This window comes from Glycine max, chromosome 1 (genome assembly GCF_000004515.6).
Source record: "Glycine max cultivar Williams 82 chromosome 1, Glycine_max_v4.0, whole genome shotgun sequence".
NCBI classification, from domain to species: Eukaryota; Viridiplantae; Streptophyta; class Magnoliopsida; order Fabales; family Fabaceae; genus Glycine; species Glycine max.
In genome coordinates this window covers 19,300,102-19,372,190 of record NC_016088.4, presented here as the reverse complement: position 1 = coordinate 19,372,190, position 72,089 = coordinate 19,300,102, and the positions used below count along the sequence as shown (strand labels likewise).

The window sequence follows — 72,089 nt, the reverse complement described above, 5'->3', positions numbered from 1 at the left end:
AGGTCGCATCCAACCAAAAATATGGTCCCCGGAAAAAATTAGGGTATGACAGGTGTCATGAGGCATGTAGAGCATGAAGGACATGTACAAAGTGTAACTATATGATGTGGCAATGGGGTGTAGTTAGCAAATTCTCACCTCCCCCTCTAGGGATTGTTTTGTAATTTCACATGCACTAAGTTAATATTTGATGTGTGTGTTGGGAAATAAAATTTAATTGGATTGGGCTTCTACCAATTAAATTAAATTTTATTTCTCAACACACACATCAAATATTCACTTAGTGCATATGAAATTACAAAACTACCCCTAATACAAAAACTACTCTAGGTGCCCTAAAATACAAGGGCTGAAAAATCCTATATTTCTAGGATACCCTACCTACATTATGGAGTCCTAAACACAAGGATCGAATATAATGACATCCTAGTCTAATATGCACAAAGATAATTGGACTCAACCTTGGCCCATGGGCTCCGAAATCTACCCTGAGGTTCATGAGAACCCTAGGGCCTTCTTCAACAGCTCTAGCCCAATCCTCTTGGAGCCTCTTGCTCTTGGCTCTAGTGACTGGTCCCTTCCTAGGGAGGATTGCATCATCCCCTTCCCCTTGAAGAGGATTTGACCTCAAATCTGTTAGTTCCACCTCCTCAATATCAGCTCCACCTGCAAAAGGAATTAAATCAGAAATGTTAAAAGTGATGCTGACTCCATACTCTTCTGGGAGGTCCAACCTATAGGAATTGTTATTGATCCTCTCCAAAACTTGAAAAGGTTCATCCCCTCTAGGGCTAAGCTTGGATTTCCTTTTAGTAGGGAATCTATCCTTCCTAAGATGGAGCCAAACCCAGGCACCGTCATTAAGAACTGGCTTTTTTCTTCCTCTATTGCCTTTAGTTGAATACACCTTTGTTTGGTTCTCTATTTGGTTCTTAACCCTCTCATGCAACTTCTTTACAAACTCTGACCTAGATTCCCCTTCTTTATGTATAAAAGAAGTGTCCAGTGGGAGGGGAATGAGGTCTAACGATGTTAGGGGATTGAACCCATACACAACCTCAAAAGGGGATTGCTTGGTGGTTCTATGAACCCCCCCTGTTGTAGGCAAATTCTGCATGAGAAAGATACTCATCCCAAGACTTATGGTTGCCTTTTAGAAGAGCCCTTAAAAGGGTGGATAAAGACCTATTCACTACCTCTGTTTGCCCATCAGTTTGTGGATGACAAGTGGTAGAGAAAAGAAGTTTAGTTCCTAGCTTAGCCCATAAGGTTTTCCAGAAATGGCTAAGGAACTTAGCATCTCTATCTGACACAATGGTCCTAGGCAAACCATGGAGTCTCATAACTTCCCTGAAAAAGAGTTTTGAGATGTGGGAAGCATCATCCACCTTGTGGCATGGTATAAAGTGTGCCATCTTGCTAAACCTATCCACCACCACAAAGATAGAGTCTACACCTCTTTGGGTTCTAAGAAGCCCAAGGACAAAGTCCATACTAATGTCTACCCAATGTGCAGAGGGGATGGGTAAGGGTGTGTATAGCCCATGAGGCATCACCCTAGACTTGGCTTGTAAACAAGCCACACACCTAGTGCAATGCTTATGGATATCTTTCTTTATATGGGGCCAATAAAACTTTTCTATCCCAAAGGGGCCCATGAGCCCACCCTTGTGGCTCTCTTTCACAAGTAATTTCCTAATGGATCCTTGGGGTATGAAAAGCTTTCCCTCTTTGAACAAATACCCCTTAGCCAAATAGAATCCATCTTGGGCCTTTTTCCCACAACTCACGTAAATGGGAGAGAAATGTTCATCTAAAGCATACAAGTCCCTAATATTGTCAAATCCTAAAATTTGGGCTCCTAGGGAGCAAAACAATGTGTGTCTCCTAGAGAGAGCATAAGCTACCAGATTTGTTGTTCCATTTTTATATTTGATAACATATGGAAATTGCTCTAGGTGCTCTACCCATTTTGCATGCCTCTTGTTTAACTTACTTTGCCCTCTAATGTACTTAAGTGATTGATGATCACTATGAAGGACAAATTCCTTGGAAATAAGGTAATGTTCCCAAGTTTGGAGGGCTCTTATTAAGGCATAAAGCTCTTTATCATAGGTGGGGTAGTTGAGGGTGGAACTATGAATTTTTTCACTAAAATAAGCAATAGGGTGCCCACCTTGTAACAATACAGCTTCAACTCCCACTCCAGAGGCATCACATTCTTTTCTTTGAGCAAAGCAAAGGCTTGCTCTTGTTTTTCACCCCAGGTAAATGCCATATTCTTCTTCACTAGCTCATTGAGAGGTGATGCAATTGTAGAGAAATTAGGAACGAACCTTCTATAGAAGCTTGCTAACCCATGGAAGCTCCTAATATCTCCTACACTTTTTGGAGTGGGCCATTCTTGGATGGCCTTGATTTTATCAGGGTCTCCTTGGACCCCATTTCTACCAACTACAAACCCTAAGAAAACTATATTATCTACACAAAAAGTACACTTCTCTATATTTGCATAGAGGGTATTTTTCCTAAGGACTGAAAGAACTTGCCTAAGATGTCCTAAGTGATCATCTAGGCTCCTACTGTACACTAAAATATCATCAAAATAAACAACTACAAATCTACCTATGAAATCCCTTAAGACATGATGCATAAGCCTCATAAAGGTGCTTGGTGCATTAGTGAGCCCAAAAGGCATCACTAGCCATTCATACAAACCAAACTTGGTCTTGAAAGCGGTTTTCCACTCATCACTCTTTTTCATCCTGATTTGGTGATAGCCACTTTTAAGATCAATTTTTGAAAAGATATTGGCACCATGCAACTCATCAAGTCTAGGAATGGGGTGCCTATACTTTACAATGATGTTGTTGATGGCCCTGCAATCTGTACACATTCTCCACGTACCATCCTTTTTGGGCACCAACAACACAGGCACAGCACATGGGCTTAGGCTCTCTTGGACCCAGCCCTTCTCCACAATTCTTTAACCTGAGACTAAATCTATTTGGTGTTCTATTCCCCTTAAAGGAGGTAGCCCAGGGGGTATCTCTTTGGGAAATATATCACCAAATTCATGTAAGAGTTCTTGGACCTTTGGGGGTAAGGTCTCAAATGTAGGAATTGTGGCAGTGCTAAGGGATGTTTCCCTTGATAGAAGAAGGTAGAAAGATTGTTTAAGAAGGAGTGCTCTTTTAATATCACCTTTTGTTGCAAAATGATTTTCCTTCTTAAAAATCTTCTTGGAGGAATCCTTTTCCTCTTTTTCCTTCCCCTTGGCCTTTGAAGACAAGGCCTTACTATCCTTCTTTTTCTTTTGTTTTTCTAGTTTTTCTTCCCCATCCCTCTTATCTTTCATAGTTAGTTGATCTTTGGCCACCTGTGAAGGTGTTTGAGGATGCAACACAAATTTAGTGCCAAGATGGGTGAGGGTAATCTCATTACTTAGGCCATTGTAAATGATCTTCCTATCAAATTGCCATGCCCTTCCTAAAAGAATATGTCCTGCCTCCATGGGAACTATATCACAATTAACTTCGTCCTTATATGTCCCAATGGAGAAAGGTACCTTCACTTCTTGGTTAACTATCATTTCCCCTTTCTCATTGAGCCATAGAAGTTTATAAGGTTTTGGGTGGGGAATGGTAGTGAGGTTCAACTTGGAAACTAATCTTGTGCTACAACAATTGCAACAAGATCCACTATCCACAATGAGAGAACAAGTTTTATCTAAAATTTTGCATCTTGTATGAAAGATGTTCTCTCTTTGCGATTAAGATAGAACACAAGATTGACCTCCAAGGAGCCTTCTAACCATTAAGAGGTCACCTTCTTCATGGGGGTAGACTTCCTCACTAGACTCTTCACCCCTTACTTCATCTTCACTTCCACTAGAGGAAGGGCAAGAGTAGTCTCCTCTTAACTACTATAAATGTCTTGACCCCTCATGATCATGGTTTTCTTTATGGGGCATTGAGAGGCAATGTGACCTCTCCCATGACATTTGAAGCATTTAATGTTGCTAGTCCTTTCTTGGGAACTAGTCTTAGGGGTGTATTTTTATGTGGTCTTACCCTTATCTTCCTTGGGTTTTGAAGGTGCAGCCCCCAAAATTCCATGGGCTTGGTCCTTCCTTGGATAAGAGTTAGAGCCATAAGATTTTGAAGAAGGCTTTCTTTTAAGTTGTTGCTCCACTCTTATACAAAGTTGGACTAGCTCATCTAGGTCCCTATATGGAAGGAGTTCAACCTTGTCCCTCACTTCCATATTAAGCCCACTAAGGAACCTAGCTATGCTTGTTCTTTCCTCCTCCCTAAGTCCAACTCTTAAAAGGAGTAGTTCCATTTGTTGTCTATATTCTTCAACACTCATACTCCCTTGTCTAAGCCTTTGGAGCTTGTCCATAAGCTCTCTTTCATAGTATGAGGGAATGTGCCTCTTCCTAAGGGCACTCTTAAGATCATTCCAATACTCCACTGGAGGATCCCTGTGAATCCTTTGTTCCCTAACAAGGGAAGTCCACCAATAGAGGGCATACCCTTGAAAGCGAAGGGTAGCCAATGGAACTTTTCTCTCTTCGCTAATATGATGGCAAGCAAAGAGTTGTTCAACCTTCATTTCACAATCTAAGTAGGCCTCAACATTATCTTTTCCATGGAAATATTGTAGGCTAATGTTAACCTCTTGAGGCCTTCTATCCTTTTCTCTTCTTTGGGAGTGATGTTTAGTATGTGAACTATGGCGCCCTCTATAATAGTCGCTAAGTTCTTCACTTAAACTCTTGCAAGAGTCATGACTACTATAGGAGGCATGTTTTTCTCTTTTCATTTCTTTCATTATTTTTCTTCTTTCTTCCTCTCTTATTTTCTCTCTTTCATCTTGACTTATTTCTTCCACTCTTTCTTTTACCTTTTTCTTTTCTCTCTTGTTTTTCTTTCCACAACTTAAGGGATCTCAGTTCATCAAATATCTTATACAAGGGGTCCTTAGAATTAGAACCCTCACCATTAACACTAGATGAAGAATGAAGACTCATGTTGGTTCCTAAGTTATGGTTCTTTCTTGTTGGGGGTTTGAAAACAAAAGGTAAAAGAAACTATGGTTTAAACTAGCCAAAATAAACACTAAAAGAGGTGTGAAAGATAAGGTAAAAACTAATTGGTTAAATGCAAGCTACCTAGGTGGTTTGACAATGGAGGGTAAAGGAAATAAGCTATGAAAGTAAGCAAGAAATTAAAGTGCAAGAAATGCAAACTAGGCGGATCCTAAGAGTGTTAGGATGACCTCATTTAAGGTTCCCAACAAAACACTCACTATCCTAAGGGAAAATTGCCTAAAATTATTACACACAAATGGAAGTAGGGTGACCTATTCGAGGCTCCCAACTTACTTCCAATGAAAGGCCTTTTTGTTACAAAGTTTGAAAGCAAAGAAAATTTCCAATTACAAATTACAAAAAAAAAGTCCTCAATTTTGGTGGCTATTCTCTCTTTTGTGTTTCACTCAATTTGGAGTGCTTCTTATTCCAATAGCTCTTAAGGTGGTTGGCCCCTTGCTTCTTGACTCAAATTCTTCAAGGGATGACACCAATCCTCTTTTCCAATTCCCTATATGGCAACTCAAAAACAAGGAAACAAAGAGACAAGTAATAACCAAAGACCAAAAAATGAGATGAAAGCTAAACCAAAAGATTTTTTACAAGACAAATTTTCAAGGATAATTCAACAATTTAAGCAATGAAAAGCACATAAAAGCAAGCTAGAACTCAAAGAGAAACTTAGAATGGCTCTAGATTAGAGTAAAAAACAACTATAAAAAAAGACTCAAGAAACCTCTAGTTTTGGAACTTGTTTTCACAATAATTTTTAATTGAAATTTCAGAACTAGGATTGGTATAAAATAGGCACCAATTATAGAACAAATTTTCAGCCAAAACAACAAGCACACTTTCCTTTCACTTCTTTTTTTCCTGGACACTGATTTTTTTGCCAACTTGTGTGATTTTTATTATTTTTTACTTTAATCCAAATCGCTTGGTTATTTTTTATAATTTTGGTCCAGATGTTTAGAAAATTCAGTAAAAATTTCAGCTCAAAACACGTGGTGACCAATTCCCAATAATTTATACAAGTTTGTATGTTCAAGCTACCAGCACCAGCAATTTCAACCTAGAAATCAAGAGTAGTGTTTATGTTGCTTAACGCTTGGATAGTTACAATTTGTGTTTGCTTATGCTCAATTATCTTGAATAACACAATTCAAAAGAGCTTAAGACTTATTTGATTCACAAATCCAGCCACAACTCAACACCACAACTCAACTTCATCATAGGCATCATGTAGGAAACTTAGAAAACAAAAAAAAAAAAAGAGTTCAACAACAAGACTACTTCTAGGAATTGATTTAGAACATGTTATGAACTAAATAACATGCATGAATTAGACTCAAAATTCAAAAGATAGGATAAGAATGACAAGAATACATGAACAAATGTATCTAGAATTCAATAAACAAAATGAAAATTTAACACAAACTTAGAGCATAATGTGACAATTACTATGACTAAACATGACTCTAAGACAACATGGATTAAGTGATTTACACTTAGATTTTTGTGTTTTTTTTTCTAATCAATATTTTGGAAGAAAATTTAGATCTAAAGGTTCAACACAAGAATATTATGAATGAAAATTGATAGAACCTAAAATCAACACAAAAACAAGATTCAAGAGTAGATCTACAAAATTTGAACCATAGAAATGCAAGAACAAGTATAGATCTAAGATTTAATCGGTTTATTTTTTTTTGAATCTACTCTAAACATAACCAAACCACAAGACCATGGAGGATATACATGGAGAATAAGATGAAGAACAAGGAATTAAAGAGAATTCACCGAACAAAAAGATAGAGGAAGCAAAAGAACATCACCTAGATAAAGATTGCTCTGATACCACATGATGTAAGCTCCATTGGAGCTTGTAGGTGATGGAAGCTTGCTTGTGGGGCTTCTATGGAGGCTGGATCTTTGAGCTTCAATGAGGTCCTTCAATGGTTATTTTTAACCATGGTGATGTAGTGGAAGACAAAGGAGAAGAGGTGAGAGGAGGCGCCATCCACTAGGGAATAAGCCATGGAAGAAGGAGCTTCACCACCAAGATGAGCGTTGCATAAGAAGCTTGGAGAGGATGCTTCAATGGAGGAAAAGAAAGAGGGAGAGAAAGAGAGAGGGGGGAGCACGAAATTGAAGGAAGAAAAGAGGGAGAGAAGTGGAACTTTGAAGTATGTCTCACAAGACTCTCATTCATCAAAGTTACAACAAGTGTTACACATGTTTCTATTTATAGACTAGGTAGCTTTCTTGAGAAGCTTTCTTGAGAAAACTTCCTTGAGAAACTTCTTTGAGAAAACTTCCTTGAGAAGTTAGAGCTTAGTTACACATACCCCTCTCATAACTAAGCTCACCTCCTTGAGAAGCTTCCTTAAGAAGATTCCTAAAGAAGCTAGAGCTTAGCTACACATACCTCTCTAATAGCTAAGCTCACCTCCTTGAGATGAGAAGCTAGAACTTAGCTACACACCCCCTATAATAGCTAAGCTCACCCCCATGAAAAAATACTTGAAAATACAAAAAAATTCCCTACTACAAAGACTACTCAAAATGCCTCGAAATACAAGGCTAAAACCCAATACTACTAGAATGACCAAAATACAAGGCCTAAACGAAGGAAAAAACATATTTAATATTTACAAAGATAAGCGGGCTCATACTTAGCCCATGGGCTCAAAATAAACCCTAAGGCTCATGAGAACCCTAGGGCCTTCCCTTGGATCTCTGACCCAATCTACTTGGAGTCTTCTATCCAATGCCCTTGCGGGGTAGGATTGCATTAGTAGGCCTAAGATCTTCTACATCAATGGATTTCTTTGCTTCTTGGAAGATGAATGGCAGCAGAATGGAGAAGGAAGAGAGAGAGGAGACGCCACTTCAAGGAGAAGATGAGTCTAGAAGAAGCTCACCACCATAGGAGGCCATGGATAAAAGCTTGGAGGAAGAAGGAGATGAATGAAGGGAGAGGAAGAGAAGAGCACAAAATTTTGTGTTCTAAAAGAGCTCTAAAATCTGAAGTTTAATATTCAAATGATCAAAGTTCAAAAAAATGCACACACATGACCTCTATTTATAGCCTAAGTGTCACACAAAATTGGAGGGAAATTTGAATTTCAATTCAAATTTCACTTGAATTTGAAATTGAATTTGTGGAGCCAAAATTTCACTAATTATGATTAGTGAATTTTAGTTATGGTTCAGCCCACTAATCCAAGATCAATTCCAAGATTCTCCACTAAGTGTGCTTAGGTGTCATGAGGCATGTAAAGCATGAAGGACATGCACAAAGTGTGACTATATGATGTGGCAATGGGGTGTAGTAAGCAAATCCTCACCTCCCCCTCTAAAATTTAATTGGATTGGGATTCTACCAATTCAATTAAATTTAATTTCCCAACACACACATCAAATATTCACTTAGTGCATGTGAAATTACAAAACTACCCCTAATACAAAAACTAGTCTAGGTGCCCTAAAATACAAGGGCTGAAAAATCCTATATTTCTAGGGTACCCTACCTACACTATGGAGCCCTAAATACAAGGATCAAATATAATGACATCCTAGTCTAATATGTACAAAGATAATTGGACCCAACCTTGACCCATGGGCTCAGAAATCTACCCTGAGGTTCATGAGAACCCTAGGGCCTTCTTCAGTAGCTCTAGCCTAATCCTCTTGGAGCCTCTTGCTCATGGCTCTAGTGACTAGTCCCTTCCTAGGGAGGATTTCATCACACATGTTCTGTAGCTGCATCCTATCCGAAGCCATATCAGAATTGTACTAATACTGCCTAATGAAGGCAACCATTAGGTCCTTCCAAGAATGGACTCGAGAAGGTTCTAAATTAGTATACCAGGTGACGGCTGCCTCAGTAAGACTTTCCTGGAAGAAATGCATCAATAATTTTTCATCTTTCGCATATGCCCTTATTTTCCTGTTGTACACCTTTAAGTGGTTCTTGGGGCAAGTAGTCCCCTTCTATTTATCAAAGTCTGGCACCTTGAACTTTGGAGGAATGACCACGTTGGGCACTAGGCACAACTCTGCCATGTCAGCAAAAGCGTGATCTCCGCCTCCTTCAATGGCCCTCAGCCTTTCCTCTATATGATTGAATTTTTCCCATTCCTCCATGGCATGAGGGACCCTTCCCACTGCAAAAGGCAAGGGTTGTGGTTGTGGGTGGCTTCAATATGAAAGTTGAGCCTTTGATCGAGTGTGCAAAACGTGACTTCAATATGATTTAGTTTCCCTTTTATATATTTTTTATTTTTTGGGATCTACAAGGGTGTTGCCCTTGCTCCTACGTATCCTCAGGTGCGATGAGGAATTCAGACCTACATCGTTCTTTAAGTCTGAAAGTTTGTGTGTTACATTGATTTTATGTTTTTAGAAAGATTGATTTTAATTGCGAAAAAAAGTCATTTAAGGTGTTGGACCTTGAAATGATGTTTTGAATTTTGAAAAGCGGAGAGAATCGGTTAAGGCGTTGGACCTTGAAATGATCTTTTGATTTTTTTTGAAAAGCGGAAAGAATCTTTAAGGCGTTGGACCTTGAAATGATCTCAAGCGATATTTGATGAAATGAAGAAGTTTATGTGGAAGAAATGCCTTCCAAGATTATTTTTATGATGCCAAAGAATCAAGAGTCAAGCAAAGTTCCAAAGAATCAAGAGTCAAGCAAGTTTCAAGAATCAAGATCAAGATTCAAGATTCAAGAATAATCAAGATTCAAGATTCAAGAATAATCAAGATCAAGATTCAAGATTCAAGATTCAAGTAAAGAATCAAGACTCAAGATTCAAGAATCAAGAGAAGACTCAATCAAGATAAGTATTAAAAGAGTTTTTCAAAAACTATTGAATAGCACAATTTTGTTCAAAAGAGAAATTTTACCAAAGAGTTTTACTCTTTGGTAATCGATTACCAGAAGGCAGTAATTGATTACCAGCAGTCAACATTGTTTTCAAACTGATTTACAAAGTTGTAATCGATTACCATAATCATGTAATCGATTACCAATGTTTTAAAACATTAAATTTCAAATTTCAAGAGTCACAACTTGTGATAAAACATTTTCAAATCATTTCAAACTTGTGTAATTGATTACACAATACTTGTAATCGATTACCAGTGTTTCTAAACATTTTGATTTTCAAATTTAAACATGAAGAGTCACATCTGTTGATGTGTAATCGATTACACTATGATGGTAATCGATTACCAGTGACTTGTTTTGAAAAATAAATTACCAAAAGTCACAATTCTTAAGGTGACTTGTTTCTGAAGATTTTTTCAAAAGTCACAACTTTTTAAGTGACTAGTTTTCACAAAATTCATAACTCTTAAAGTGACTAGTTTTAAAGAAATTGCCAAGAGTCACAAACTTTAATTTGAGTCATCAAATGATTATAAATATGTGACCATGGCACAAATTTCAAATACTGATTCCCTTCATGCATAACAAGATTTCTTTCATTCATTTCTCTTCATCTTTCTTAAAGTTTTTGTTCAATACTTTCTCTTTCAAGAAAAGTTCATTGATCGAAAACTTGTGTTATTCTTCTTCATTCCTTCTCTCTTGTCAAAAGATTTAAAGGACTAACCACCTGAGAATTCTTTTGTTTCTTCCCTTCTCCCTCTTGGAAAAAGATTTCAAAGGACTAACCGCCTGAGATATCTTCTGTTTCTTACAAAAGATTTCAAAGGACTAACCGCCTGAGATATCTTTTTCCCTTTCCCTTTAAACAAAAGATTTCAAAGGACTAACCGCCTGAGATATCTTTTATTTCCCCTTACAAAGATTCAAGGGACTAACCGCCTAAAAATTCTTTGTCTTAACACATTGGAGCGTACATCCTTTGTGGTACAAGTAGAGCGTACATCTACTTGGGTTGTTATATTGATAACAAGAGAGGGTACATCTCTTGTGGATCAGTTCAAGTGGAGCGTACATTCACTTGGTTGTTCAAAGAGAACAAGGGAGGGTACATCCCTCATGGATCTTTGCTTGTAAAGGATTTTACAAGGTTATTGGAAATCTCAAGAACCGGTGGTTGCTTGGGGACTGGATGTAGGCACGGGTTGTTGTCGAACCAGTATAAATCTTGTGTTTGTCTTCTTCTTCCCTACACTCTTTATCTTTCCGCTGTGTACTTTTTATTTCCGCTTTACTTTTGCCTAAGTTATTGTTTCTGTTCTTTACTTTCTCATAACTTAGTTGTAAAGCCTAATTGAATCTAGTAACATTAAGAAGGATACATTTTTTAATCAGTCAAGATAAGTTCATAATTAATTCAACCCCCCCCCTTCTTAATTATTCCGAGGCCACTTGATCCAACAGTTTATGAGTTGGTTTTATTTTGGTTTTGCTTATTAAACTTCAATCTTTTTTTAAGATAACTTGTGGCACTAATGATTGGTTAAAACTTACTTTACAAAAAGAAAATGAGATTACTGATGATAGAATGAGATGAAGATGCACAAAACAAGAAAGAGGACCCTTAAGGGTGCATAGATCGCATTCAAATCCTTATAACAAAAACTAACCGGATGAGGAACGAAGAACGAACGCAGAACGATGAGAAGTCGATCACGATCGCAATTTGGTAGCGCCTCAAGCTCGTTTTTTCTCTTCTTTCATCTTCTTCTCTCTGATTTCTCTCAATGTTGGACCTTGGAACCTTTACTTAGCCTCCCTCACGCCTATTTATAGCAAAAGATGGCATTAGGGGTCATGGTAGCTCACCCAGGCAAGCTGGCTACTTCATCCATAAGCTATTTGGGGGCCCAAGCGAGGCAGAGGCTAGCCTGGGCGAGCCAGGGTCCAGAAAACCCCCCCTGAAATGACCCTTTTGCCCTTTTCTTTCGGTATCTTTCGCATTCTTGATCAAAACATTGAATGATCATCTGTTTCGCATTGTAACTGGCATTCAACACTGTAAGTTGACTAACAAGGATCAAAAGATCAACAAACGATAGTCCCCGGGCAAAATTAGGTATTATTGAAAGGTCCCGAGCAGGTTAGACATTTCTTGTGGAAGATTTTCCATGAATCAATGTTGATGAATGCGAAGAGGAGGAGGATAGGTTTCTCTAGAAGCAGTATGTGTAGTATCTGTGAAGATCATGAGGAATCTCATTTTCATATGTTTAGATATTGTGTATATGTCCAATTAATTTGGCAATTCTTCATTTGAATCAATCATGGTAGTGATTTTTATTCTTGTGGTGATTGGAAGAGTTGGTTGAAGGCCAATCTATCTTGCGAGCATGTCGTATATGAGTCCCCTTGGAATCACTTACTTGGTGGAGGAGGAACACCTATATTTTCCAGCAAAATCTGTCGAATGCCGAGGTTATTCACAAAGCTAGATGATTGGCGACAGACTATACCTAAGGAGTGGTAAGGGCTTTCTGACTTCAAGCTTCTAAATACAAGTGAGATATGGCGAGATAGCAGTCAACTGTGATGGTGTTGTTGTCTGTGCAGGTGGGATAAAGGTTGTTGTGTGGTGGTCTTTGTTAGTCGTCTTTTACGACTAACTTTTGTATAGAAATTTTTTCCAAAATGTATATAAATCTCCCAATTTATAGTTATTTTTGGTAAGATTGTAAATATTTCTAGTTTAGTTTTCATATGTGCTCAGTAGAAGCCTTCCTTATGAATTTAATGTAAATTTCACCTCAATTTTAGGTAAAAAGGAGAAAATTATGAAGGTGCAAAAGTTTTTGTCTTGCTAAGCCTGAACCATGCGCTTAGCGAGACCAAACCGCTAAGCGAGACAACAGTGGCTTAGCGATTGAGGATAAGCCTGAAGAGAGTTCTTTCACGTCAACACGCACCCAGTGCGTATGCAGCTCGCTAAGCAAGACGGTTGTCTCTTCTACGCTAAGCCAAATCTCACTTACTCGCGCTTAGTGAGAAAATGAGAAAGTGACACCCTAAAACATTGGCACAAGGATTTGAATATGGGCCTTTTAGAAAAAGCTTTGCATAAGCTACCTGATCTAGCTTTTTATTAAGTACTTTTTCTATTATTTTGTTCTTTAAAAACAAGATACTTCTTTTTTAGAGCCTCTAATTTGTGTTTGGCCCAACTTTTACTTAAAAACAAAAATTAAGCTTGAAAAAAGTTAGATCAAAATTATAATTTAACCTTTTTTTTCAATTTACTTTAATGTGGGCATGTCTACAATATCACATCTCGAAAAAGGCCAAAATCGTAGGCACCAGCTTTCTTTCCCGTGGTGGGGATTTACTCATATGGCACCCTAAAAACCGCCCAAACAGGTAGCCAACATACCCTTAATCTACATAAAGAAACCAATAGTTGCGTTTCAAAGAAAAACACTTTTATCATTGTGAGCAGTAGAATCATCTGCTCCATGTAAGTAGGGTACTTCAAAATAACAGCATTAATATCCTCAACATAAAATTTTACATGCCTCTCCCATCTTAAGAAAAATACATATGAATGTCAATTTTGTATCAAAAAGGGGGGAAGGGGGGGACACAATAATTGATATAAATAGAGTACAGAACACCCCAACTCGAAAGAGATAAACTTAATGATAATTTAATGAAGCGTAAGTTGTATTTTGCTAATTCCTTCCCCATCCTCTGATTCTCTAATCATCTGTATGTGAAGCCTTTTTATCTCATTGACTAGTGCAGATCCAATAGTACCGCAATCTTATAGTGAACTAGGTGTAATAACACTTAAAAAAAAATTAAGATGAGGCCAATGGGAGTAATTTAAATAACTTTCACCAAAACTTTTTATGTCTTCAGGTCATCAGACATCGCAGAAGGTATACAATGTGTGGTGAGGATGTCTAAGGTTGCGGCCTTAGCAGTGCTAGTCTTCAACACTACCTTCTGCAGAAAAGGTTATTCAAAATTTCAAATAAGCATTCATGTAAATTCACAGCATAGCAATAAATTTATGGTAAGAATTTCACTTATTTGATAGTTAATTTGAAATAGGCAAGAAAAGGTTACAGTTTATAATAGATGTCCAATTTTAAAAGGATTAGAAAAATAAAAACGTGTAAGAATTTTTTAAAACCTACGTTCCCTCTTTTGAGAATATTTGATTCTCAACAACTAGAGATGTGGTTCAAATAGAGCTTATAAAACTTGGGCTGTTGTTACCTTACAAACCAATTTTGAGGGGTTAAGTTAGGCATTAATCCCAAATTCTTAGGCTATAAAAACTTGAACAAATTTCTTTTCCAAACAGAATATTTTAAGGGCATATTTCTATTTAACATGACAGACACAGAAGGAATGAACCAACTGAAATAGGTCAATGAGAGTAAACCTGTTGGTATTCCAGATCAAACTTTAGATAATCATCATCACAGCTCTCAACTATGTTGGCCAAGCTCTTCAGATTCTTCACAGGTTTATCGTTGAAAGCAAGAACCTAGACACATACAGAGAACAAAACTTAATGGACACTTCAGTCATACAAAAAGTTAATATCTACATAATATTCTCTTACCTGAGTGTTAACTATCTCCTCATATCCAATATTGATGTCAGACACAAGAACCTAACAATATAGCAAATTTTAAGCATGAGCACATCTTATTCTGGTGATAAAATGGTAATAGACAAGCTAAAATATTAGAGGGAAATGAATGCAGAAACCTGAGAAACAACAACAAGCTGCTCATCAACAGACTGTGCCATAGAATGTAGATGTTTTTCCAGAAGCTTAACCGGAGCATCAAATTCATAATCTTTACCATACTGGATATATGTTAAAAAAAATCAGAAATTAAAATTAAAATTAGTAATAATTACAAATGCAAATCTGTTTTATTTTATCATCAGCTTCACATTCTTACATGAAATGCATACAACCAAAAATGTGATGCATTTATACTAAAGATCTAATTGCTAAACAATATTAACATTCACTATTTCTAAATTTACACATGATATAAAATAAACCAGATATTCAATTGGGGATGCAACCTTCAAATATGGGCTGAAGCTAGACAGATCAACCTTAAATGAAATAAATATTCGGGTACAAGTTAGACCAAGGTAGAATACGTTTAGGATTTACTCCACATAAAATGCTCAAACAAACAAACAAAAGGAACATGCCATCACTTCCAATAAACAAAAGGGTCCCTCCTTCCTGGGCCATAAAGTCATGATAAAAGTTTGCACATTGGTTCAGGTAAACCCAATGAACCCAATAACTCAACCCAAACCAATCAGTTTGAGTAGGGTTTTTTCTTATGAGTCAAACCCAAACAAACCTGAGCTTGTATGGTTTGGGCAATGGGTTTATAATTTTAAACCCACAAACCAGTTAACCCGACCCAGTGGTGCATAATTGTTTTTTTAATAACTCCCAACTCTATATTCACCCTCAGCTTCTGCGTTTCAGCAAAAGAGGGTACTGGAGTTTGCATTTTGTGCCCTCATGTGTTTCACGACAAGACAACTATTGCTGTGTCTATATTACAGTGCTATCAAATCCAGAATAGCTGACCCCAAAAATGCTATAGCGGATGGCAGGATGGCCGCTTTTCTGAAAATTATTTAAAATTCACGACATTCATAATTAACATTAAAAAAGTCATAGGTGTCTTAAACAAAAGCAGGAGAAGCAAGTGACTGGAGACAGAGGCAGAAGATCTCGAGAGACATGCATAGCCAGCAAGTCACCAGAGACAGGCAGAGGCAACAGGTCTCAGTAGACATAGAGCAAGTCTCGCCAGAGCTGGAGACAGGGAGGCAGCAGGTATCATCGCCAGAGAGAGAAGAGACAAGAGCAGAAGCAGGATTCTCCCCTTTTTGCTCTATTTTTTCCCAGAAAACCCTAAAATAACCTCAAAAAAGCCCAAATATCTAAGGTCATGGAATCTCAACGGCGCAGCTCTATCCCGCTGTGGTCCACCATCCATGCTATTTCACTGTGAAAGCAGTCACGACAACTGCAATATTGAAGCACTTCATGATGGCATGCACTGTAGCAACAAGGGGCCTCCGTGTCCATGCCGTGATGGGATATTGAATTTAAATTTGAAAACTCTGGTATATTATTTAAATTTCTAGAGTTCTTTGGCTCTATAGTCTATACCTCTATAAGACAACTATGAAACCAATATGCAATATTATTTATACAAGACTCCTGGACTTAACACTCTCAGTCTATTTTGTTTTTATATGTGCTGCTCATAGGTGACAAAATAGCTTTAATTTGTTTTATGTTTAAATCTTAAAAAACAGATTTGTTTAATCATTGATTTGCTTATGATTATGAATTTAAGCTTAAGTATTTGATGTGTGTGTTACAAGTTTTTTTTTATCATATTTTTACTAAGTTGCATGTATAAGAATTTTATAAATCTAGTAGAATCTTACATTTTGAGTTACAATTTCGCGGTTTAAGATTCTTTGACTCCTTTCCGAGTTGGAATAGAATCTCAAGTTTGACTACATGTTGATCGAAAATAGAAAAATTATGAAGTTATAGCTAATTCATCTGAGCATCCACGAATTTCATAATGCATAAAGCCCCAAGAAGCATCATAAGTTCAAAACAAAAAATTAAAGGAGCTAACACATAAATATTCTGTCTATGGCAATGACATAAGAAAATGTGTGAATTCAATCCATACAATAGAAAACAATTGTTTGCTTACAGCTACCCATAAAGCAGAAGAAAAATTAGCCAGAAAGATAAGAGATGGGGGCAGACGAAACAGAAGAATATGGATTCAACAAATTTGCACAAACAGCATATACAAAAGCAGTGAAAACATGTATGAAAGATAACTACTCACCTCAGAACGAAGATAGGGGACAGAAACAGCAGTAAAAACAAATCCAGCAATGATGTAATAAGAAGGAGGCCTGCCTTTGATGTGTGCTGGAACAAGCCGCTTATGAGTTGCAAGTTTTACGTTAAATTCAAGTATCTGTAAATTCCGGAAAACCTTTACTAGAGCTCTATCCCCAGTGTACTTTTGAGAGACAAGGTAACTGAAACCAATGCGCTCCCCATGCCTGAATGGAACTACAAATATTTCCCACAATTAGGATAGCTCTGAAACCAAGTAAACTATACAAACAAGAAGTTCAAAAGTAAATGAAACCGTATAATACAAACTACTAGTATTAAAAAAAAAACAAAAAAAGGTCCTAGTAGATAGAATTAAAAATAAGGTTTAAGAGAAATTAAGCAAAGCATCCACCATTCATGTATGAATTGAATGTATGAAGGAGCTCAATCAGGTTTCAACTGGTGCCATGAATTCCAAAATAATTGGAAATATATCAATTTAAATCTCATTTTTGACATCCATTCTTAACATAAAACAGAAATCAGTGACACCTTTCAAATACTCTTATCTGCATTACATACAGGGTCACAAATGTCCCAAAACCAACGATAAGACTTAAGACGTTTGAATTTGATGGATGCAAACGGAGAAGAAAATCCTACAGCTCGGCAGCTTCTGTTTTTGAATTTTGAGTACTTCGATAGTGATTTTCATTGTCTTTTATATATTACGTATATACTTAATATAGTTTCATATATGTGTTTATAAATTGCCATATAATTTTAGAATTTTCAATTGCACTTGCAGTGGTGATAGACTTTTTATTTATAAACTCTCAGGCTAGCCATTGGAGAACACTAGTTCTGCTGTTCCTGAATGGTAAAGATGAGTCTCCTGTGTAGTCTGTGAATATTTCCTAGTGTATAAAGTCTGTGCGAGTATGATACTCACTATATATACATGTATGTATTGACAGGTTCAGACCTAATTGGACCACCACCTTGAATATTTTCCCTTACCAGATCAAACGTTGCTGCTATGTAATGTATTATCACTGCAACATACATGGAAAGTAACACCTTAAATCAATTAATTTAACACTTGATTGATTAAAACATCAAATAAATTATCACAGGCCACACTATATCTTGAAAATGCAGAGATCTTTAAAAAACTAGAATTCAAAGTCAACTATTTGTTTAACTATACAAAACAAAGCACATGGGAATATGGCATGCATAAATCATCTTAACGTAATCATTATTTGTTACTGAGTAAAAACAAGGTAGATTACCTGTTCCATCATTCGAAATATTGACCCCATCAAAGCTGAGAATTACATCAGATGGCTTCAGAACATGAGATTCTGGAGCAGTGGGTTCAATTCTTCTGATACGCACACCTTTTTGATCTGGTCCCATGCCCATTGACATTCGTAAATCAGGATTTTCCATCTTCTGCCACTCAACTCCAAGGATTGGAAATCCTGACAGCCAAGAAGTTAAAAACAATATTATTTAAAATCAGGCTATCACAGACAAACTAAACTAGACAACAATGTAAAGGCCAGAAAGGTGAAGGAAACTACACTATGAACAATAAACAAACAAAATGTAACCGTCCAGTACATATTGTCTATAGAATTCTCCATTTAATCTATCTATTTCACTTCTTCCATTTATATCATGTATCTCTATTTGATCTTCTTTGATAGTGTTTGTAGCCTAGTGTGGGCTTCTCTCCCCTTAAAAGGAGTTGTGTAGCGCAATCGTAAAAGCTTTAAAGAACAAAAGGGCATCTTTAAATGAAGAAAACATTAAAATAATTAATGAAGAGCTTTAAGATAAGCTAATTTTAGGAACTTCTTTTCCTTCTTATTCTCTATTCCATACCCAAGATCCAAGAACACATTCCTAAAAGGTTTTAACTTAAAAAGTAACTTTTAAGCTTTTTTCTAAAAAAAGTATAATTTCCAAATTGCTAAAGCTCATTATTTCCTCTAAGTAGACACAAGAGCAAGAGTAAATGATATCTTCTTTAGGAAGGAGAAGGGTATGAAATAGACAAAGAAGTAAAACATCCTTTTAGATACCTGTATATGCCCCATTCTTTTCATAGTCTCGGATAAAATGTAGGATAACTGGGGTGGGTATTACATATCCTATATTCTCCACATCTTCATGTTTAAGAGACTGGAATGCAATCCCAACGCATTTTCCCTTATCATTGAAAGCAGGTCCACCAGAATTCCCAGAATTTATCGCAGCATCTATCTGCAAAGGATTCGAAGAGACGCTTCAATTTAACATATATAAATGGACAAGCGGGGCATACATGGAAAAGTGAAAAGGGATAGCTTAGAACCTATGTTACCTGCAGTCCCAGAAGTTCCGTTGAACCATGAACATAAGAGAGTATCTCCATGCGTGAAACAACACCACTTGTCACAGAGATTGTGTCACCCCCAATTGGATATCCCACAACAGTTACAGCATCTTGCAGAGCAGGCAAATCGCCAAATTCCACAGGCGAAACTCCCTCCCAGAATTCATCATCACTCACCGTCAACATTGCTGAACCATCACCATAAGGATAACAGGCATGACAAAACTAATTAATCACAGTGTGTAAAGTAAACTAACATCTATAAATCTTAAGAGAAAACGCAAAAAAGACAGGAATGGGATGGACTTAAGACTATCAAAAGCAACCACCCAAATTTCAACAGGGTGCGGCATAATAAAAGAAATACGAAACCTAAGAGTGCTAAAAAAGAATTAAAAGGGTACTCTCATATAAAAGCTCTCCCTTTACCCCCTCCCCCTTTTCTCAATTGATAGAAAGGCACCAACAAAATAATTAAGAACAAAAAGTACTGTCTCATAAATTCCATCCCTAAAATGAAGAAGGATAATATAAAGTGAAATTGAAATACCGATATCACACTCGGTCCCGATGGCGAGGACGGTGGCCAAGTATTTGGTATCAGAGCCGCGTTTCTTGAGTTTGACTTGTGTGTGATGCTCAACAGAATGCGCGTTTGTGAGAACCCTCCGTCCCCCAACGATGAGCCCGCTGCTGCTCGAGCTATACTGCCTCTTCCGCTGCCACGGCAGCGAGAAATTCGGTTCCGTGTGGACGCAGAAGACCTTCACCACTGCTTCCATCGACGGCACCACCTTCACCGCCGCCGTGCAATCGCCTTTCGAATCGGCCAGCCGAGAGCTGCAGCGCTCCAGCGACGCCACCATGATCTTCTTGGGGCGGCCGCGACGGGGTTCCTGGGAATCCGGGTCGCTGGGCTCGTTGGCGCCGTTTTTAGAGGCGGTGCTGTAGTCTTGGGACGCGGTTTCTTCGTCAGTTGCGTTCTTGGGCTTTCGGCCACGCTTTCTCTTAGTTCGGGCCATGTATCTCCTTTACTTTAGTCCGGGGAAAGAGAGTGATAGTGACGGAGAAAGAAAGAGGGTAGTTAGAAAAATGAGTCTCGCAGGTCGCAGGAGAGAATTCAATTCTGTGGAGATGCCGATGCGACCATTTTCTGTTCTTTTCTAATCACATTCACAGGCGCACACAGAGGGGAGGGCCGAGGGGGGACGAACGCTCTATAGTTGGCAACGGTTTTGGGCCTGCTAGTTGGAGTTGGGTAGATTAAGCCTACATTTGGATCCTCTCCTATCATAAATAATTGGAGAGTCTCGGATTAGACAAAGGGAGACTGTTGGATGAAACGTGTGGCTGTGATTAAATTGTAGACTTACTCCCTTAAACACACCGTTTCACTTACAGCAACTCTCCAAACGTGGCTGCTTCATTTTTCTCCCCCCCTGAACATTGACGCAAACTGAATGTGAGGAACCTTACCTCAAGGGTACATGGGCTCTGACTTGTGAGATATGTAACTGTCTTGCTAGAAATTTTGTTATTCTCGATCGTTTTATTTTGTTGTTGCGTCGTCACTCTTTGCAACACAACGTGGTCGTTAACCCGAACAAAACACAGTCATCTTGTTCCAAAACAGTGCGGTTTTGAAAGGATTCTTCTTCTTCTCTTTTTCAACTTGTAAGTTTTTCTCTATTTTCTTGCTAGGGTTCCAATTCCTTTTTTACTTCTATATGTAATTTTGTCAGTGTTATTTCCTCTATATAATTGTTAATATGTTTAAGGTAGAAAATAAAGAAAACTAAAACAGAAAATCATATTCGATTCTTTTAAGGGAAACAAATTGAGGATTTAATTTTGATTCACTTCATGTGTATTTTTAGGCTATCGTTGAATCATGTATTGTCATTTAAAAAAGAAAATAGTTGAATACCTTTTGCACTAATTGAATAGGCATAATTAAGTTTTATTTTTGTTGTGGATTAAAGTAATACAAGATATTGTATAGAATTTGATTTTATTTAGGTGTGTATACTAAACACTACAATGGAGAACTTTGTATTGTTATAATCTTTTATGTAATATTGAACTCAATTTGAAAATTTGCTTATCCATGTGGTCCTGTTGATCATGTTGGAAACTTGCTCTTTGTGATATTGATATTTTGTTCTAGTAGTAGTTGTTTCTCTGCTTTCTTTTAAAGAATGATTAAGAGAAGGATGGTCAGTGCAAAGGAAGCATATAAGCACACTTCAAAATAACAGTTGTGGATGCATATTTAAGTTTGACACTACATTTTACAATAACTTTCACTAATACTGTTAGCTGTATTTTACATTTGTTTGACATTTGTTTTTTAAACTGTTATACCAATACAAATGGCAATATTATAACCATATGACAAATTGTAACATTTTGCTATTTTCACAATCATCTTTCTTCCTTCTACATTAATCCTATCTTTGTGTCGTATCGTATCTGTGTCAAGTTGTGTATAAGCTTTCTAGGTCAATGGTCTAGAAATTATCCTTGGTTATATTTGGCTGTTAAATTCATCAATGGAATCATTTGCTTCTTGAAGATGAATGGCAGGGAAATGGAGAAGGAAGAAAGATGATTGAAGATGTCATCTCAAGGAAAAGATGAGTCAAGAAGAAGCTCACCACCATAGGAAGTCATGGATAAGAGCTCGAAGGTAGGAGAAGATGAGTGGAGGGAGAGGGAGAGAAGGGACATGAAATTTTGTGCCTCAAATGAGGTCTGAACTTTGAAGTGTAATTCTCAAATGATCAAAGTTCAAAAAATACACAAACATGTCCTCTGTTTATAGTCTAAGTGTCACACAAAATTGGAGAGAAATTTGAATTTCCCTCCAATTGAATTTGTGGAGCCAAATTTGAAATTGAATTTGTGGAGCCAAATTTTGGAGCCAAAATTTCACTAATTATGATTAGTAAATTTTAGCTATGGTTCAGTTCACTAATCCAATATCAAGTCCAAAATTCTCCCCTAAGTATACTTAGGTGTCATGAGGCATGTAAAGCATGGAGGACATACACAAAATGTGACTATATGATGTGACAATAAGGTGTAGCAAGCAAATGCTCACCTCCCCTCTAAAATTTAATTGGATTGGGCTTCTCCCAATTCAATTAAATTTATTCCCTAACACACACATCATATATTCACTTAATGCATTTGAAATTATAAAACTACCCCTAATACAAAAACTAGTCTAGGTGCCCTAAAATACAAGGGCTGAAAAATCTTACATTTTTAGGGTAATTTACCTACATTTTGGAGTCCTAAATGCAAGGCCCAAAAATAATAAAACCTTAATATATACAATGATAAGTGGATTCATACTTAACTGATAAGAATCCTGAAACTGTTCAAATACAGGGACCTATGACGAGGAGTAAGACCAAGCAGTCAGTGGATACCCTCCACCAAATGGTAGCAGACATACTTAATAAGGTCCAAGTGGAGAAGGATGAAGGCCCAGAAGTAGAGGCACCACTAAACATATTAATCGTTGTTGAAGCCCAAGATTAATTTGAAGGCCCATACCAAATATGTTCTATTTTTATTAATAATTTTTATTTATTGTAATTTTGGTCCAAACTGTTTAGAAGGCCCATGTCTATTTTTATCTTTTTGTTCAGATACACCATAAGCATTGGTTTTTGTTTTCAATAAAAGAACTTTTGGCAATTTCATAAAATTTGGTGAAAGCTTCTCTCTGGGTTCCTTGTTGAACCAATCTCAGACTTATCAAGGTAATCCTTGTGGCGTCTACCCTGACTTATCTTCCTTCACTGGAAGTGACGTCATTCAAATCTCCGTAGCCTGTATCAAGCGATCCGCTCTTAGTCAGGATCACATCATCTGGTATTAGAGCTTCGGCTCTTGATGCAGGTTCTATCATATCCTATTCTTTTTCTTTATAATTTGTCCAGGTTCGTGTTTTGTCCTTGTTGTATTATTTGCGTTCTTGTTTGCGTCTTGTTTTGTTCTTGTTTGCGTCTTGTTGCGTTCTAGTTTTTGTTCTTGTTCTGTTATTTGCGTTCTTGTTCTGTTATTTGTGTTCTTGTTCTTGTTCTTGTCACGTTCTTGTTCTTGTTTCTTGTATCTTTCAGACTTTGTGTCAAAAAAAAATTTTGTTTGAACTTTGTTTTAGATTCTGTTACAATTCTGTTTGGGGGCAATTTGGCTTATTGGAAGAATTTAGGGGTTGAGTGGACTCTTGAATCTATGTGCCTATTTGCCTATTGAATAAATTTCCTAAATTATCCTAGAGAAATTTGAAAAGAAAGAACTATAAAAAAAAGTTGCAGAAATTTAAAAAAAATAAAGAAAAAAAAGTGGGTGTTTGATATTTGAACACGAAATTGAGGCAGTTAGAGGCTTTTTTTTGGCAGAAAATCGTGTACCAAATCCCCTTATCTAGATTCTCCTTTGAATTTTGAGCGTTTTGATATATAGTGGGTCTCAAACGGACAATCGTAGCAAAAGTTATGACCATTTGAAGTTTACTTGTCATCTTCGTTAAATTTGTTCTCTTCTTTTTTGTGATTAAGTAGCTTCTTTGTTCTTTGTTTATTCTATTTGTTATCCGAATAAAATCAGATTTGTTACTCAAATCAAATCAAATCTAATTTGTTATCCAAATCAAATCTAATCTGTTATCCAATCAAATTTAATCTGTTGTCCAAATCAAATCTAATCTATTATCCAATCAAATCTAATCTATTGTCCAAATCAAATCTAATCTATTATTCAAATCAAGTCTAATCTATTATTCAAATCAAGTCTAATCTATTATCCAAATCAAATCTTTTACTCAGTCTGTGATAATTATACTATCTTTCCTGTTATAATTTGATTCATCCAGGTACTTAAGAAGGAGTGAATGGTAAAAGGCAAGAGTGAAAACATCACACAAAAGCCTATATTGAGAGCATTAAACACGAGTGAACTACCATCAAAGAGAGAAACACATGAGTAGAGTGTGGTGAGGTCCTGAATCTTTTTTTTTTTTTTTAAATTACTGTAGAAGATTTTCTTCTTAATTTATTATGGCAGGAGTTGGTGATGGTGGTGGTGATTATCATCAACTGGATGGATCTCAACGTTTGTTATTGGATGCAATGACTACACAAATGCGACGTTTGTTGAACCGTAAAAATGAAGAGCTCTATGGACGAATGGAAGATTTGGAGAACCAACTGAATCAGAATACTGGAAGACATTATGGTGGTAATAGAGTGGGCAATGTTGGACCCAGGCAACACAGAATGGAGGGGCAGAACAGAATTGAGGGAGTAAAACTCAATGTACCTCCTTTCAAGGGTAGGAGTGACCTAGATTCCTACCTTGACTGGGAGATGAAAATTGAGCATGTATTATCTTGCAATGATTATACGAAAGAGCAGAAGGTGAAGTTAGCAGCAGCTGAATTCTCAGACTATGCCCTTGTTTGGTGGAATAAAAATCAAAGAAAGATGATGAGAGAAGAGGGGCGGGAGATAGATACATGAACAAAGATGAGAAGGGTGATGAGAAAGAGGTATGTCCCAACTAGTTACAGCGAAAGCATGCGACAAAAACTCCAGAGGCTGTCCCAGGGAAGTTTGACTGTGGAGGAGTACTACAAGGAGATGAAGATGACACTGGTGAGGGCTAACATTGAAGAGGAAACTGAGGACACAATGGCTCGTTTTCTGAGTGGCCTAAATCCTAACATTAGAGATGTTGTTGAATTACAGGAGTATGTGGAATTGGATGAGTTGCTGCATAAAGCAGTCCTGGTTGAACAACAGTTGAAGATGAAAATTGCAGCGAGAAGGAACTCATCCAACAATTTCAACCAGAACTGGACCAATAGATCCAAGAAGGAGGGAGGCAATACATCTAGTGCACATGGAAAGTCAGTAGTGTCCAGTGCTGAAACCAAGCATAATTCTGCTTCATCATCCAACTTTGGGACCAGAAACATAAAATGCTTCAAATGCTTTGGTAGAGGACATATTAGTTCTGAGTGTCCAACCAAGAGGACCATGATCATGAAGTCAAATGGAGAAATCACCAGTGAATCTGAAATCAATGAAGAAGAAGAGCTTGAGGAGGAAGCTATGCAGGGTGATATGCTAATGGTAAAAAGGCTCTTGGGAAGTCAAATGCAGCCACTAAATGACACCCAAAGAGAAAATATTTTCTACACCAGATGTACAATTAATGGTAAGCTTTGCTCTTTAATTGTTGATGGAGGAAGTTGTACCAATGTTGCAAGTTCTCGGTTGATGTCCAAACTGAATTTGGATACTCAGCCCCATCCTAGGCCATACAGACTTCAGTGGCTTAGTGAAGATGAAGAGGTAAAGGTGACTCAGCAGGTTGAGGTGTGTCTCACCATTGGAAGATACAATGATAGGGTGTTGTGTGATGTGGTTCCAATGGAGGCGACTCATATACTATTGGGAAGACCATGGCAGTATGACACCAAAGCAGTGCATGATGGCTTCACCAATAAGATTTCTTTCCAGCACCATGACCAGAAAATTATTCTTAAACCTCTATCCCCTAGAGAAGTGTGTGATGACCAAATCAGAATGAGAGAAAAGAGAGAACAAGAGACAGAAAAGAGTGAAGCACCAAAGAGGAATAGGAAAAAGAATAGTGATACACATGAGAGAAAGAGCGATACACATGAGAGAAAATTTAATTGTTTAGCAAAGGCGAGTGAAGTAAGGAAAGTGTTACTTGCTCGTGAGCCACTCTATTTACTATATTGCAAAGACAGTAAAATTTCTACTGATAATTCTAATGAGTTAACTATATATGTTTCTCCTAGTGTTGAACTCTTATTACAGGAATTTAAGGATGTCTTTCCCAAGGAGATTCCTCATGGACTGCCACCCTCAAGAGGCATAGAACATCAAATTGACCTCCTTCCAGGAGCTTCATTGCCTAATAGGTCAGCTTACAAAAGCAATCCCCAAGAGACCGAGGAGATTAAGAAGCAAGTGCAAGACCTCATGCAAAAGAGGTGGGTCCAAGAAAGCTTGAGTCCGTGTGCCGTCCCAGTTATTCTAGTGCCAAAGAAAGATGGAACTTGGAGGATTTGCACAGACTGCAGGGCCATCAACAACATCACGGTAAAGTATAGACATCCTATTCCTAGGCTAGACGATATGTTGGATGAATTGCATGGAGCTTGTGTTTTCTCTAAAATTGACTTGAAAAGTAAGTACCATCAAATTAGGATTAGAGAGGGGGATGAATGGAAAACAACTTTCAAAACTAAGTATGGGTTGTATGAATGGCTGGTTATACCCTTTGGGCTGACCAATGCCCCTAGCACTTTCATGAGATTAATGAACCATGTGTTAAGGGAATTTCTAGGAAAACTTGTTGTGGTTTATTTTGATGATATCTTGATTTACAGCAAATTCCATGATGAACATTTTGTGCATCTGAGACAAGTTTTAGAGGCCCTTAGGCGTGAGAGCTTGTATGCTAACATGGATAAATGTGTGTTCTGTATGGACCATGTAGTTTTCCTTGGTTTTGTTGCTATTTCACAGGGAGTACAGGTTGATCAAGAAAAGGTGAAAGCCATTCAAGAATGGCCAACCCCCAAAATTGTTGATAAGGTAAGAAGCTTTCATAGTTTGGCAAGTTTCTATAGGAGATTTGTTAGGGATTTTAGTACTGTGGCAGCACCTCTTACTGAGATTTCCAAGAAAAATGTAGCATTTAAATGGGGGGAAAAATAAGAACATGCATTCACTGCACTTAAGGAAAAATTGATGTATGCACCAATTCTTGCATTACCTAATTTTGACAAATCCTTTGAAATTGAGTGTGATGCATCTGGGGTTGGGATAGGGGCTGTTTTAATGCAAGAGGTACATCCCATTGCCTACTTTAGTGAAAAACTGAATGGGGCTATCCTTAATTATTCCACATATGACAAGGAGTTGTATGTGTTGGTAAGGACATTACAAAATTGGCAGCATTACCTTCTACCCAAACAATTTGTCATACATAGTGACCATGAATCCTTGAAGCATCTTAAGGGTTAAGGCAAATTGAGCAAGAGACATGCCAGGTGGGTGGAATTTCTTGAACAATTCCAATATGTCATCAAGTACAAGAAAGGTAAGTCCAATGTTGTTGCTAATGCACTTTCAAGAAGGTATGCCTTATTCTCTACTCTTGAAACTAAATTCATTGGGTTTGAGCACATTAAAGACTTGTATGACCATGATCCATATTTTTCTTCTCAACATTCTACATGTGTGCATTCTGCTCAAAATGGGTTCTTTCGACATAATGACTTTTTTAAAAGAAAAATGATTATGTGTGCTTAAAGGGTCCATGAGGAGATTGCTTGTGAAAGAAGCCCATGCGGGGGGATTAATGGGGCATTTTGGGGTTCAAAAGACTTTAGACATGTTGCAGGAACATTTCTATTGGCCGCATATGAAACATGATGTGCATAAATTTTGTGAACAGTGCATTGTTTGTAAGCACTCAAAATCTAGGGTCATGCCTCACGGACTTTATTCTCCTTTGCTTGTTCCTGAATCTCCTTGGACTGATTTATCTATGGATTTTGTTTTAGGTTTGCCTCGGACAAGGAATGGTAAGGACTCTATTTTTGTTGTGGTTGACAGGTTCTCAAAAATGGCACATTTCATACCCTACAAGAAGAATGATGATGCGAGCCATATTGCTGATTTATTTTTCAAGGAAGTGGTGCGTCTTCACGGACTACCAAGAAGCATTGTTTCAGACCGAGACACCAAATTCCTTAGTCACTTTTGGAGAACATTGTGGGGGTAAGGTTGGGACAAAGCTGCTCTTTTCCACCACTTGCCATCCTTAAACCGATGGCCAAACGGAAGTAGTAAACCGAACTTTGTCTTCTCTTCTTAGAGCTGTGATTAAAAAGAATGTAAAGAGTTGGGAACAATGTATGCCTCATGTTGAATTTGCATACAATAGGGTTGTACATAGCACTACACAACATTCCCCATTCGAAGTAGTGTATGGTTTTAATCCCTTGACTCCTCTTGATTTGTTACCATTACCTAACATCTCTAATTTTAAGCATAAGGATGCACAGGCTAAAGTTGAGTATGTGAAAAGATTGCATGTGCAGGTGAAGGCTCAAATTGCAAAGAAGAATGAAAGCTATGTCAAGCAAGCCAACAAGAATAGGAAGGAAGTGGTACTTGAACCAGGTGATTGGGTTTGGGTACACATGCGGAATGAGAGGTTCCCTAAACAAAGAAAGTCCAAACTTCAACCTAGAGCATATGGACCTTTCCAAGTACTAGAGAGGATCAATGACAATGCTTACAAGATTGATATTCCAGGTGAGTATGGAGTAAGTTCTTCATCTAATGTTGCTCACTTGACTCCATTTGTTGCAGGTGATGATTCTGAACATTTGAGGGCAAATGCTTTCCAAGAAGGAGGGAATGATAAGAATCCTGAAACTGCTCAAATACAAGGACCTATGACGAGGAGTAAGACCAAACAGTCAGTGGATACCCTCCAACAAATGGTAGCAAGCATACTTAATAAGGTCAAAGTGGAGAAGGATGAAGGCCTAGAAGTAGAGGCACCACTAAGCATATTAATCGTTGCTGAAGCCCAAGATTAATTTGAAGGCCCATACCAAATATGTTCTATTTTTATTAATAATTTTTATTTATTGTAATTTTGGCCCAAACTGTTTAGAATGCCCATGTCTATTTTTATCTTTTTGTTCAGATACACTATAAGTATTGGTTTTTGTTTTCAATAAAAAGAACTTTTGGCATTTTCATAAAATTTGGTGAGAGCTTCTCTTTGGGTTCCTTGTTGAACCAATCTCAAACTTATCAAGGTAATCCTTGTAGCGCCTACCCTGACTTATCTTCCTTCACTGGAAGTGGCGTCATCCAAATCTCTATAGCCTGTATCAAGTGATCCGCTCCTAGTCAGAATCACATCATTAACTCATAGGCCCGAAATCTACCCTAAGGCTCATGAGAACCCTAGGGCCTTCCCTTGCATCTCTGGTCCAATCTTCTTGAAGTCTTCTATCCAATGCCCTTGGGGGGTAGGATTGCATCATTCCCTCCCCCTTGAAAAGGATTTGACCTCAAATCCAGGGGTTCTTGAAACTTTGGGCTTCTTTCCTCAACACCTATAAAAAGAATAAAAACATATATATTAGTGGTGTTTGGTATGTTGGAGTAAGGTAAGGTTTGAAAACCCATTTTTTGAGCATCTTCCCATGAGGGAACATGGTTCAATAGAACTCAATGAGTGGTGCTACAAGTATAGAAAAATATGGGACAAACCTTTTGTAAAAGTTTGTTAAGTCATGGAAGCCCCAAATTTTTCTTATACTTGGTGGAGTGGACCACTCAGGAATGAACTTTATTCTCTTAGGGTTCGTGGGAATCCCTTGATCACCATTTAAAAAATTAAGGAAAGTAATGCAATAAAATATACTTTTTTTTTTATATTTTCATGTTGATTACTCCTACCAAAAAGTATGACAAACCTAAGGTGTCTCATATGAGCACCTAGATTTGTATTGAAACAAAAAATAAGAACAAACCTACCTAATGAGTCCCTATGTATGTGAATCATGAAGATGTTGGATGCATGGGTGATTTTACAAAAGAGGGTTGCACCACTCAACACATTCATCATACTACCTATCATAGGGATTTGGTGCCTCATAATACCTATTTTGGACACCAACAAAGCACAAGGATTTAAGCTCTTACGAACCAAATCCTTATCCAACAACTTCTTTACTTGAAGAATAATCTCAAGCCCAAGAGGTGTGGCAGTGCTAACAAGTGTCTTTTTACAAACGAGAAGATGTGGAGGTTTTCTAAGAGGGGAAGTTTCTTTAATGTTTGCCTTTATTGAAAAATGATTTTCCTTCTTAGCTAACCTCTTGGAGGAGACACTTACCTCTTTACACTCCTTCTTAACCATTAAAGGTTGTCTTTCTTCTTGGGGGTAGATTTCTTCACTAGATTCTTCCCCTTTTGCTTCTTCACTTTCACTAGAGGAAGGTGAAGTAGTAGTCTCATCTTGGCTACTATAAATATCTTAACCCCTCATAATCATGGTTTTCTTGGTGGGGCATTGAGAAGTAATGTGTCCTCTTCTAAGACATTTAAAGCACTTTTGATGCAATCCTACCCCGCAAGGGCATTGGATAGAAGACTCCAAGTAGATTGGGCTAGAGATCCAAGGGAAGGCCCTAGGGTTCTCATGAGCCTTAGGGTAGATTTCGAGCCCATGGGCTAAGTATGAGCCCGCTTATCTTTGTAAATATTAGAATAGGTTTTTCCTTCGTCTGAGCCTTGAATTTTGGCCATTCTAGTAGTATAGGGTTTTAGCCTTGTATTTCGGGGCATTTTGAGTAGTCTTTGTAGTAAGGACTTTTTTTTTTGTATTTTCATGTTTTTTGTCATAGGGGTGAGCTTAGCTATTATAGGGGGTGTGTAGCTAAGCTCTAGCTTCTCATCTGAAGGAGGTGAGCTTAGCTATTAGAGAGGTATGTGTAGCTAAGCTCTAACTTCTTTAGGAATCTTCTTAAGGAAGCTTCTCAAGGAGGTGAACTTAGTTATGAGAGGGGTGTGTGTAGCTAAGCTCTAGCTTCTCAAGGAAACTTCTCAAGGAAGTTTTCTCAAGAAAGCTTCTCAAGGAAGCTACCTAGTCTATAAATAGAAGCATGTGTAACACTTGTTGTAACTTTGATGAATGAGAGTCTTGTGAGACATACTTCAAAGTTCCACTTCTCTCCCTCTTTTATTCCTTCAATTTCGTACTCCCCCCTCTCTCTTTCTCTCCCTCTTTCTTTTCCTCCATTGAAGCATCCTTCCAAGCTTCTTATCCAAGGCTCATCTTGGTGGTGGAGCTCCTTCTTCCATGGCTTATTCCCTAGTGGATGGCCCCTCCTCTCACCTCTTCTCCTTTGTCTTCCGCTGCATCTCCATGGTGGAAAATCACCATTAAAGGACCTCATTGAAGCTCAAAGATCCAGCCTCCATAGAAGCCCCACAAGCAAGTTTCCATCAAGTGGTAATCAGAGCACATGAGCTTCAAGTAGGTGCTCCTTAAACGTCCATTAATTTTTTGCTTTACCTTCTCTTCCATTGTTGTTTCTTCATTTTTCTCCATGTGTCTCCTCACATGTCTTGTGCTAAATGTTGTTAACATGATTCTTTAGATTTTCCACCGATTAAACTTGCTATAAAAGCTAGATTTGATTTTCTATGGTTCAAATTTCTTGTTCTTGTTCTTGAACCATGAATTGTGTTGAGTTTAGGTTCCTTTGAGTTTTGTCATGTTATTTTTTGTGGCTGAAACCTAAACCATAAAATTCTTACAAAAATAAGTAGAAGAAAACCTCAAAAATCTAGAGTGACTTGTTCACCTATCATAGTTTTGTCATAGAAGTCATGTCTAGTCATGAAACTTGTCACATAAGATTTCTTATGTTGTGCTGAATTTTATTTTCTTGTTTCTTTGTCTAACTCATTTGTTCATGAGTGTATGAAATTCTTTTAGCCTATTATTTGATTTGAGTCAAATCTTTCATGTTAATTAGTCCTTAACATGTTCACGCAAAATTCTTAGAGAGTATTTGATTGTGAACCTTTTCTTGAACTTTTAGGTTTCCTTATGATTGTGTCTATTGTGAATTTGAGTTTTGGTGATTGAATTGCTGGCTGAAATGTTGATCCTAAGTGAATATTGAACTCCTAAAACTTTGGTAAACAATCCTAGTGAGTTCAACATACATAAGAGGGTTGAAAGTAAGCCCAAGGCAATCAATATACCATGCTTAAAAAAAATCGCTGGTGCTGGCAGCTTGGACATACAAACTTGTAAAAATTACTAAGAATTGGTTACTTCGAATTTTGAGCTGAAATTTTTACTGATTTTTCTAGACATCTGGAAAAAAGTTATAAAAAAAAAACAATTGATTTGGATAAAAGGAAAAAATACAAAAAAAGTCCTTACTACAAAGACTACTCAAAATGCCCCGAAATACAAGGCTAAAACCCTATACTACTAGAATGGCCAAAATACAAGGCCCAGACGAAGGAAAAACCTATTCTAATATTTACAAAGATAAGTGGGCTCATACTTAGCCCATGGGCTCGAAATCTACCCTAAGGCTCATGAGAACCCTAGGGCCTCCCCTTGGATCTCTAGCCCAATCTACTTGGAGTCTTCTACCCAATGCCCTTACAGGATAGGATTGTATCAACTTTATAGAGCTAGTCTTCTCTTGCATACTAGCCTTAGGGGGTTGCTTTTCTATTGTCTCCCCCTTATTATCTTTGGGCTTAGAAGGTGCCGCCCCTAAGATTCCTTGACCTTGGTCTTTCTTTGGATAAGAGTGAGGGCCATAAGATTTTGAAGTAGACTTTCTTTTATGTTATTGCTCTACCTTTATTTCACAATCTAGTTAAGCCTCTACATTGTCCTTCCCATGGAAGTATGAGAGGTTGATGTTAGCTTCTTGAGGCTTTCTTTTCTTTTCTCTCCTACGGGAGTTAGGTCTAAGATGTGACCTATATATGCCTTCCTTCATAATAGTCACGAAGTTCTTTACTTAGGCTCTTGCAAGGGTTATGACTACTATAGGAGGCATGTTTTTCTTTCCTTAATTCTTTTTGTATTTTTCTTCTTTTTTCTTCCCTTATTTGTTCCCTCTCATCTTGATTTATTTATACCCTCTCTTTTTCTTTTTTTTTCTTTCTCGTTTTTTTTTTCCATAACTTGAGGGAACTCAACTGATCTAAGATTCTAGATAGAGGGTCCTAATGACTAGCACCCTCACCATTAACACTAGATGAATGATGACTCATGTTGGTTCCTAAGTTGTGGTTCTTTCTTGTTGGGGGTTTGCAAAAGGTAAAAGCTAGGGTTCAAAAGAACTCTAGATAAGCGTGATAAGCAAGAAGAAAGTATTATGTAATATTAAGATAAACTAGGCGTGATTAGTAAAGAAAATAAGCTATGAAAGTAAGCAAGAAATTAAAGTGCAAGAAATGTAAACTAGGCGGATCCTAAGAGTGTTTGGATGACCACATTTAAGGCTTCTAACAAAACACTCACTATCCTAAGGGAAAAATTGCCTAAAATTATTACACACAAATGGATGTTTGGTAACCTATTGAAGGCTCCCAACACACTTCCAATGAAAGGCCTTTTTGTTACAAAATTACAAAAGAGTCCTTAATTTTTGTGGTTGTGCTCTCTTTGGTGATTCACTCAATTTGGAGTGCTTCTTAGTCCAATAGCTCTTAAGGTGGTTGGCCTCTTGCTTCTTGACTCAAATTCTTCAAGGGATGACATCAATCCTTCTTTCTAATTCCCTATATGGCAACTCACAAACCACGAAACAAAGAGACAAGCAATAACCAAAGACCAAAAAATGAAATGAAAGTTAAACCAATAGAGTTTTAACAAGACAAATTTTCAAGGTTATTCAACAATTAAAGCAATAACAAACACACAAAAGCAAGCTAGGACTCAAAGAGAAACCAAGAATGGCTTTAGAGTAGAGTAAAAAAAACTAAAAAAAATAAGACTCAAGAAGCCTCTAGTTTTGGCACTTGTTTTCACACTAATTTTCAATTGAAATTTCAGAACTATGATTGGTATAAAATAGGCACCAATTATAGAACAAATTTCGAGCCAAAACAACAAGTACGCTTCCCTTTCACTTTTTTTTTCCTAGACACTGACTTTTCCTGCCAAATTATGTGATTTTTAGTATTTTTTTCCTTTTATCCAAATCACTTGGTTCTTTTTTTTTTATTTTTTTCCTGATGTCTAGAAAATTCAGTAAATATTTCAGTTCAAAATTAGAAGTGACCAATTTCCAGTAATTTTTACAAATTCATATGTTCAAGTTGTCAGCACCAGCGAATTCAACCTAGAAATCAAGAGTAATGTTTATGTTGCTTGCTTGGATAATTACAATTTGTGTTTGTTTATGCTCAAATGTCTTGAATAACACAATTCAAGAGAGCTTAAGACTTATTTTGATTCACAAATCCAGCCACAACTCAGCACCACAACTCAATTTCTTCATAGGCATCATATAGGAAACTTAGAAAACAAAACAAAGTTCAACAACAAGACTACTTCTAGGAGTTGATTTAGAACATGTTATGAACTAAATAACATGCATGAATTAGACTCAAAATTCAAAAGATAGGCTAAGAATGACAAGAATACATGTACAAATGTATCTAGAATTCAATCAACAAAATCAAAATTCAACACAAACTTAGAACATAATGTGACAATTACTATGACTAAAATATAAGGGCTGAAAAATCCTACATTTCTAGGGTGCCCTACCTACATTATGGAGCCCTAAATACAAGGCCCAAAAATAATAAAACCTTAATCTAATATGTACAAAGATAAGTGGAAACTTAGCCCATGGGCCTGAAAAGAATTTGACAAACAAGAACAATTTCCTTTTGTCTAATTGTAGACTCTCCAATTATTTATGATTGGAGAGGATCCAAATCCATTAAGCCTTACACATGGCCATTATTATTGTCACCTATATTTCTAAGGGCACCCTCCAACTTACTCAATGATTCTCATATTTTAACTCAAAAATGTGCTTATGTGAAATAGCAGCTTTCTAATGCTCATAAAGAAAATGAGAAACTTAGAATAGACAATGAAATGCTTTTAAAAAAAAAAACTATTGTCTGTATGAATATCATTTCAATCTTTTTGGACAATTAAAACTGAGAAGAAAGACAACTACAAAAGGAGTAGTCTCTTTTAATCAAACTCAAATTAAAAATGAAAACAAAGTTTTGAAAGAAAAATTTGAGAAACTTTCAAAAGATTTAGCTAACTTTGTAGCTGGAACAAAACACTTAGATAATGTTAATTAGAATCCAAAGGATTTTTTATGATAGAACTAGTTTAGGCTTCAAAAAGAATTCTAAGAAAGTTTTTCAAAAGCCTAACAAAGTCAAAAAGGCCAAAAGGAAATGCTCCAACTATAACAGATGGAGACGCTAGACCTCAAAATGTTACAGAAAAAATAACATTCCCTTCAAAAAGGTGACTAACACACAAAGACCTAAGAAATTGTAGGTACCTAAGATCTTGCTACCTTCTGATGTAGGAATGTATACTCCACAACAAGAGGAAAAAGTTGTGGTTATTGGACAATGGATGTTCCAAGCATATGACAGAAGACAAAAGCAAATTCCTTTGCCTTGAGAAGAGAAAGGATGAAGGGTTTCTTGCTTTTGAAGATAACAGAAAAGCCTTCATCAAAGAAGTTAGGTAAAATAGGTAAACCAAACTCTTCTTAAATTGAAAATGTTTATTATGTAAAAGGTTGAAACATAATCTTCTAAGCATAAGCCAATTGTGTGACAAAGGCTATGAAGTTAAATTTGAACCCAATGCTTGTCTGATTAAAGAAGCATCAACATGAAATGTTCTATTCTTTGGTACAAGGGAGAGAAACCTCTATAGGATATGTCTAGAATATTTACCAAGCCAATATTGTTTAGCAGCCTTTGAAATTGATAAGTGGCTATGGCACAAAAGGGTAGGCCACCTTAACATGAAAACCCTTTCTAAGCTTTCTAAACACAACCTAGTAAGAAGCCTACCAAACATTAAGTATGACAAAGACAAAATTTGTGATGCTTGTGTCAAGGGTAAAAACACCAAATATAGTTTACACTCTAAAAGTGCAGTATTATCCCATAAAGTCCTAGAGTTACTACATATTGACATATTTGGACCAACCAAAACACTTAGCCTGAGTGGGAAAAGATATGGATTTGTGATAGTCGATGACTTCTCTAGATTCACATGGGTTTTATTCCTTTCACATAAGAAAGTTCAAAATGAAAAAGAATTTGAAAATTGTCTCTGTAAGGAGTAATCATGAGGGACAATTTGAAAAAGCTTTCTTTAAAAATTACTTTGGTGCAAATGACATCTCCCACAACTTTTCTTGTCCAAGAACACCTCAACAAAGTGGTTTTATGGAAAAGAAAAATAGATCCTTACAAGAGATGGCTAGAAAAGTTATTAGTGAGTCTGGTAAATAAAATTATTTTTGGGTAGAAGCTACTAGTACAGCTTGTTACATTCTATCAAAAAGGTTATGAACAAGACTCCTTATGAACTTTGGAAAGAAGGAAAACCAAGTGTATCATACTTCCACATTTTTGGTTGTACATGCTATATTTTAAACAACAAAGACAACCTTGGGAAGTTTGATGAGAAATCAGACAAAGCAATTTTTCTTGGTGTCTATCTTCTAAAGCATACAGAATCTACAACCTTTGAACTTTAGTTGTAGAAGAAAATATGCATGTTGTGTTTAATGAACATGATAATACACTTGAGAATAAAAGGATTGCATATCTAGAAGAAGAACTAGAAAGAAAAAAGATCAGCAAGTATACTCAGAACACTGCACCTTGCTTGTAAAGCCTAAAGAAAAGAGAACAAGATCTTTCTAAGGTAGCTCAGAAAGGCAAAGCTCAAAACAGAAAATAGAAGTTGATATGCTTAGAGACTGGAGATTTGTTTCTTCACATCCTCAAAATCTAATCATTGGAGAGACATCTTTTGGAGTCAAAACAAAAGCCTATCTGAACAGAGAAAGAAGAATATTGGTTTTTTTCTCAACCATTATGCCTAAAAATATTGGTGAAGCACTGGATGAAGATTCTTAGGTGACTGCTATGGAAGAAGAACTGAGTCAATTCGCTAAGAACAAGGTCTGGAATCTTGTTCTCCTTCTTAAGAATCAGTCACTGATTGGAACCAAGTGGGTGCTAAAAAAACAAGCTCAATGAAAAAGGAGAAGTGGTAAAAAACAAGGATATAATGGTTGCTCAAGGGTACAATCAACTAGAAGAGATTGACTATGAGGAAACCTTTACACCAGTAGCAAGACTTGAAGTTATCAGAATACTCTTAGCCTATGCAACACACAAAGACATCAAATTGTATCAGATGGATGTCAAGAGTGCATTTTTGAATGGGTTCATATATGAAGAGGTTAATGTGAAGCAACCATCTGAATTTGAAGATAAGAAAAAAAACTTAACATGTGTACAATCTTGTTAAAGCTCTATATGGATTAAAATAAGCTCCAAGAGATTGGCATGAAAGCTTGAGCTCATTCCTTGTTTAGAATGGATTCACCATAGGAATAATGGACGCTACACTATTCAAAAAGGCTCAGAAAAAGATTTATGTAGATGACATAATCTTTGGTGTAACCTTAGAAAGGATGTGCAAGGAGTTTTTTATCTAATGAAAGGTGAATTTTAAATGAGTATACTGGGTGAGCTAAAGTTCTTCCTAGGGCTTCAAATCATTCAGAAAGATCATGGGATATTCATCTACCAAGAGAAATACACAAAGGACCTACTGATGAAGTTCAGAATGGATGAAGCTAGACCTATGACTACCCCTATGTATCCTTCCATAACCATTGATTGGGATGAGAAAGGTAATAATACTCTAGAGAAAGAGTACATAGGTAGAATTGGTTCCTTAATTGTATTTAATTGCTAGTAGACCATATATTGTATTTGTTGTGTGTCTTTCTGCAAGATTTCAATCTTGTCCAAAAGTTTCTCATGTTACTAAAATTAAGAGAATTTTAAGGTACCTTGTTGGAACTACTAATCATGGCCTATGGATTGAGAAAGGGTCAAAGTTTGATCTTGTAGGCTATTGTGATGCTAATTTTATCGGTGATAAAGTAGAAAGGAAGAGCACCAGTGATGCCTATCAATTCATTGTAAAATCAGTGGTTTCTTGGCCATCTAAGAAATATATCATAATTACCCTATCAATCTCAACAACTGCTTGTTGCTCTTAAATCATTTGATTCAAGCAACAAATGTTGGATTATTCATTGGAATAGATGAATATTAACATCTATTGTGACAACACAAGTGCTATAAAATCTATCAAAAAAATCCAATCCAACATTCAAGGTCCAAGCACATAGATATTAAACATCATTTCACCAAAGATCATGCTCATAAAAGGAATACCAAATTGAAATCCATTGAAACCAAGATTCAATTACATGACATTCTCACTAAACCCTTGATTAAAGACAATTTCAAGTTTCTTAAATCCTGAATTAATGTTAAATGTATGACTGGTCTTTAGTTAATGCATGAAGTTTTGTGCATTTATTTTGTTTTATATGAAACAATTGCTTGGGTGTTAGTCATGTTTGATTGCTTTTATGATCGTGTGTTTTGCTTGATCAAATTGGGATTATTGATGTTTTTGGCCAAATGCTTTATGAGAAAACTATCCGTTGTGCACAACAGCTAGTTTATGCTTTATTTACCTTTTAAAATATTTCTTTTTTTTTTTCTATTTTCTTTTCTCTCTCCTACTCATACTATATAAAAGGGAACTATGAATTTTTTTTACTCTTACCTTTTTCTCTCAAACTTTCTCCCTCTCTCTCTCTCTCTCTCTTTTCAAACACTTTTTTCCTCTACTCTCTGTTCTTGTAACCTTTCCTAAGATATGGCTAAAAACAAAACCATTACAATCAAAAACCTTTCTAACTTATCCACCTTTGAAAGTTAGACTTCTGACTCACCCTCTCCTAAAAACCAAGACAAGCGCAAGGCAAAGTCTATCCATATTTATTTTGGGTCAGATTTTTAAGCAACCATGACCATCAAACCCCCTCATGTAAAAGGGGTTGTGATTGGAGGAATAAATTATGATGAAACAACTAGAAGTTTTTGAGGTGCAAGGAAAGGAAGATTATGTCAGTAGGTTGAAAAAGTCTCGCTATGGACTAAAGCAATCACCCAGACAATGGTACAAGAGATTCAACCAGTTTAGTTTATTGTCTCTCATGGGTACAACAAAAGTCTTTATGATTGGTTTATCATAGTAAGGTGGAGAATGGTTCATACATCTATTTGTTTCTCTATGTGGAGGGCATGACTATTGCATCCCAAGACAAATTTGAAATTTAGAAATTGAAGTCACTACTTAGCCTTGAATTTTAGACGAAAGATATGGGAGCAGTTGAAAAGATTTTGGGCATGGAAATTAGGAGGGATCATGCTCAAAATAAGCCTTTCTTATGTCATAAGGAATACATTTAGAAAGTGTTGAATCGCTTTGGGATGACAATAACAAAATCTATGTGTACTCCTTTGACAATGTCCATTCATCTCTTTGAACTCAATGCAACTCAATCAGAATCAGAAAAGGAATATATGTCTCATGTTCCTTATACTCATGCAATTGGAAGTCTTATGTATGCCTTGGTATGCACAAGGCTAGATGAAGCACAAGTAGTCAGTGTGGTAAGTAGTCAAACAAATATTTAGGTACCTCAAGGGTACAATAAATATTGGACTCATCTACCAAGGTCACATCTTGTGCACTTGTCGGATATTCAAATTCTAATTATGTTGCGGATTTAGATGCAAGGAGATCTATGACAAGTTATGCTTTCACAATCGGCAATTTTCTTGTTAGTTGCAAGGCTACACTTAAGCCTACAACTGCTTTGTCAAAAAAAGAGGAAAATATATATGGCTTTGGCAAAAGCAACGAAGGAAGGTATCTGGTTAAAGGGTCTTATCAACAATCTTTGGCTTCCTTAGGATAAAGCTATCCTTTTCTGTAATAATTTGAGTGCAATCTATTTAGCCAATGATCAAGTCCATCATGAAAGGACTAAGCACATTGACGTCTAATACCACTTCATTCGTACTGAGAAGAGGATCACTATAACACCTTGAAATATTACTAGTTATAAATCATTGTTTAATTGTATTTATCGTGTTATTTGACTATATGGTTGACTTGAATGAGTTGAGGTATGACTTGAATTAGTCATGTGTGAATTTCTTGATGTGGATGTTGAGTTATGTGGAGTTTTGCTGAACTAAGTTGAAATTATGAGATTTCAAATTTTACCCAAACCTATTTTAGTAAAATCAAGATCTTGGATTTGTTAACCGTTGGATCATCTTCAAATTTTGTCTGGAGCTTCCTAAGAAATCTTTTCATAGTATGACCATTGGGATTTTGAAAATAACAATTTTTGATGTCTTGCTAAGCGAGAAGGGCGTGCTAAGCGCAATTCCAACCCGTGAGAGAATTGCGTTGAGCGAGCCTTAGTGCAGAGGGAGTTGCGCTAAGCATGAATTGTCTCACTAAGTGAAAAAGTGGACTCCCTCTTAGCGAGATGAGCTTGCTAAGCGAGATCTGCAGATTATAAATACGTTCCTCGGCATGAAAAACACGATTTTTCACTCTCGTCTTCTCCAAAACGCCACCCAAAGCCTAACACCTCTTTCTCCACCACCCACGACCACCGGTGGCTGCTACGAGCCGCTGTTGCTTGCCGCTGAACCTCCACACCTAGAGGAACACTTTAATCTAAGCGGAATCCTCCTCAAGGATTTGGTGGAGAAAATTCCCCCAATCCTCCATTTCAAAGCTTCTCTTAGGTAATCTTGACTTCTAACCCCTTCTCCTAGTTAGTTTGAGTTCCTCTTAGTGTCTCTTGTGTGTTGGGTATTGTAATAAGATGTTTTTACACTTTCTTTGAAAAACCCTTGAGAATGAGACATTGTAAAAGTTATCTTTTTATAACATTGATGTTATTTTTGTAACTGTTAGTCGTTGTTTACAACTAACTTTTGTATAGAAAATTTTTCCAAAATGTATATAAATTCCCCAATTTATGGTTCTTTTTGGTAGGATTGTAAATAAAATTGCTTTATTTTGATCTCTGCTCAGTAGAAGCCTCTTTACATGGAATTAATGTTAAATTTTCTTTAATTTCAGGCAAAAAAGAGCTATTTTGAAGAAGTGCCAAAGGAGTCATCGCGCTCAGAGAGCTCAATGCGCTTAGCGAGCATCAACGGGAAATCCTAGCACCAGCACACTTTGCAAGTAAAAGGGAATCTGGAAAGACATCTGCTACGCAAGCACGCGCTTAGCGCATTATCAACTCACTAAGCGAGTTGTTTGTCGCTTTCCAGGCTTAGCGCGAGATTGGTGCTAAGCTCAAATTCACTTACTCGTGCTAAGCGCGACGTCAAGATCAGGAAGTCCTTTTTAAGCCTGATGTGCACAAAATTGAGGGGGGGGGGGGGAGCCAAGAGAACTGTTCACTACTCAGAGGCCTAAAGAGTTTGAATTTCAGAGAGAGCGTAGAGCAGAGCAAGGGGCCAAGTTTTCATCTTTTAGGGAGATTAGTGAGTTTTTGAGTGATTGTGAGATTCCTAGAGGTGGAGGAGACATCCCTACTCCTTTGTAAGCAAGCAATTTCTCTTGATTCCTCTTATTCAATGTAAAAGGAGCTTTCTTGCCATGAAAGGCTAAAACCCTCAATTGGGGATTCTTATTGAGTAGTTGATGTAAACTCTTTTTCATATTTAATTAAGGTTGTTTTATGTGTTCACTGCTTCTATCTATGCTTATTGTATGCATGCTTGTGGCTTGATCACCCATTTGTGTGTGTTGTTAGGGACTTTAGCATTGGGAAATGTACTGTTTCCTTAGAATTGATAGAGCAAGGACTGAATAACTGCATTGCTAGGGATAGTGTGCAGAGTTTTAGTTTTCTTTATTATGTTGTGAGTATAATGCTGTTTAAATTAGGCTAAGTTCAACAAGAGGGATCTACGAACGAAGTTTGATTTAAATTAGTCCAAACTCTGGAGGAATCGGTGTTTCATATTTTTGTCCTCAGCATAGAACACAGGAACATCTTTAATTAGAGAAACATCTTTAATTGCATCAACTTACTCAGTAGGAGGACCCAACGCCTTTAGATATCTATTTTCACACTTACTTGTTCTTGTTTATTGCTTTTACTTAGGATAGAACATACTTTTACTTTAATTCACAATCATTAATTTTTGTTTGCAAATGTCTGCTTACTTAACAAAACTTTGCTAAATGAACAAGTTCCCTGTGTTCGATACTCAGTTCATTCCGTTTTAATTATTTTACTTGGTGACCCGGTGCGCTTGCCGGTAAGACCACTCCCATATAAAAACAAGTAATACCAATTTGGAAGAGGGAGTAAACAAGTATTCTGGTCAAACAATGACCTTCACTGAACCCGGGTCACATTGGCATGATCGGAATTTTAAAATGATGTCTCTTTTTAGTAGAATCTTAAATACCCCTCAGCCCTTTATGTTTTGATAGAGGTATTTGACTCCGAATGTTGTCATTAACCTTGTTTCTGAAATCTATACTAAATTTCCTTCAATTTGGTATATAAAACCTTGCTTTTGGACTGACGAACGTGAACGAGAGAGGTACCTGAGCGACGCAAAGAGAAACTGACGTAGAGCTCACGATAGGTGAGGGGAGTTTATTATTGTTTACAGTTTTTAATACCATAGTTGGGGTCAAGGAACCTAACTATGGGGATGTATGCATGTCCCTGTTGCATGCTGGTTTTCAAGAAAACAATGTTTTTGACTAATGGGATGCGATATATTTATTATTGATGAATAACATTATTGTTCCTATTAGACTTGTGTTGTCTGAAGACCTGGAGAGTGTGAATCTCAGGCATGAACTATATATGTATATGTGGAGTGTGACTTACTAATGATATTTCTGTTGATGACATTAATTGATATGAGGTGACGTTGATGTTTATGATAATATTGATTTGAGATGATGTTGTTGTTGATGATTATGTCAATATGAGTTAATGTTGTTATTGATGATTATGTTAATATGAGATGATGTTGATGTTGAGAATGATATTGAGATGAAATGTTGATGATGTTGAAAATGCATTGTGATGATGTTATGTTGTGTATGTACATGGGGGTGCAGTGACCTTGTGGATATCCCTGGTGGGGGAAACAGAGTGGTTAAAGAATCTTAAGCATCTCTGGAGGGGGATGACTTAGAATCTTTAATTATCCATGGTCAGTGCATTAATGGTGCCCATGTTTCATACGTTGTATGTTGTGTATGTACATGGGGGGTGCAATGACCTTGTTGGATATCCCTAGTGGGGGAAATAGAGTGGTTAAAGAGTTTTAAGCATCTCTAGAGGGGGATGGGTTACAATCTTTAATTATCCACGATCAGTGCATTGATGGTGTCCATGTTTCATACGTTGTATGTTGTGTATGTACATGGGGGGTGCAGTGACCTTGTTGGATATCCCTAGTGGGGGAAATAGAGTGGTTAAAGAGTTTTAAGCATCTCTGGAGGGGGATGGCTTAGAATCTTTAATTATCCACGGTCAGTGCATTGATGGTGCCCATGTTTCATATGTTGTATGTTGTGTATGTACATGGAGGGTGCAGTGACCTTGTTGGATATCCCTAGTGGGGGAAATAGAGTGGTTAAAGAGTTTTAAGCATCTCTGGAGGGGATGACTTTGAATCTTTAATTATCCACGGTCAGTGCATTGATGGTGCCCATGTTTCATACTTCATATGACATGGAAATAGTATAAACTTTGTCAGTAAGTACTTGTAGGTTCTCATGAGGAGAAATACTTGTACTTGGGGGCATGTCACTCGGTTTAGAACTCCCTTGAGACTTAGGCTAATCATCGTGGGGGGGGGGGGGGGGGGAGTTGCCTGTGCACGACATGGTGACCTTGACACTTATTGCCTAGTTTTCCTAAGTGAGAGTGTCGTGCGGACACGCTTAGGCTATTTGCTTGGGGATGGTACCACATTGCATTTGAGAGTTGAGATTAGGTGCATGCATCATACTGAGCATGATTGATTGGAACTATGGACTGATGATGACTATTTGTTGAGTGTGTGTTGTACTAGTGAATGTTTGTGTAAGCTTGTGTTAATTGTTAATGTTTTCTTACTATAATTGTGGTTATTTGATTTTTTTATTAATTTATTTTATAATAAACTTACCCCTCGCAATTTTTGTATTGTGTGGTTGGTACCTGTGATAATCGTGAACCTTTGTTTGTGGGAGCAGAATGCAGTAGTAGAGTACGAGAAGTGAGATTCTTTTGTGGAGCCGTCGAGCCGAAGTGATGACGTTGGGATTATTTTGGGAGAGAGTTATGTTTTGTTAATCAACTCCTCCATAGCTGGTTCCATTATTCTTTTTGTTGAATTGAGGATGTAAATCACAAATTTAATTATATGTATGAACAAATTTACTTTCCATTATGTGAATGATATGTACTGAGTTACTATACCTATATATATATGTATGTATGTATGTATTCACTTAAGTAATGGTGCGTTGTTTGGTGAATGTATATAAAAAATACTTTCATTTTTTTATAAGCAAATTGTTGCAACATGCCCTTTTGCGGGCGAGCGAGGCGAGGCTCACGGGTGCGCTTTCCAAAGGAGGAAAGATGCGCGGAGTCACCACCAATGTTTATTTGTGGAAAACGTCGGAAAAATCGAAGGAAACCGGTCAAAAATGAAAATTCTAAGTTCGGGAGTTGTATTTACGTTCGAGGAAGATATTAACACCTCTTACGTTTGTCTCGAAGGACAACAACCTATTTTTTAGAATTGTGGGAATTGTGTTATCTTAACTTTTATTTTCTTTTTATTTTTGAGGTCAACAAAAGCGGGGCTCTTGCTCCTACGTATCCTCCATCGAAGAGGAAATCAGACCTACGTAGTTTTTTCTTAAGGGTGAATCAAGTGATTCTTTTTACTTTAAAAAGTGATCATTTTAAGGCGTTGGACCTTAAAAATGATCCATTTACTTGATAAGGAAAACTGAAATGATAAACATTCAAACCCCATTTAGTGACCTTTTTTGTGGACGAGTTTGACTAGGTGAGATGATTTTAGCCTTAGTTTCACTTTAGTTATTAGTCAATTCGATTAAGAATGAGAAATCCCAAAGAGAAAAACGTCCGATTGATTTTTTCGCTTTATTTTACTAAAATGTATTTTTTGATTATTATATTATTATTTTACCTCTTTTTTGATTACCAACGTGGTTACGGCACGACCGAACGGTCGGAATTCTTTTTAACAGAAATTAATGGATATTACAAATCAAATGATCGGTGGAAATTTATTTTTATTTTTTGATTAGGCGAGAAATGGCTTAAATAAATGACTGAAGCACGTCAAAAGGGGGTACGAAAAGTAAATGAAAACAAGAATAAAAATACATGAAACAAAATGTGGACCACCACGGGTACATAGAATGAATTGAAAAACTCGGTTTGGGGTACTTACCAGTTGAAGACCGAAGAAAACGAAGAACGAAAGATGAATGTCGAAGAACGGTTGAAAATCTTCGCGTAATTACTCATGGAAACGTTACAGAAACGTTACGGAAGCGCCTCGGCTTGGATTTTCTTCACGGAAACAATTTTCCTCAGCAATTTCGAGAGAATAAGAAGTGTCAAGAAGGCTAAACCCCTTTCCTCTTCACTCCTTCCCCTATTTATAGCAAAATAGGGGAGGAGCTTGCCACCCAGCTCGCCCAGGCGAGCAAGGTTGCTTCCTCCAGAAGCAACCGCCTTCTGGAGGAAGAAACTGGAAGGCCCAAGTGGGCCTAATTGCTATTTGTACCCCCCTTTTTACTAAATGCACCCCCTTTACCTTTTTTGTAATTCTTTTTCCGTAACGTTACGAAACTTTACGAATTTCATAACGATACTTATTTTCCTTCCGCAAGGTTATGAATCCTTACGGATTATGTATTTACTCTTTTTTAGCTTTCAAAGAAGTTACGAAAACTCACGGATTGCGCAAAAATACCTCTTTTCGATTTCCGCCACATTACGGAATTTCACGGATCGCGTAAGCTTGCTTCCTTTTGATTTCCGACACGTCTCGGGACTTCACATATTGTGCAACAAAGGATGCCAAGTATCTCAAAGCGGCAAACCAAAGGTTGCATGTTATCAAGTAATAATCCCCGGACGAAATTAGGGTATGAGAGTTGCCCCTCTTTACTTACCTTTTATCGGAGATAAGAGGAAAGCAAAGATAAGACACTGATTTCGTCCGTCTTGCCCTTTCCGTGATTAGTCCATGACGACTCTCGTCTCTCCTTCTTCTTTCTCTGCACAACACAAAACAAACACAAACAACAAAGAACACCGATAACATAATATACACATATACACATGTTTGGCGAAGGAACCGATCGGGAAAATAACAAAAAACCATATTTCCCAGTCACCAGAGGCTTCGTGCTTGATAACGGAGGACACATGAACAGCGCTAGGCAATGAATTCATGGGTCTCCGAATAAGATTGAAGAATGGAGAATTGGCGAACAGCACTAGGCAATCAATTCGCGGGGCTCCAGACTCGATGGTGGAGGACACATGAACAGCGTTAGCCAATGAATTCATGGGGCTCCGAATAAAAGTGGAGAATGGAGAATTGGAAAACAGCGCTAGGCAATCAATTCGCGGGGCTCCAGACTCGATGGTGGAGGACACATGAACAGTGCTAGGCAATGAATTCATGGGGCTCCGAATAAAAGTGGAGAATGGAGAATTGGCGAACAGCGCTAGGCAATCAATTCGCGGGGCTACAGACTCGAAGGTGGAGGACACATGAACAGCGCTAGGCAATGAATTCATGGGGCTTCGAATAAAAGTGGAGAATGGAGAATTGGCGAACAGCGCTAGGCAATCAATTCGCGGGGCTCCACACTCGAAGGTGGAGGACACATGAACAGCGCTAGGCAATGAATTCATGGGGCTCCGAATAAAAGTGGAGAATGGAGAATTGGCGAACAGCGCTAGGCAATCAATTTGCGGGGCTCCAGACTCGAAGGTGGAGGACACATGAACAGCGCTAGGCACTGAATTCATGGGGCTCTGAATAAAAGTGGAGAATGGAGAATTGGCGAACAGCGCTAGGCAATGAATTCATGGGGCTCCAGACTCGTTGGTAGAGGATGCATGAACAGCGCTAGGCAATGAATTCATGGGGCTCCGAATAAAAGTGGAGAATGGAGAATTGGCGAAAAACGCTAGGCAATCAATTCGCGGGGCTCCAGACTCGAAGGTGGTGGACACATGAACAGCACTAGGCAATGAATTCATGGGGCTCCGAATAAAAGTGGAGAATGGAGAATTGGCGAACAGCGCTAGGCAATCAATTCGCGGGGCTCAAGACTCGAAGGTGGAGGACACATGAACAGCGCTAGGCAATGAATTCATGGGGCTCCGAATAAAAGTGGAGAATGGAGAATTGGCGAACAGCGCTAGGCAATCAATTTGCGGGGCTCCAGACTCGAAGGTGGAGGACACATGAACAGCGCTAGGCACTGAATTCATGGGGCTCTGAATAAAAGTGGAGAATGGAGAATTGGCTAACAGCGCTAGGCAATGAATTCATGGGGCTCCAGACTCGTTGGTAGAGGATGCATGAACAGCGCTAGGCAATGAATTCATGGGGCTCCGAATAAAAGTGGAAAATGGAGAATTGGCAAAAAACGCGAGGCAATCAATTCGCGGGGCTCCAGACTCGAAGGTGGTGGACACATGAACAGCACTAGGCAATGAATTCATGGGGCTCCGAATAAAAGTGGAGAATGGAGAATTGGCGAACAGCGCTAGGCAATCAATTCGCGGGGCTCAAGACTCGAAGGTGGAGGACACATGAACAGCGCTAGGCAATGAATTCATGGGGCTCCGAATAAAAGTGGAGAATGGAGAATTGGCGAACAGCTCTAGGCAATCAATTCGCGGGGCTCCAGACTCGAAGGTGGAGGACACATGAACAGCGCTAGGCAATGAATTCATGGGGCTTCGAATAAAAGTGGAGAATGGAGAATTGGCGAACAGCACTAGGCAATCAATTCGCGGGGCTCCACACTCGAAGGTGGAGGACACATGAACAGCGCTAGGCAATGAATTCATGGGGCTCCGAATAAAAGTGGAGAATGGAGAATTGGCGAACAGCGCTAGGCAATCAATTCGCGGGGCTCCAGACTCGAAGGTGGAGGACACATGAACAACGCTAGGTAATGAATTCATGGGGCTCCGAATAAAAGTGGAGAATGGAGAATTGGCGAACAGCGCTAGGCAATCAATTCGCGGGGCTCCAGACTCGAAGGTGGAGGACACATGAACAACGCTAGGCAATGAATTCATGGGGCTCCGAATAAAAGTGGAGAATGGAGAATTGGCGAACAGCGCTAGGCAATCAATTCGCGGGGCTCTAGAGTCGAAGGTGGAGGACACATGAACAGAGCTAGACAATGAATTCATGGGGCTCCGAATAAAAGTGGAGAATGGAGAATTGGCGAACAGCTCGCGGGGCTCCAGACTCCTTGGTGGAGGATGCATGAACAGCGCTAGGCAATGAATTCATGGGGCTCCAAATAAAAGTGGAGAATGGAGAATTGGTGAATAGCGCTAGGCAGTCAATTCGCGGGGCTCCAGACTCGAAGGTGGAGGACACATGAACAGCTCTAGGCAATGAATTCATTAGGCTCCGAATAAAAGTGGAGAATGGAGAATTGGCGAACAGCGCTAGGCAATCAATTCGCAGGGCTGCAGACTCAAAGGTGGAGGACACCTGAACAGCTATAGGTAATGAATTCATGGGGTTCCGAATCAAAGTGGAGAATGGAGAATTGGCGAACAGCGCAAGGCAATCAATTCGCGGGGCTCCAGACTCGTTGGTGGAAGATGCATGAACAGCGCTAGGCAATGAATTCATGGGGCTCCGAATAAAAGTGGAGAATGGAGAATTGGCGAACAGCGCTTGGCAATCAATTCGCGGGGCTCCAGACTCGAAGGTGGAGGACACATGAACAACGCTAGACAATGAATTCATGGGGCTCTGAATAAAAGTTTGTTGGCAAGACCGAACGGTCCACCGGGTTTTTCCACCTAAAAGGCAAACATGCTTTTTGCAAAGAAAAATAAATCATTCTCGAGAGCACCATATCTTAGAGAAACAATATACTTATGCCCAAGGTAATCTTCCTTTGTAACCAAAAATGAAAGGCAGGATGTCAACATTTAACTTTTAAATGAACATGTCAAAAGACTCACACAGGCAAGTGTTTCACCCTATTCCCCAAACCATGACTGCGCCATGACTTTATTTTGCACACGATTTCCCATCGAATCAAAGATCAAACGTACGATCACGGACCAATAGGATTTTCTCGAGGGTAGTGTTTTTTGAGAGGAAGCTGGGCGTTTCGGTCTTTTCCTCTTTGTTCATGTGGGGTGGGATATCGCCAGTCGAGAATGACTTTGAATGGCAATTCGAAAGGAAGAGACACCAAAAATGGGTTTTCCTTTGCCGACAGTCACTTATTTTGCCGAAAATTTATCTGGTCTGAAGATTTTTCATTCCCTTTCTTTCATTGATCGAGAATTACTCTGTTTTCCTCCGATCTTTTCCATTTTCACTTCCTTTCGATCTTCGATCGGGAATCCTTCTTTTCTTTCTTTTTTATTGTTCTTTTTTCTTTCTTTTCTTTTCATTTCTTCCTTTTCTTCCCACTTCCTCCTTTCCTTTCTTTGGGAAATCGGGTTTTAGCATTCTATTTGCTCTCCCTTGAGGAGATTCCGCTGTCCTTTGCTTCGGGGGAAAGAATGAGGATTCTTTTGATAGGCCAAGGTTAAAAAAGTCTAAGGTTGTGTTTCAATGGGGTCTTTTATCGTGGGAACCCAATCTTGATATCTGGGGCAAAACAAATTTGGGTGTCAAGGTGTCGGTCTCGGGCCGAACTCCCATATCACTCCATAAGGCACGCGTGACAATGACGATTTGAAAACAACGTGCAAAATTAGTCATGGCTACAGCCAGGTGGGCACTCAAGCATCCCGTTTATGGCATTGTGATACGACGGTTGGGAATTTACACAAACAGATCCAACGTTTCCAAGTTATGTTCTTCCATCAGTTCAATGAATTCATCCATTCTTATCTCGATTATTCCGGAAACTAAACTCTTAGCGTCAGTCCCTTGTTTCCAGAAGATACGTTTTCTCTTTACGAATGATTTATCCTTCTTAACTATAACATGTCGACCTTCGCGGTCTTTCTTTCTTTTTCCTTTTTGTTTCATTTTTATATATTCACAAAATTATACACCTATGGTCCTCTATGAAGAAATTTTCTTTGTATATCTACACTCTTATACATGACAAACTTTTTTTGTATATGCATTGGAACTCTCTCTTTACGTCACACGGTCCAACCCTATTTACACTCAAAGATCTTTTTTCATTTTTTCTCCATCGCACACCTATGGTTCATACAAAAGTTTCTTTATATACACTCGTTGTTCACACACACAAGAATCTCTCTACACGTATTTTTATAAAAAACCCTTCTATGCACATTTTCCTTTTTCTTTATATACGCAGACATTTTATTCACAACACTTCTCTCTTTTTTATCATGATCTTGGTTCATTTTATTTTTAGGACGACTTTCCTAAATGAAAAAATTCTACGCGATTCCGGAATTTCTATAAACACTATTGACAATAGCGAAACAAGTACTGACGTAACGACTCAAACGATATGTATGTACAAAACAAAAGTCAATCAACACGAAACAAACGTTAGTCCCTTAGCTAAACAAAAATAAGATGATATGTAACAGGAAAAAATGGAAACATAAACATAACATAAAAAGAAATACGGATCTAGGGATCTCCCAATCATGTGGCTCCACTCCCTCCCAAGAAATCAAGTAAATCGGTCATCTCCTCATCCTCGCGGGCCTCATCTGCCTCGTCGGGAGCCTCTGCTGGTGCCTCTCCTGCTCGGGCCTCAGGCCAATCTCCGGGCCATGCGACCTCTGCCCTGAATTGATCCGGAGTAGGGCACAGAAAAGAAGCAAAACCCTGGCTCTGCAGGCTGAGGCTCAACTGGTAAAGACAATCATAGGTCTGTACATGCGCCCGGTGGTTGGCCGCCTGCTGGCGAACCAAATGCCGTAAATACTGCTCCGTATCAAATGATCCAGCTGGGCCAGCCTGATGAGGTGGCGACGCGTCTGCGGCCTGCGGAGCATCCCCCTGGGCCTGTCTCTGCGTGCAATACTTCTCAATAAAAGCTCGGGTGATGGGCGGTCGAATCACCTTGCTAGGTGCGACGGGGACTCCGAACGACTGGCAGAGTCCTGTGATCAAAGCGGGAAATCCCAGGGCCCTGTTGGACTTATCCGGGTCCAGAGGGTGCCTGGTAAGCGCCATACCTGCAAATAGATAGAAGGCATCAGCGATTAACTGAGCCACGTGAATGCTCATCCGTGTCAGGATGGCGTACACCAGCTGACACTTCAGCAGGGGGAGGTCGTAATTATGATCGCTGGGCTGGATGTTGCTGAGCAGCAAAGTCATCCAGATCTGAGTCAGGGTGGTCATGTTGGTGCGCATGATCTGCACTCGTCTTCCAGTAGCAGTCCAGGCAAAATCCTGCCCCGGTATACACAGCAATTGGGCGATGGCCTCCTCATTAAACCCATCGGCCCGGTTCCTCCTCTGGCCATACTTGCATTCCTGGCCCTCCTCCAGCACTAAAGGATATCCCAGGAATTGACTGAGAGCATCCGCATCGAACGGGATCCACTGACCCTTCACCCAGGATCGCATATCTCGCACGCCCTCCTCTATAGGCCAAGCATTGGCATAAAACTCGAGGACTATGTCTGGGTCGAACTTGGCCATGGGGGTAACCAGTGATGCCCACCGCCGGCGAACTATCTCCTCTTGGAAGTCGGTATACTCGTCGTCCCTGAGCTGGACACGTCGCTCCCGGAGAAATGACCATCCCTTGGTGGCCTCAAAGCGTTGCTGGTGCTCAGCGCTCCTAAAACGGTGCCTGTCATATTCGGGAGCGGAACTGGTTCCTTCAGCCGCTTTATCCTTCCTGGATCTCTTTGAGGCAAGCTTCCTTGGGGCCATTTCTTGCGAAAACAAACATTTGGAAGTTAGTTTTACAAGATGATGCTTATTTTACCACAAAAATGACATGCTAATCCCTCTGGTTTAGAACGAACTCATGCGCACGTTTAAAGTAACACATTTATGCACATGCGTATGTGTAAGAATATCCTACTATTTATGTCAACATACAAGGACACCCAACACATTCTAATTGCCATACATCTATGTGCATCTTGAAAAGAACACACATTCCCATGCTTAAGGCGTTGCGTCAAACTTTACACCTAATTATTTCCTAAATATTTGCTATTTACAAACTACTTACACATATTTGAAATATATATCATACAAATTTTATTGTTTCACTCACATTTATTTATATGCATATTGGAAAGCTAATTATATCCTGCTCACACTTGCATTCAAAAGGGAATTCCACGCTATCATATATTCATTTAGGAAGATAATCCCTCACTTTTTTCTAGGAATTTCATGCCCCTTATACTTACATATATATGCACACTCTTGCAAGGTGTTTTCCATGCTACCTCTATGCAAAGTATCAAACATGGGGCAGCCCAAATTCAAATAAAAACTCTCACAAGCAAGTCCTAATTTTCATGCTTTTCTACTTCTAAAACCAAAATTCAGGTTCTTAGCCATAAGTATGTTTCCTTGCATTGAAGCTACAAGTTTGGGTTCCTAAGCTTGGAATTGCATTTGGGCACCTATTTTAAATCTCCTATGCTGTACCTACATATACGAAACAGTCCCATTCTCCCAATTTTACAAAATCATATTCATATATCATTGGGGCATTTCACCGAGCACTTGGTGGGCGCATGTTTGGACATAAATTGCAAGAGAATGGGGGCAATGTGGCATGCCCCATTGCTTCAGAATACAACATAGGCCTAAGGCCTTCTCACACAAATCCTCAACTCAACAAATCAAGCATCAAAGCAACCCAAAACTGCCTCACAAATATAAGCACGCTCTCACAATTTAGAGCACCAAAAGATGAAGAAAACACATCAATGGGAAGCTAAAAACTCAAGGATTGAATACTTACTTGTTGGAGTGAGTAGAAACACCAAAAATGAAAGCAAAATGCAACCAAAAGTGACTTGAGGGAGCAAAAACCGCAAGCCTTCGTGAATTCTCTCTTTTGAATGAGGGGGGGGGGGGGGGGAAGTTTAAGGGTATAAAAACGTTCCCCTCCCTCGTTTTTATATTTTGGGTGCAGGGGTTGCTCGCTCAGGCGAATTCAGCTCGCCCAGGCGAGCTAACCTGCACAATTTTTTTTTATGGTTTAGCGTTTTCCTACTTGAACCTACTTAAGTTAGAGTTAGGCGTCGATTACTTATTTAAAACAAACAATAGTAATAAAATACTATGAATTCAAAGGATACTAGGCTGCCTTGCAGCGACGTTCTCTACTTGTCTAGTGCCGGGAAGAGACGACGGTCGGCCGTGACCCTATCCTCTATTTGCCTCCATCCCTAAGTACCTGCAAGTAGGAGACAAACAATATGAGGCCAATCGTGACCGGTCATCATCTTACCTTGGTTGATTTCTGCCATTGACTTGTCTTGACTTCTGACCGTGGCCTGAGACAATTCTGTTCCTTGCTACCACAAGATATGCATGTGCATGTGCATGTATGAATGTTTCTAATGCGATGATTTTCTTAGTGAAGGCTGGTTAAATTCAATTTTAAATAAGCGTTTGGGGCACCCCATGAACCGAGCGAAGAGGGCTCAGGTTACTACAAACTAAACACGAGGTTTGAAACCAAAGGGAGGACTGAAACCTCGCCCATCTTTTCTTTTTAAAGAAACGAGACAAATACAGTGAATGGGAATCCCTAGAGGAAACCAAGAAGAACGAAAAAAACTCAGAAATAAAAACATGCAACAGTCCTCTCGATTGCCCCAGACTATAAGCATAATATCGTTTAACGACATCGGAGTTCACGGGCGAGGGCAGCTCCTCGCCATCCATGTTGGTGAGTATCAGAGCACCCCCGGAAAAAGCTCTTTTCACCACAAAAGGTCCTTCATAATTCGAGGCCCACTTGCCTCGATTATCCTTAACGACATGGGACATTTTCTTCAGCACAAGGTCCCCCTCGTTGAACTTGCGCGGGCGTACCTTCTTGTCAAACGCGTTCTTTATCCTTCGTTGATATAGGCGCCCATGGCTCATGGCCATCAAACGCTTACCTTCAATAAGGTTGAGTTGGTCGTAGCGTGCTTGAGCCCATTCTGACTCTTCAAGGCCTGACTCTTCTATTATCCTCTGAGAAGGAACCTCTACCTCAAATGGGAGTACTGCTTCCATCCCATAAACCAAGGAATACGGCGTTGCCCCAGTAGAAGTTCGCACTGAAGTTCTATATCCATGTAGGGCGAAAGGCAACATCTCATGCCAATCTTTGTATGACACGGTCATCTTCTGGACAATCTTCTTAATATTTTTATTTGCAGCCTCTACAGCCCCATTCATCTTTGGCCAATAAGGGGTGGAGTTATGATGCTGGATCTTGAAATCCTCGCACATCTCCTGCATCATCTTGTTGTTCAGATTGATGCCATTGTCAGTGATGATCTTCCTGGGGAGTCCGTATCGACAAATCAACTCCTTCTTTACGAATTTGACTACCACACTTCTCGTGACATTAGTATAAGAAGCCGCTTCGACCCATTTGGTGAAGTAATCTATCGCCACAAGAATGAAGCGGTGACCATTCGGCGCTTTGGGTTCGATGGCCCCAATGACATCTATTCCCCACATGGAAAAAGGCCAAGGGACGAACATAACATTCAAAGGATGTGGCGGAACATTGACATTGTCCGCGTATGCCTAACATTTATGACACTTCTTTACATGGGCGCAGCAATCACTCTCCATGGTGAGCCAGTAATAACCGGCCCTAAGGATCTTCCTGGCCATGGCATGGCCATTGGCATATGTCCCAAATGAACCCTCGTGGATCTCCTCAATCATGAAGTTTGCCTCTTTGGCATCTATGCATCAAAGGAGGGTCATGTCGTGGTTTCGTTTGTACAGGATGGTACCACTTACAAAGAAACCAGTAGCCAATCTCCTCAACGTCCTTTTGTCATTGTCAGAAATCCCTGGTGGGTATTCTTTGCTCTCGACATATTGTTTGATGTCGAAATACCACAGTTTCCCATCCCGCTCTTCCTCTATTGCATAACAATATGTCGGCCTGCCCTGAGATCTGAATTCGATGTACCGCAGATCCCCGTGTGGGGCAAGTTGAAACATGGATGCCAGGGTGGCTAATGCATCAGCCATTTGATTCTCTTCCCGAGGTATGTGGTGGAAAGAAATGTCGTCAAAGTACTTGGCTAACCTCAAGATGTGAGTTTGGTAGGGTATCAACTTCGAATCCCTAGTTTCCCATTCTCCTTTCAACTGGCGTATCACCAAAGCTGAGTCTCCATACACCTTGAGTAGTTTTACATCAAAATCAATGGCCGCCTGAACCCCGAGGGCGCATGCTTCATACTCGGCCATATTGTTGGTACAATCAAAACCTAGCCTAGCCGTGAAAGGAATACACTGATCATCCGGGGATACAAGGACTGCCCCTACTCCATGGCCCAAAGCATTAGATGCCCCATCGAAGCAAACAATCCATTTGTCTATGTCCTCGTGCGTCCGCTTCTCTTCAAATAGGGCCATGATATCCTCATCTGGGAACTCAGGGTGCATTGGCCGATAATCCTGGAGGGGTTGTTGGGCCAAATAATCTGCCAAGGCGCTTCCCTTTACCGCCTTTTGGGTGACGTAAACGATATCAAATTTAGATAGTAGTACCTGCCACCTAGCGATTCGTCCCGTGAGGGCTGGTTTTTCAAAGATGTATTTCACGGGATCCATTTTGGAGATAAGCCACGTGGTATGGCTGAGCATGTACTGCCTAAGCCGATGTGATGCCCATACCAGAGGACAACACGTCCTTTCCAGCATTGAGTAATTCATCTCACATGCGGTAAACTTCTTGCTTAGATAGTAAATGGCTTGCTCTTTTTTCCCATAATTATTGTGCTGACCCAACACGCACCCCATAGACTCGTCCAATACAGTCATGTATAGGAAAAGAGGTCTCCCTGTCACAGGTGGCATGAGCACCGGGGGGTTTGCGAGACTCTGTTTGATCTTCTCGAAGGCCTCTTGGCAGTCGCCATTCCACAGGACTGTTTGATTCTTACGTAATAGCTTGAAAATGGGCTCACATGTAGGGGTGAGCTGCGAGATAAATCTCGCGATATAATTCAACCTACCCAAGAAACCTCGAACCTGCTTCTCCATGTGTGGTTCCGGCATCTCAAGAATGGCCTTTACTTTCTCGGGATCTATCTCTATCCCTTTCTGACTTACGATAAATCCTAGCAACTTCCCCGACTTTACCCCGAAGGTGCATTTGGTTGGGTTTAGTTTTAGTTGGTATTTCCGCAACCTTCCAAACAGCTTACGCAGATTGACAAGGTGTTCGTCCTCAGTTCGAGACTTGGCAATCATGTCATCCACGTAGACCTCTATTTCCTTATGCATCATGTCATGGAACAACGCCACCATGGCATAGTGATAGGTTTCCCCAACACTTTTCAGCCCGAAGGCCATCACTTTATAGCAGAATGTTCCCCATAGGGTGACGAAAGTGGTCTTCTCTACATCTTCGGGTGCCATCTTTATTTGATTATACCCCGAGAAACCATCCAAAAATGAGAAAAGGGCGAACTTGGCTGTATTATCTACCAATATATCAATGTGTGGTAGGGGAAAATTGTCTTTAGGATTGGCTCAGCTTAAGTCCCGATAGTCTACACACATTCGAACCTTGCCGTCCTTTTTCGAGACCGGGACAATGTTAGCCACCCACTCCGGGTACTGCGCCACAGCTAAGAAACCTGCATCAAACTGCTTCCTTACTTCTTCTTTAATTTTTAAAGACATCTTGGGTCTCATTCTTCGTAACTTTTGCTTAACCAGGGAAGACCCAGGATTCAAAGGCAACTTATGTTGCACAATGTTGGATTCCAGACCGGGCATGTCTTGATATGACCACGCAAAGACATCTTGATACTCTTCAAGAAGGGTTATCAAGCCTTGGCGGATAGGCGCGGTCATACCGGTTCCTACCTTTACTTCTTTCTTTTCCTCTCCGGTCCCTAAGTTCACCAGTTTGGTTCCTTCTTCGTGAGGCTTCATTTCACGTTCTTCCTGAGCGATCAACCTCTCCAACTCTGGTGAAAGGACGTCCTCTTCCTCTTCTTCGTTCATCATTTGGCTTACATCTCGGTCGAAATCGATCGTCAAACCCTCATTGTTAGGATCCTCAAAGAATCGACCCTCATATCTATACCAAATAAGACAAAATAAACAAAAACATGCAAAATGATATGAGAAAAGGTGGAACTGCAAGAACATATGAAACAAGATCTCTTTGTTTATTTAATAAGGTAGGTTTCACAAAACAAAAGAGAAAGGAAATCTATAGGCTCTAATTACATTGAATCAGCGGTATAGACTTCTGACTGGCTTATCACGCGCCAGTTCCCCACTTGGGAATCGGGGTGGCATGGTTGCACGAAATTTGGTGGGTCTTGAGGGAACTCCTCTCCTACTGCGGCCACTTCTTCCTCGGACACCATTCCGGCACTGGTGAAAGATTGGCTAAGACGGCCGGGCCATACTCTGTCTGCCCGAAATCTTGACGGCATATTCCTCCTCCCCGGCATCCTGGGTTTGTACCCCAATCCATACTTGTACGGATTTCCCTTAACATCGACTACGTCGGCATTTCCGAGGCCGTCCTTGCCTAGACCCATTCCGGGCTCAAATCCATTCCTGAGCATAACACGTGCCACCATTATGGCCGCGTTGGAGAGAGAAGGTAGCAACGGACTTGGTTCCACAGAGGCGCAGCTCACCACCTCGAAGGATTGGAAGGCCATTTCCAATGATTCTTCTGCTACTTCTACGTATGGGGCGGAGGAGGGGCAGCTCACCAACATATCCTCTTCACCCAATACTATCACCAAAAGTCCACCCACTGCGAACTTCAATTTCTGGTGAAGCGTTGAAGGGAGCACTCCCAGCGCATGAATCCAAGGTCTCCCCAAGAGACAGCTATAGGCGGGATTTATGTCCATTACTTGAAACACCACATTGCAAGTGTGAGGGCCTATCTGAATGGGAATGTCGATTTCCCCCATCACTTCCCGCCGAGTACCATCAAAGGCTCGCACCACCATCGAGCTCGGTTTTAAACGTGACGCACTAAAAGGAAGCTTTTCCAAAGTGGTCTTCGGCATCACATTCAAACTTGATCCATTGTCGATAAGTACCTTTGCGACAACATGGTCCATACATCTCACCGACACGTGTAGAGCCTTGTTGTGTCCTCTCCCCTCAATGGGAATCTCTTCTTCCGCAAACGCGATATAATTGTTGGTGGTTATATGATTAACGATGCCTTCGAAACCCTCCACTGAGATATCATGTGCTACATGGGCATCGTTAAGGACCTTTATCAACAGCGCACGATGAGGCTCGGAGTTTATGAGCAGTTCAAGCAAAGAGATCCTTGCTGGAGTTTTATTCAGTTGCTCGACTACCTTAAACTCGCTTTGTTGGATTAGGCGGAGGAACTCATGGGCCTCTTCCAAAGTCACTGTTTTTCCTTGAAGACCCTATTTCTTTTCAGCCCCTCTTACTACCGGAGGATCTACTTCTTTTGAGGGGGTAGCTACATCTGTGGGCTCTTGGACCATGGGCGCTTTCCCCTTGGAGGGCAACTCCGCCGAGTGAGGGGAAGTGAACACCAGGCCACTGCGGGTCACGCCACTGAGGCCGGTGATGTTGGTCACCTTAGCTGACAGGGAGTCAACTTCGGTTGCAACTCTTTCGCTGAACGCAGGAGGGGTATACTTCCACGGAACGGCCTTATTGCTTTGATATGCAAAAGGCGTCGGCTTGGGCACTGTCCGGGGGTATACGGGTGTGGAGCCGGTCCCCTTCCTAGTAAAACATATTACTAGGGCCTTGGGGGTTAGAGGAACCTTCTTTTCTTCCGACTGCATGCAAATTTGTGGTTCTTCCCTCTCTCCTTTGGACACTTCAAGCTGCCCCCAATCCATGAGCCGCTGAAGCAATTCTTCTACCGCGAGACAGGTTTCCATGTCGTGCGACTCCCCGAGGTGAAACAAACACTCATCCCTTTCGCCTCCGCCACGGGAGACCATACATGCCGCTTGTAGTGATTGGTAGATGAAGCGTCTGGAAGTAGCCACCTCTCCTAATCTCCTTGCCCGCGATGGCCCATCCTCTTGGATGGCATTTACATTAGCCTTTCCATGACTAGCCAGCGGGTTGGTTTTAACATTTGGACCTTCCTCTTGAAACGATAGCCAGCCAGCACTGATTAGGTGCTGCACCTTATACCTGAACGGGCGGCATGAGTCAATGTCGTGTCCGGGAGCTCCACTATGGTACTCACATTTGGCACCCGGGTCATACCACCTGGGGTAGGGTGGCTGGAAGACCCTCCCGGGTATGGCCACCACCAAACGATTCTCCAATAATGAAGGCCATAACTCGGAGTATGCCATGGGAATAGGAGAAAAGTTATCTTTTGAGAGTGGGCGCTGCGCATTATTATAGCTCGGGTCGGGGGCTGTATTGTTGACTGGCCGGGGCGTGGCTGGAGCTGTGCGTTGGGCCGGCGTTCTCTCTGCCGCGGGCGGTCCTTTCACTTGAGTCGGGAGGGAACTCCCGGCTTAGATTGAAAAATTTGGGGGATTGGGCTGGTATGAGCTTTGGATATTTTGGGGTGCTTTCATCCACGTCGGGGCGGTGGTGACTGCATGGGCGTCTCCTTCTTTTTTCCTCGCGCCCACTACTGGGGCTCTTCTGTTGTTGTTGGGGGCCACATTGGAAGCATATTTGAACTTGCCTTTTCGTAGTCCGGATTCAATCCTTTCTCCGGCGAAGACGAGATCTGCAAAGTTAGCTGGCATGTAGCCTATCAGCTTTTCATAGTTGAACGTGGGTAACGTATCTACCATAATTGTGATCATCTCCCTCTCCGTCATGGGCGGTACGACTTGGGCTGCGAGATCTCTCCATCTTTGGGCATATTCCTTAATGGACTCATGCTCTCGCTTAGTCATACTCTGAAGCTGGTACCGATCGGGAGCCATATCCGAATTGTACTGGTACTGCCTAATGAAGGCAGTTGCCAAGTCTTTCCATGATCGGATCTGGGAAGCTTCCAGATTGGTATACCATGCTACAACCGCTCCGGCCAAACTGTCTTGAAAGAAATGGACCAACAGCTTTTCATCCGCAGAATACGCCCCCATCTTTCGGCAATACATCCGAAGATGCCCTTTTGGACATGTTGTCCCTTTGTACTTATCAAAGTCCAGTACTTTGAACTTAGGAGGGATGACGATGTTGGGCACGAGACATAAATCCACTAAATCCGAGAACGGGTAATTGCCGAGGCCCTCGACTGCTCTTAACCTCTCTTCAAGCGCCTTAATCTTTCCCTTATCTTCCGAGAAGGGAACAGATTCTTTTATGGGTGCGGGTGAAGATGGGACATGGTGGATTATGTTTGGTTAGGGTAGTTCATGGGGGGATGGATCTTTGAAGTGGAGCAGGGGGCCGAGATGGGTATCTCCTTCCTCATTGTCTTGCATGGGATAGTCATCATAAGGTGGGAGTTGCCCCTCCAAGGTAGGGGCTTGGCTTAAATCTTCCGGGGCGGCACGGGGAGCGAAGTCCGGAGGCAAGCCATAGGGGTAAGCTTGTGGACTATACCTCCGACCAAACACTGCCGTGTTTCTGTCTCGGCCCAGATTTAAGGCGGGCTGTAGCACCGGCTCCGCTTCCCTAACTGTACTGGAGGCGGTTGCCGTGGCTTTATCCTCTATAGTTTTCTAGAGTTTTAACATGACCTCCGAGATGGAAGCCATTTGATCTTTTAAGGCCGATAGATCGGCCTTCATCTGTTCCTGCACGCCCTCTTCATTATCCATTTTTCTGGATCGAGTGTTATAGGGGTGCCTTTGTGCTTTCTTAGTTATGATGAAATTCCTAAAGAAATAAACAACGGTGAGTATGCCACCAAAACATGAATATGCAAATGAATGATCGGAGCACTTGGATCCACCCCAAGGTTTTTTAGATAACGTGATGAGTTCAGAACTTCTTATTTTATAAAAAGAACAAAGCTTTCATCTAGCCAAGATTATACAAAGGTGTTACAAGAGAACCTAACGGTTTCTAATTATATGAGCCATCAAATCTATCATGTGTTGACAGTAATTGATTAGCCCATGAATCTCCTCGGGGGCCATACACACTTCGGCCATGGCTTTTGCTTTGGCTAATAGACGCGGGAGGTCTTGACTTCCATTCAAGGTCATGGCGAACCTATCCATCCACATAGTCGCTTCTTGATGCAATGCATCAATCACCCTCCCTCTTGCTTCTTTTTCGGCGTACACTTGTGCAAAATCCTCCGCTAGCTTTTGTTCATGGGTCACAGACTGGTTCAATTCTTCCTTGTACTGCCCTATGATAGCTAGCATGCTTTGCTCCGTGGCTTGCAAGTGTTGAGCCGAACTCCTTTTGGACCTTGCGCAAGCAGCTAACTCTTCTTTTAAGATCATGCCCTGCACCCGTGACCGGTCTCTTTCCTCTCTTCGGAGCTTGAGCTCATTGTTGCTACCCCACAATGCTCCTTGGAATTTCTCTCGACCATGTTCCTCCTTGCGGGCCCTTTTGGTTTCTTGTTCAAGGGCTCTTGCAGTGGCCGCGTTTTCCTCTTGTAACTCGGTGCACTCTTTCCGGATGTGTGTAGCGGCTGATTTGAACATCTCCTTGGCGAGTCTTGCCTTCCCTAGCTCTAATTTTAGAGCTCAGACTTCTTCATCTTCCTCCGGAGCTTCGAAGTTCTCCTCATCGATAACTTTCAACTTGGAGAGCCAATCTAACCCTCGCGTGTGAACTCTCAGCCATCCATGATAACCACCGATGATGCCATTTTGGATGCCTCTAAGCTCCTTGTCTTTCCTCAACGGACTTCTCCACGCCTTGTGGACTCTTTGTATAACCTTGAGACCTTGCGCGCCTAAATTTTTCACAAGGAAAGGTGAGAGACTCCCTTCTGTTGGCGCTCCCCTCATGGGGTACCCTAGCTGTCTTATGGCGAGTGTGGGATTATAATTAATACAACCCCTAGTCCCTATCAATGGAACATTAGGGTAGTCCCCACACGAGAAAAGAACTCCCTCCTTGCCTTCCTTCCATCGAGGAAACCAATTGATTGCGCTGCCTCCTATCCCAGCCAAATGTTGGTCCCAATCGACTCTTCCTTTTTCGGCGCAGGAGCGATAACTTTGAAGCGGACACGGGTGTCTTGTGTCTTGTTGGAATAGGTGTGAAACCAACCACACACAGAGAGCGGGTAAACAACAGACAATCCGTGCACTGTTTTTCTCACACCTCCGGTCAAAGGTGTCAAACAAATCTACCAAGATAGCCACCACTAGACTCTCCTTGCTATGGTGATATGCGAGGAAAGCATCAATGGCGGCTAAGTCCACCAAACCGTCCACGTTCGGAAAGAGGACAACCCCAAAAATCAACAAAGCTAATATATCCGCAAACGGGCCCCACTTCTCTTGGCTCGCCATATCTCTTGCCTTGCCTTCCAGGTGTTTCCGTGGCAGGCCTACTACGCCGTTGCGAGTTTGCTTCATGCGATCCAATTCTTTTGCCGAATCCCCGACCACAGCTGCAATCTTGCTCAAGGAGGGAAGAAACCCGGAGAAAAGATACGGTTTTCTTCCCTCAAGAGGGCATCCTAGTATTTCCTCAAACTCTTCAATAGTCGGTACCATTTGGAAGTCCCCAAGCATGAAGCACCTCAACGGCTGGTCATAGTATTGGGTGAGGGATACGACAGCTTCCGTAAATACCTCCATTGCGGTCAAATCTAGAATCTTCCTGTACACTTTGCGGAAGGCTTGCCTTTGGAGAGGTCCCATCAATCGTCCCAATTCCTTGAGGCTGGTGACATCTAGACTTTTAACCTTGACTTGATAAAACCTTTTGCCGTTTTGATTTATCCCCATCATTTACCTAAAAAAGGGGTGGATCAAGACTCCGACATGAATGATGCAATGCGTATGCATGAAACGGAAAGAAAACAACACAAAGGGGTAATTCACACATATGAGACCGCAAAGATCCAATTTTAATGCTACGTTTTGGGCATAATGGCACCTCAACGTAGTATTAAAAAGGTTACGTATTACTCTAAAGAAACCAAACATCACTAGCAAAACTATAAACTAGTGCTATTTACCAAAAACATGCATGAGAACGAATGGCACGGAGCGTGTTTGCTCTTTGCCCCTATTTGGGAACCTATAGGACAATATCTAGAGGTCTCTAATAACTACTCCCCAACAATTCATAACTCACACGACTATTTTCTAGAGGTATCATCACTCAAGATAATAATATTGTGGCAGTATGGAATACCAGCGACAACATATTATAAAGAGAGAAAGCTCTAGACGAGGTTTCACTATTATCAAGCAAGTCGGAGACCTAGCATGATGATAGATTCACCTCCACTCCTTAAATTCCCATGAACCCGGGTATAGGGCCCCCTTTTTTACTCAAACCTGTGGGTGCTTAGAATGCAGTGTAAAGAATATGAAATAGACAACAGTTATTTACATTTTACACAGTTCAACAAATGCACACACAAAGTTTCACAATTCCACAATTCCTTGAAATAGGCCTAACTCACGAAAGGTCCCCAGTGGAGTCGCCAACTGTCGCAACATGCCTTTTTGCGGGCGAGCGAGGTGAGGCTCACGGGTGCGCTTTCCAAAGGAGGAAAGATGCGCGGAGTCTCCACCAACGTTTATTTGTGAAAAACGTCGGAAAAACCGAAGGAAACCGGTCAAAAATGAAAATTCTAAGTTCGGGAGTTGTATTTACGTTCGAGGAAGGTATTAGCACCTCTTACGTTTGTCTCGAAGGACAACAGCCTATTTTTTAGAATCGTGGGAATTGTGTTATCTTAACTTTTATTTTCTTTTTATTTTTGAGGTCGACAAAAGCGGGGCTCTTGCTGCTACGTACCCTCCATCGAAGAGGAAATCAGACCTACGTAGTTGTTTCTTAAGGGTGAATCAAGTGATTCTTTTTACTTTAAAAAGTGATCATTTTAAGGCGTTGGACCTTAAAAATGATCCATTTACTTGATAAGGAAAACTGAAATGATAAACTTTCAAACCCCATTTAGTGACCTTTTTTGTGGACGAGTTTGACTAGGCGAGTTGATTTTAGCCTTAGTTTCACTTTAGTTATTAGTCAATTCGATTAAGAATGAGAAATCCCAAAGAGAAAAACGTCCGATTGATTTTTTCGCTTTATTTTACTAAAAGGTATTTTTTGATTATTATATTATTATTTTACCTCTTTTTTGATTTCCAACGTGGTTACGGCACGACCGAACGGTCGGAATTCTTTTTAACAGAAATTAATGGATATTACAAATCAAATGATCGGTGGAAATTTATTTTTATTTTTTGATTAGGCGAGAAATGGCTTATATAAATTACTGAAGCACGTCAAAAGGGGGTACGGAAAGTGAATGAAAACAAGAATAAAAATACATGAAACAAAATATGGACCACCACGGGTACATAGAATGAATTGAAAAGCTCGGTTTGGGGTGCTTACTAGTTGAAGACCGAAGAAAACGAAGAACGAACGATGAATGTCGAATAACGGTTGAAAATCTTCGCGTAATTACTCACGAAAACGTTACGGAAGCACCTCGGCTTAGATTTTCTTCACGGAAACAATTTTCCTCAGCAATTTCGAGAGAATAAGAAGTGCCAAGAAGGCTGAACCCCTTTCCTCTTCACTCCTTCCCCTATTTATAGCAAAATAGTGGAGGAGCTTGCCACCCAGCTCGCCCAGGCGAGCAAGGTTGCTTCCTCCAGAAGCAACCACCTTCTGGAGGAAGAAACTGGAAGGCCCAAGTGGGTCTGATTGCTATTTGTACCCCCCCTTTTTACTAAATGCACCCCCTTTACCTTTTTTGGTAATTCTTTTTCCGTAACGTTACGAAACTTTACGAATTTCGTAACGATACTTGTTTTCCTTCCTCAAGGTTATGAATCCCTACGAATTATGTATTTACTCTTTTTTAGCTTTCGAAGAAGTTACGGAAACTCACGGATTGCGCAAAAACACCTCTTTTCGATTTCCGCCACATTACGGAATTTCACGGATTGCGTAAGCCTGCTTCCTTTTGATTTCCGACATGTCTCGGGACTTCACATATTGTGCAACAAAGGATGCCAAGTATCTCAAAGCGGCCAACCAAAGGTTGCATGTTATCAAGTAATAATCCCCAGACGAAATTAGGGTATGACACAAATTAATGGAGTTTTCATTTAAAAATTAAAATTCTCACGATTTAGAGTGGTGATATTGTAGCGATGAGGCGGGTCGTTACATTCACAGTCTAGAAAATTGATACAAAAGAAAACCCAACTGATATGTTCACAAAGCCTATTCCTAGAAGCAAATTTATGCATTTTCTGGATCTACTTAATGTAGATTGCTGGAAATAACTCTATATATCTTATTCAAAATTGTTATTGAACTAAGGTGGAAATTGTTGGACGAAAGAGTTATTTCGACTCGGTTCTCTTCTGTATGGTCTTCCAATGTCTATTTGGTGTAGCTTATCTAGTCGCATTGCAGGAATAACTTCTAGTCCTATTAGTTATTTGTTAGATGGTTCATATAACAAGTTCTATTTGTAACAGTTTTTATGTTGTAATTGTTTTCGGTTAGTTTTACTCCTATATAAGGGAGTTAGTTAGAAATACACTTTGACTGAGAGTTTTCTGAACCCATTCGTTGTATTACATTTTTCGTTAGTAATAACATGCACATTGTGTGTTACTTTCTTCTTTTTCTTCTCTGATAATCTTATTCCCTATTATAAACATATTTTCTTAATCTTAATCACAACAAGAGAAGAAAGAGAGTATGAGATTCTATTTCTGAAAATCACAAATGAACAACAAGTTCTTGCAAAGGATGTCATAAGGTCTTTATATAGATCTGAGATTACATTAATTTTTTGTGCCTCAGAAGAGTTTTGTTGTAGCAAAAGCATAATTTGCTATAGCGAAATTACATTTATACACTAAGGACTTTTGAAGTTGATCTTTTTGCTTCTGAACATTTTTTGTTAGGGCACATGGATGACTTATTGTGGCAAGTTTCTTTTATGTTTGAGGTCTTCATCTTCATAGATTCATTGTCTCGAAGTACAGCTTGGCGGTAGCAAATCTTTATCAGTACCAGCTGATCAAGAGTAATATTTTGTTGTGACAAAATGTTGGAAGAAAGAAGAGTGGATGACATTGAAAAAGATGACTAGATGACATTGCTTATAGTGTCCAGTCTAGCCCTCTATGTTGGATTTCTCTTTTCCCCAATTAAGCACACAATCACGTCTTCTAATGTATCATCTAGTTAGTTAGTTAGATGATTCATTAACAGTGTTATGTGTTGTAACTATTTTTTAGTCATTATAACCATTTTCGGTTATTCTGTTATGTATGTACACTTCTATAAGAGAGGTTAGTTAGCAGGGTTCAAAGTGAGTTGGAGAAAGCTTTTGAACCAATCTTCACTGTGCAATTTTTTTGTTATTTGCTATAAAACTTCCATTGTTGTGTTATCTTTCTTCTCCTTCTGTCATATGCTTCTCTATCTGATTTCATATTTCTCAGTCTTAAACCTAACAAATCGGTGGGTCTAAGTCATTCGAGATCAACCATTATGTTTCTTATGTTCGTGTTGCATCTTCAAGATTTAATCAAGAAGATGGTCATTTGAAATATGTTGATAAGTCAGTCCTTGAGTTACAAGATGAAAAGGCTCAATCCCTGATTCTCTTGTCGCTGTCTAATGAAGTTCTTTAAGAGAAATCCACTTCTGCATTATGGTTCAAGCTACAGAAACTCTTCAAGACAAAATCAATATGCAACAAGTTGCTTTTGAAATGACGTTTGTTTGGCATCCGAATGAGAGAAGGTACACTACTAAAAGAACATCTTGATGAGTTAAACTTTGTTCTGATGGAGCTCTATGGCATTGATGCCAAGATAGAAGATGAAGCTCTGACAATGATTCTGTTAGCCTCTTTCCCTCCTTCCAATAAGAATTTTGTGAGTTCTCTTAGTATTGGCAAGGACTCCATTAACACTTGAAGAAGTCAAGACCAATCTTTATTCCAGAGAGCTTCAACTAAAAGCATCTGGGAATGGTGATGAAGCCTTTGCATCTGGATTATCGATGACTAATTCTGCTAGAGGAGAGAAAAAGAAGAAAAGTAGAGGTAGCTAGAAAAGTAAGGTTGATCTAAAGGACATCTGTAATTACTGCAAAGAACATGGTCGTTAAAAGAAAGATTGCCCAAAGAAAGCAAATAAATATTTTGTTGTGGTCGTGGTTTAGAATGATTCCTCATAAAAAAAGCAATTTGGTTATGGTTGTTGGTGAACAACCACAACAACATTCTGAGCAATGGGTATTGGACTCAGGTTGTTCTTATCATATGTGTCCACACAGAAGTTGGTTCGTAACATATAAAGAAAAGTCTGATGGTAATGTTTTAATGACAATCCTCCTTGCAAGTCAGTCGATATAGGTTCTATACAAATCAAAAGACATGATAAGATTGTTAGAACCTTAACTGAGCTTCATCATGGATTCAAAAGGTTTTTCTTGTTAGGTTGAAGATAGAGTTATGAAAATCAGAGGGAAAGGGAAGTTTATGGTAATGCAGGGGACCAAGCAAGGAAATCTATACATCCTTCAAGGGTCCTTTATGAAAAACTTCGTCTTAACTATTTCACAAGCTGGGAGCCATGCATCCAATGATAATTCTTTGTGGCATCTGTGTCTGGGCCATGAGTGAATAAAGACTGGAAATTTCGAGCAAGTGAGGTGATGGAAGCTTGCTTGTGGAGCTTCTATGGAGACTGGATCTTTGAGCTTCATTGAGGTCCTTCAATGGTGATTTTCCACCATGGAGATGTAGCGGAAGGCAAAGGAGAAGAGGAGAGGGGAGGCACCATCCACTAGGGAATAAGCCATGGAAGAAGGAGCTTCACCACCAAGAATGTGCCTTGGATAAGAAGCTTGAAGAGGATGCTTTAATGGAGGAAAATAAAAGAGGGAGAGAAGTGGAACTTTGAAGTGTGTCTCATAAGACTTTCATTCATCAAAGTTACAAAAAGTGTTACACATGCTTCTATTTATAGACTAGGTAGCTTCCATGAGAAGCTTTCATGAGAAAACTTCCTTGAGAAGCTTCTTTGAGAAAACTTCCTTGAGAAGCTAGAGCTTAGCTACGCACACCCCTCTAATAACTAAGCTCACCTCCTTGAGAAACTTCCTTGAGAAGATTCCTAAAGAAGCTAGAGCTTAGCTATACACACCTCTCTAATAGCTAATGTGGCGTCCCTAAATTAATGACTTGTTTAAAAGTAATAATTTAAATAACAAAAACCATGGTAAATTTTTTTTTTCTTTTTCTTTTTCATTTATTTCTCTTTTCACCATAACTAGGTTTAGAAGGAAAATCCTCACTATAAAGTCCTGAATGGCCAGTTCACAACTCTATTCGGAGTCATATCTTTCTTACCGCTCATAATTCTCTACTTTATTTTGCTGTTTCAAAAGGAAGAATATACCAGCCATTACTTTAGGTCGTCACGTGAAAAGAAAAGGATAAAATACAGTCGATAAACTCTTTTACGAATAAAGTTGCTAATGCTTTCTTTCCAAATAACAAGATTGATCATAAATGCTTTCATCATTTAAAGCTGTTCAAAATATGGGAGTTTTACAAAATACAGTGTCATCCAGAGCAAAGGTGTCCATAGTGGTGGCTTCAGCCATATGTATACAATCATCAAATTCCTATACATCAGGTCTACCCATACAAAAATAAAAGAGTAAACCTAACAGTCAGTCCTAGATACACCCACCCTCAAAAGTATACAAAACTAATCCAAAAAAAACTGTCCACTCCACCGTGCGCTGAAGCGTCCGTGCAGGTTCATCTGGATGCACCAAAGAAGTAGCCGTGAATCGAATGGTGCCCCGAAATCGGCACCTCGTGTTGCCTTCGAGGGTCTCCCAAGCTCCCTCTAGGCACTCCATCTCTACTCGATCACGGATTAGCTGCGCCGCCATCACGATCTACAAGAAAGAAGAGAAAGGGGTAGACTCTTTCACAAGAATCTAACTGCGCTGCACACAATTTGTCTCATAACCACTACATGCAAGTAAAAGGGGTATTTTAAGGCTTTCCATCTCTGGTAATCGATTACACATCCTTGGTAATCGATTACCAGAGGCTAAACTTGAATTACACAGCCTCAGGACATGAAATATGCAAAAATGCACTGTGTAATCGATTACACATACGTGGTAATCGATTACCAGTGACCCATCCCTCTGTGTAATCGATTACACAGGCTGGTAATCGATTACCAGAGGCTCCCTAAGTTTCCTGACTTCGTTTTCAAGCCTGGTAATCGATTACACCCCGTGGTAATCGATTACCAGAGACCATCTTAGCCTCCTGTCTTCAATTTTAAGCCTTGTAATCGATTACCAACCCTTGGTAATCGATTACCAGAGGCCATAATCCACATATCACACAAAATTCACAGCTGGCCAGCCACCACAAGCCCCCTTGCTTTGTGGTCTTTGTTCCTTTTATCTGTTGACTGCCAGGAGCTCGCCTGTTTAGGTACATCACAGGTTCTCACTGACCGACTATGCCCGGGTTGGGTCGGGATTGGTCAAGCTTGGTTTTGGACAATAGCACCCCACCTGACGTCCCCAAGGTCTCCTGACCCCCGCGACATATCTCCAGGTACCACTCTGTGGTCAACAATAAAAGCAGGAAGTTTCACCCTTCAACACTTCCTCATCTCAAGCTTGTAGGATTATGGGGTACCCATCACATGTGGTACTAGGTGGCGGTCGGGCGATGGTGCACAACAAGTTTTCCACATCCACAATGCGCGCATAAACCCACCATCCCCTGTTGCCCACCTCCAACTGAGCTCACGTACTCCCACGTAGCCCATATCCTCGTTTCTCTCAACACCGGGTCCCCATCAATCCTCTCAAGCTTCCACAACATCCAAGCAGAACAACATTCAAACCGCACAAGCTATCACAGCCAAGCAAAACAAAGCATAGGCAGAAAACTCTGCCAAAACACCAACCAAATCACAGCTTTTCTCACTTAAAGACCCCAGTAACAATTCCTTCGTTCCGGTTCATTAACCGTTGGATCGACTCGAAAATTTTACTGGAAGTCTCTAGTACTTAAGTCTACATTTTGACCGTTGGGATCTACTAGCAAACATCCAGAACTCATTCTACATTACTCTTTCCACAACCAGCAAATACATGAATTTTTCTGCACTTTTGCAAAATTCTGCTGCACAATTTTACAGCAAAATCTGCACAAAGAGCCTATTTCGAAAACCACACTTTCCCTCATCCAATCTTGCCCAAATCAAATCCTACAAGTCCCAAATCATGTATCAATCATGTCTAAACCAAAGTCAAGCTTCAAACCACAGCAACACAAAATCTAGGTGTCCAAAACCCCTCATTTTAATGGATTTTCAAGGTTTGAAAAGTGAAATTGAGAATGAGGTAAATTTGGAGCAAACTCTCACCTCACACAAGTCTATAACATCAATCTAAACTTGCTCAAACTGGATTTACACCTAAATTTCCACCGAATCAAAATTTGACTCCTCAACACCCAATTTTGCCCTAGAAATGGCTCTTGGTTCACTTTGGTCATTTGTTTTTCTCTCTAGCACAGTCCAAGCTTTCTCATAAGTCCTAAATGACATTTCAAGCTAGGATTAACTCACTTTAACCTCCATTTACCACAGAATTCAGACTTAGCCTTCCAACCCTCAAAGCCTCACTCTTTTTCCACTCATAACATCACATTCTCACTTTCTAACCCTAGGTTAGTTCTACCCTTCATCTCTAACAGTTTTCCATCAGCAATTTCAGCATATAAACATCACAAACATCATCACAAAAACCCTAAAACATAATGGGTATGTTTAATTCATTCAAACATGGCAATTTCAACAAGTTTTCAGCAAATGTCTTCACAAATAATCATCACACAGTAGAAACCTAGCAAGACTACTCATCATATCTCCCCAAACCCCATACCCACGAAAATCAAAGGAGAAAGAAGTCCACCCAAACCTGAAATTTCGAAGTCCCACTCGTAGCCACACACTTCACGACCCCGAAAATGCCCTCCTTTCGCGATTTGGAGCAGAAATGAGCACCAAAGGTTGGAGCTTTGTTGGGGTTTCAATGGAGAATGAGGGAGAAGAAAATGGCAACGTGAGGGAGAGAGAGAGCTGTCTGAAAAAAAAAAGTGTGGGGGCTGAGTGAAGAGAGAGAGAAGCTTTTTGGTTTTTAAATAAAAGGGTTTTCTCTTTTTCTATTATTTTATTTGAGCAATGCCACATGTCTCCATTTGAGTGGAGCAAGAAGGGCCCACTTTCCCTTTTTGACTGTGACCCATACTCAGTCACAAAAGTGAGGAAAATCTGACCTTTGAAACGCTAAAATCCTGCCTCAGTTTGCGTGCCGTTTCTCTGGTTCCAATTCCTCGC

General features: G+C 39.7%; 2 protein-coding genes across 7 annotated transcripts; one reads left to right on the top strand and one right to left on the bottom strand.

The window, feature by feature from the left end:
- Positions 1–13,443: 13,443 nt before the first annotated feature.
- Positions 13,444–20,569, bottom strand: LOC100800900 (protease Do-like 9). 2 transcript variants are annotated; one of them, XM_041015446.1, is made up of 10 exons: positions 19,860–20,569; positions 19,298–19,497; positions 19,017–19,197; positions 18,219–18,410; positions 17,909–17,978; positions 16,925–17,147; positions 14,769–14,870; positions 14,620–14,670; positions 14,437–14,541; positions 13,444–13,991 (listed from the first exon to the last, which is right to left on the bottom strand). In XM_041015446.1, exons 1-10 carry the CDS (start codon positions 20,329–20,331, stop codon positions 13,893–13,895), a joined length of 1,695 nt encoding a protein of 564 aa, XP_040871380.1. In that variant the 5' UTR covers positions 20,332–20,569; the 3' UTR covers positions 13,444–13,892. The 2 variants fall into 2 exon arrangements, with proteins under 2 accessions (XP_040871380.1, XP_003516811.1); XM_003516763.5 differs by lacking the exon at positions 17,909–17,978 and having other exon boundaries at positions 16,925–17,157; positions 19,860–20,418.
- A 274-nt stretch (positions 20,570–20,843) lies between these two features.
- On the top strand, positions 20,844–41,988 carry LOC121174894 (uncharacterized). Of its 5 annotated transcripts, none has more exons than XR_005891497.1 (3): positions 20,844–20,983; positions 21,885–21,998; positions 22,706–23,016. XR_005891497.1 is itself a non-coding variant. In XM_041015437.1 (2 exons), the coding sequence occupies exon 2, from the start codon at positions 24,850–24,852 to the stop codon at positions 27,079–27,081; it is 2,232 nt and encodes a 743-aa protein (XP_040871371.1). In that variant the 5' UTR covers positions 20,857–20,983; positions 24,198–24,849; the 3' UTR covers positions 27,082–27,101. The 5 variants fall into 5 exon arrangements, 1 of the variants encoding a protein (XP_040871371.1); XR_005891498.1 differs by having other exon boundaries at positions 20,856–20,983; positions 21,896–21,998; positions 22,706–23,021; XR_005891496.1 differs by lacking the exon at positions 21,885–21,998 and having other exon boundaries at positions 20,846–20,983; positions 22,706–23,037.
- Positions 41,989–72,089: the final 30,101 nt, after the last annotated feature.

Bases quoted from the DNA above. Each gene is read 5' to 3' on its own strand.
- LOC100800900 (XM_041015446.1), bottom strand. From the start codon at position 20,331: ATGGCCCGAACTAAGAGAAAGCGTGGCCGAAAGCCCAAGAACGCAACT. The intron at 17,979-18,218 runs GTAATCTACCTT...TGTATGTTGCAG, and splicing joins TATTTCGAATGATGGAACAG to TGATAATACATTACATAGCA. The intron at 14,542-14,619 runs GTAAGAGAATAT...GTATGTGTCTAG, and splicing joins AGGAGATAGTTAACACTCAG to GTTCTTGCTTTCAACGATAA.
- LOC121174894 (XM_041015437.1), top strand. From the start codon at position 24,850: ATGAGAAGGGTGATGAGAAAGAGGTATGTCCCAACTAGTTACAGCGAA.